Source organism: Bombina bombina, chromosome 2 (genome assembly GCF_027579735.1).
Source record: "Bombina bombina isolate aBomBom1 chromosome 2, aBomBom1.pri, whole genome shotgun sequence".
Lineage (NCBI taxonomy): Eukaryota > Metazoa > Chordata > Amphibia > Anura > Bombinatoridae > Bombina > Bombina bombina.
The window spans coordinates 921,357,341-921,429,429 of NC_069500.1; positions in this window are offsets into that span (position 1 = coordinate 921,357,341).

Here is a 72,089-nt window from a genome sequence, read left to right on the forward strand (position 1 = left end):
GGAACAAAATGTAATAATTACTTTTTCACCCACAACAACAGCTCCAGTAAAGATATAGCGCTATATTACAAGTGAGGTGCAAATGGTTTTACGCTAGCATAATAGTGTTTTTGCGAGCCATTTTCATTACACTGATATTACAAGTGGAGTGAAATCACGGTCGCGCTAGCGCAATCGCCATTTACGCTTCAATCCTTACTGCAACTAAAAAGTTGCACAAAACACTTCAAAAATACATTGCAAAGTAGTAACACTCATATTAATACTCGGCTAGATTACGAGTTTTGCGTTAAAAGATGTGCGGTGCTAATGAGCAGTTTATGCTCACCGCTCACTTACAGACAGCGATGGTATTACGGGTTTTACAAACCCGGCATTAACAGCAAAAAAGTGATCGTAGAGCAAAATTTTGCTCCACATCTCACCTCAATACCAGCGCTGCTTATGTTAGCGGTGATCTGGCTGAACGTGCTTGTGCACGATTTCCCCATAGGAATCAATGGGGGAGAGTCGGCTGAAAAAAAAAACCTAACACCTGCAAAAAAGCATCGTAAAGCTCCTAACGCAGCCCCATTGATTCCTATGGGGAAAATACATTTATGTCTACACCTAACACCCTAACACGAGCCTCGAGTCTAAACACCTCTAATCTTACACTTATTAACCCCTAATCTGCCGCCCCCGACATCGCTGACACCTACATTATATTATTAACAAGAAAAAGAGAAGAGGCGCCAAATGGTGTGTATCGTTTGAACTACAGAAGGCCAAGCCCCCAAATGAATCTTACTTACAAGATTTCCAGCACTTGAGAAGTGCCACATATGCCTTCTGAACTATTTGCAGCCGTCCAGCTAGCTGAATTGAGGCCAATGTTGCCTCAGTATTAAGCTGTGCAAGACAAAATCACAAAAGTGCCACAATAGTGTGTATCAGTGAGAACACTAACAAATGCGCAAATATTGAAATGTACTCACGAGATGTAGGGCACTTGAGAAGTGCCACAAAGACCTTCTGGGCACTTATCAGCTGTCCAGATCACTGTGTTCACAGGTAATCCTCTGGGCTAAAGCGTTAGATTCACAATGGCTCCAAAAAGCAATTTGGGATTCAACCTCCAATCACTGAAAATGTCAATGCATAATTGGCAGAAAATATAATACCAAAATTAAAATATAAAATGTTTATTAAAAACAATTTTCACAACGCGTTTCCCGGTTGCTAAGACCGTTTCCTCAGGTGTGTATTAAGATACTAAGTAGCACAATTTTATAGTCTATGTCGGCGTCTACCCCGACATAGAGCGCATGCGTGAGCAACTTCTGGCCCGTATAACCAATCGGCATCATTCGAAAAACCGGCTAAGTGTTGATAGGTCACTAGACTGGAGGCTTGGTTTGTCCAGCCTTAATTATTAGCCAATTGGCCGATGTTATATTTAAATCCAATGTCGGAACTATTTATAACCACTTATGGGGTTTATAAAATATATATAAATATATACTTTATAAATGTGAATAAATGTGAATGTCCCTAGTGATAATATTTATGTATTACCCATATTAAAATGACATTTCAATTATTTATGATGTTTTTTGATATTGTTGTGATAGGATATCGGATAGTTGCTCATGCATTTACAAAGGTTAACAAAATAGACGTACAGTGTCCTAAATGACCTAAGTATATACAATACTAAATACATAAACTAATATAAAAATAAAAATACATATTAAAAAAAAAAATATATATATATATATATATATATATTTCTAAAAAATCGTTGGAACCATAATAATTTCATGCTAGATTGTGTGTGTATATCTGATCTATTGCATTTGATACCAATAACTGCAGTTTTCGATGAGAGATACCTAACTGTCCAAACAAGTAGGTTATATTGATATCGACTAACAAGTACACTATATTATAATCAACTAAAAGCGGCCATGTCTATATTTTCATTCAAGCCGTGTGGTACAAGGGTCTTGAGCTTCCAGATCCAAAATGTTTCTCTCTGTCTAAGGTGGACTAGCCTATTTCTACCCCATTTGGGAGCAATGTATTCCAAAGGATAAATGTTGAAAGTATCCGTTTGTCCATCATGACAATTTATACTATGTCGTGGAACACTATGATTCATAATCCCTTTCTTTATGTTTCTGTTGTGCTCACCCCACCTTTTCTTTAGGGGTCTTGAGGACCTCCCTATATATTGAATCCCACATTGACATTCAAGAAGATATACCACATAACTAGAGTCACAAGTAAATCTGGAATTTATCTCAAATTCTTCTTTTGTAGAAAAAGATTGAAATTTTAACCTACTTCCTGATGTATAACTACAAAGGCCACAATTTGGTCGATTGCATCTAAAAAAGCCCCTTTTTCCAATGGGCCAATCTCGTGAGTACATTTCAATATTTGCGCATTTGTTAGTGTTCTCACTGATACACACTATTGTGGCACTTTTGTGATTTTGTCTTGCACAGCTTAATACTGAAGCAACATTGGCCTCAATTCAGCTAGCTGGACGGCTGCAAATAGTTCAGAAGGCATATGTGGCACTTCTCAAGTGCTGGAAATCTTGTAAGTAAGATTCATTTGGGGGCTTGGCCTTCTGTAGTTCAAACGATACACACCATTTGGCGCCTCTTCTCTTTTTCTTTTTAACAGAACCTACGACTGCCAACATCGATCTGGAATGAGTTTGCTGCCTGGAGATCTGTGAAATATCTCCTAGAGTGTGGACTATCTTTGTTAAAACAGTATATGAGATGGTCATATTATGAATATATTATTTATCCACATCTATTAATTTAAAGTAACATTTTATAGATTGTTACGATATTCAATAGAATTTAATATTTTGATACACATTATAGCAATTTTTTGAAGCATCACACAGACATTGCAAAATTGCAGTGTACATTACTTTAACACTGGCAATATTTTTATAGCTAATTTAGAGGGCGCATCTGATATTTATATTTTAATTATATTATTAACCCCTAATCAGCCGCTCCGGACACGGCCGCCACCTACATTATACTTATGAACCCCTAATCTGCTGCCCCCAACATCGTCGACACCTACATTAGATTTATTAACCCCTAATCTGCCGCCCCCAACGTCGCCGCAACTATATTAAATGTATTAACCCCTAATCTGCCGCCGCCAACGTCGTCGCCACTATAATAAAGTTATTAACCACTAAACCTAAGTCTAATTCTAACCCTAACACCCCTAATTTAAATATAATTTAAATAAATCTAAATAAAATTACTACAATTAAATAAATTATTCCTATTTAATACTAAATACTTACCTATAAAATAAACCATAAGATAGCTACAATATAACTAATAGTTACATTGTAGCTAGCTTAGGGTTTATTTTTATTTTACAGGCAACTTTGAATTTATTTTAACTAGGTACAATAGTTAGTAAATAGTTATTAATAGGGTTGCACCGATACCGATACTAGTATCGGTATCGGTGCCGATACCAAGTATTTGCATGAGTACTTGTGCTCGTGCAAATGCACTGATACTTAAACTGATACCTCCAATTCCTACCCATATGCCATCTTGTGGCGTTTTTCAAACTGTATGTTCCCATTTCGTTTTAAGCTGGAGTGGAGACAACTAAAAATTGTTCACTTCTGTTCTGCCAATACAAATTGCTGTTATTTGTATTATTGTACGTCAGAGCAGTGCTCCAAAAGCTGCTACTTTACAGCTGGAAGCCTCTCATCTTGCACAATTATGCTCAAAATATACTGTAGTCTGAGGAACACCCATAGCCAGGGCTGGACTGGGAATAAAAAGCAGCCCTGGAAAAATATGAAGACCAGTCCTATTTTCTGTTGACTCAGTAGAATACAAATGCCCTATTTTTCTCATAGGGGATTACTGGGATACTCCTTCCCCAATATTATTTTCAGAGTTAAATTATACGACTTTGTATTAAGTACAAGTGTCAGATTTATCAGTTATATAGGCACCCTACAACCCAATTGCATCCAGTAATTGACCCTTTAAATTGTAGCTTTCCAGTCCAAGCTGCTGCATTTATTGTTGATATTATTTATATATGTTATTGTAATAATTTTATTTATAAACATGTTCTATGAACTTTGTGACAGCAAGCACATAAAACTGTTTTATTATTTCAAAATGTATTTTGAGATACAGTTCATAATTATAAAGAAGCGATCTTAAATCATTAGTCTGTATTGTGCTTGGTAAACTGTCATGACATTAAAAAGTATCTGTAATTGGTATCGGTGAGTATTTGAAAAAAAAGTATCGTTACTTGTACTCGGTCTTAAAAAAATGGTATCGATGCAACCCTAGTTATTAACTATTTAATAACTACCTAGCTAAAATAAAAACAAATTTACCTGTAAAATAAATCCTAACCTAAGTTACAATTACACCTAACACTACACTATAATTAAATTAATTACCTAAACTACCTACAATTAATTACAATTAAATTAAATAAACTAAAGTACGAAAAACAACAAACACTAAATTACAGAAAATAAAAAATAATTACAATTTTTTAAACTAATTACACCTACTCTAATCCCCCTAATAAAATAATAGTAAAAAAAATAATAAAATTCCCTACCCTATACTAAATTACAAATAGCCCTTAAAAGGGCCTTTTGCGGGGCATTGCCCCAAAATTAATCAGCTCTTTTACCTGCAAAAAAATATAAAATACCCCCCCAACATTAAAACCCACCACCCACACACCCAACCCTACTCTAAAACCCACCCAATACCCCCTTAATAAAACCTAACACTACCCACTTGACGATCACCCTACCTTGAGCTGTCTTCACCCAGCCGGGCACAAGTGGACCTCCAGACCGGCAGAAGTCTTCATCCGATCCGGGCAGAAGAGAACCTCCAGACCGGCAGAAGTCTTCGTCCAGACGGCATCTTCTATCTTCATCCATCCGGAGCGGAGCGGGTCTATCTTCAATCCAGCCGATGCGGAGCATCCTCTTCAAACGAAGTCCAAGTGAAGAATGAAGGTTCCTTTAAATGACGTCATCCAAGATGGTGTCCCTTTAATTCCAATTGCCTGATAGGATTCTATCAGCCAATCGGAATTAAGGTAGGAAAATCCTATTGGCTGATGCAAATATTTTTTTTTTAATTAGCCAAAGAATAGGAGCCTTGTTTTTTTTGTTTTTTTTTTGGCTTTCTTGGATTTTTTTGTTTGCTTTCTCTTCATCAGGATTGATGTGGATTACATTTGATGAAGATGGGGTTTTTTTTTTTTAATTCTTGAGTTTTTTTCTTCACCAGGATCGATGTGGATTAAATTTTATGAAAAGAAAAACTTCTGATGGTATGAATTTGTTTTGTTTATTACTGTTGTTTATTGTGGTTGTTTATTGTTGTTATATTTTTATGTAATTTTTTAGTGGTTTGTTTATTTTGTGGTTGTTATGGTGGTTTCTTGCTTTGTTTATGTAGGTTGTGATATCTTGTAAAGGTTATTTTGTGTTAGGCTTTAAGTTGTTGTGGTTTCTTGTAATTGTTGAGCAATTTTGTTTAATGGGTTCTTTAGTTTGTAGTGGCCTTAGGTTGAGTTGGGGGTTATGGCGCTTAAGATGTTAATAAAGTAGAGGATTTAGGTTGCATTGGGGGTTATGACACTTAAAGGGTTAATAGTGTAGAGGGGTTAGGTTGAGTTGGGGGTTGGTGGATTATGGGCCAGATACAAGTGGAGCGGTATTTAACGCTCCCACTAGAGTGTTAACTGCACTAGAAGTAAACTCTGTTTGCTCGTTGGGTTAGGGTCATATTATGAGTTGTAAGTAAAATGACAAGCGTAAAAAGCCGAACTTTGAATATTGCGCACGTGATAACTTATTCCTTCTTGGAAGTCAATGGAGAAAAAAAGTGGAAAAAACACCCTACTCATTGAAATATGAATATTTCCCATTCCAATGTTTCTCCCATAGCATAATATGTTCTATTTATTCATAAATACATATTTCTACATATATCTGATGATTTTTTAACAAATATATATTTATACCTATATGTACTGTATATAGATGATTATATAAAAGTATAGATATATACAGATATATTTAGGAATATCTATTTCAAAATACATATAACATATTCTGCTATCAAAAATATAAAAACATCAAAAAAGATATAACAATATGTCTGAAACACATTAGATATAAGTCGTAGACAATCAAACATATATGTACAATTGTACTTTAATTCAAATCAAGGCACAAAATTATATATAATTTACATATTGTTTTCTTCCTCTCATTTAAAATATCTTAGGTTTAAATAATAGGAGTTTTGACACAATGTCTAAAATTTGTATACTGTCTCTTTAAGAAATTATGCTATACGATCAGGACCACACATATGCAGTGACCAAGTGCGCAACCGCACGAAACATGTCTGCATGAGGTCCTGATCGCCAGACATTTTGAATGTTTTTAACTACAGTGCTTTATACAGCCATGGTAGCTGTCATGTTTTTACTCCGTGAGAAATTTGAATAAAGTTGGAAATTTTTTACTTTACAAGGAGTTTTTTGCGCTTTTCTGCGCTCTGCAACTTTTGGAAATCTATTTCATATTGACCCCGCTTACAGACCGGGTATGAGCGTTCACAGCTGCAGGTCTCCACTAATCAACTCGCCTCCCACTCTCTCCAGTGTGCCGTAACTCAACGTACTAACAGGTACTGTTTATTTGTTACTATTGTGGGGTCCCGTTGTGCGCTTTTACTCTGACTGTTTGTACTTGTATTTTCACTGTTAACCATGTATTAGCTGCCTAGGGAGCCCCATATTGAACTGAGCAAGGATATAAAATAAGAAATATACACGCTAATCATTCCCTAATCGAGTATAAGGACTCATTTAAAGGGACAGTTAAAACTATTTTTTTAAAAGTTTAAAAACGTCTGAAAAAAGAGGTGGGAGTGAAACACATACATGAACAAGTGATTAAAAAAACTTTAACCCTATTATAAACACGGAGTTCAACATAAGCTCTGATAAAACATATAAGATATATTTTCCTTTATTGAAACCTAAACACATACACTTTCTGAATAAACATGGATAATGCAGAGTGTTATGTCCTGAGGAATTTTAATGATGATGATTCTGAGCCCTACGATGAAATTATACATACAATTGACAGTCTTTTTTTTTAAATTGATGCCCTAAGAAAAAGAGACATTAAATTAGACCTAGATATAAAATCTTTTACTCTTTATAAATGTGATAAGCGAATACCAAGAGGACTTCGCATCAGAAAATTTCCATCCTTTGCAGTCTATGATGGGGAATTTATCACTAGATGGAATGCCATTTTAGATGCATGTTCCTTTGCATTAATGGATCTGCTTATGGAGCAAAAAAGAAAACAGAGGGAAAACATCTTACAAGAGATGAAAGAGGTGCAAAATAAATTGAAAGATTTTCAAATGCACAAAGATTTCAAGGAATATGACAAACAATTTGAAATGACTATGCAAAACGTCAGACAAGAAATATGGCAATTTAAGTAAAAAAAAAAATGACAAGAGATAAAAGAGATTATGACATGAAACAGGTGTATAGATGGACACATGAAGAATATCCAAAAATAAGATCAAGATTTCAAAGGAAATTACAGAAGAAAACATCTAAGGCTGAAAAAACAGTGACATTTTCAGACACTGAATATGAAATTGACTTATCTGATAACGAGATCACATGAGAGGATGAAACACCAGCTGTCCTACAAATACCAGGAGAAGAGGAAGTTTCACCAAGAAATTATAAAGAGTCAAAAAACGAGGATCCCCAGACTTATCCAGAAAAAATAAAAAAACACACAGATGCAGAAGGGGCAAGGGGAAAAGGCAACAACAAAAACTACAATCAACAACAAAAAAGGAAGAATCAGCAGAAGAAATATATAACAAGATCACAAGGACAGAACAAACCGAAATAAATGATGATAAGAGTGTATGCAATTTGTCAGAAATAACAACACACAAATCAGTCAGAAATAACGCCACACAAATCAAGTTGCTGTCTAAAGGTCTCATCTTTGTACCAACTGCTCATTTCAATCTTTTTGAAACAGTACTGGACATTAATAAATTTGTCCGGAAACTAACATTACAAAAGCATTTTTTTGGTATGGAGGAGCACTTGGCACAGGGTGAGACTAACTATGTCAGTGACACTGCATTAACTACTGATAAAACACTAATGTTTACTGATCTTTGTGCAATAAGGGATTTGCAAGATATAGCAGAGGCAGGCAGTAATGAAACCATAGATAAAATAAAAGAGAAAGATATACAATTTTCACATTTAAAAAAGAAAAGTACATTTTATCCTGTGCAAATAGACCAAAGGTGTTATACATTTTTCAAAAGACAGTAGAGGAAAAATTACGAATCTTAAATTACAAAAATCTTAAGAAAAGAAAGAAACAATATAGCAATGTATCCAACAAAGAGAAAGAGGCACTTAAAACATTGAGAGATAATGAAAATATCATGATCCGTCCATCCGATAAGGGTGGTAACGTGGTCATTTTAAACATCCAAGATTATCTTAGTGAGGCAAAAAGGCAATTATCTGACAAAGAAGTCTATTCAAAACTGACAAATAATCCTATGAGGGAATATAGAAAGGAGTTGATGAGAATAGTCCAGAAGGCTAAATTGGATAATATTATTACTCCTTCTTCAGCAGAAGCACTTACACCTCCTAATTCTGTTATACCTGTATTCCATTATTTTCCAAAATTACATAAGGACCCAGTAAGACCACCTGGGCGCCCAATCATTGCAGGGATCAACTCTCTGAATGAGCCCCTATCAGACCTCATAGATGTATTTCTCCAACCCTTAGTAAAGGGTCTTTTGAGTTATATACAGGACAGCACAGCTTTATTAAACAAATTGAATAACATCAAATGGAAAGCTAATTATACATTTCTGGTAGTGGATGTATCCTCATTATATACATGCATACAGCATAACCTAGGTCTGACAGCGATATAATTTTTTCTGAATCACTACAGTGATTATGAATCAGCAACTAAAGCATTTTTATTAAATGCCATTGAATACCCCCTTACTTTTTTATGTTTGGGGGGGGGAGTTCTTTCTCCAAAGACGTGGAACAGCTATGGGGCAAAATTTGCCCCCTCTTACGCCAACCTTTTTATGGGTTGGTGGGAGCTGTTCCACGACTTTGGAGACAGAAACCCCTACAAGGAAAATGTGGTGCATTTTTTCAGGTACATAGACGATCTGCTCTTTATTTTTGAAGGGGATACGTCTGAAGCAGAAGGCTTCTGTAACTATCTGAATCAGAACCAATGTGGTTTAAAATTTGTGGGAGAACATAACTCAAAGTCCATCAACTTTTTGGATTTGGAATTAAAAGCAGATCAGGTCACTCTATAGAAAGCCTACACCACATTACAGTATGACTCATGTCATCCAAAGCATGTCCTCAAAGGCATCCCCAAAGGGGAGTTCATCAGAGCAAAAAGAAACTGCTCTAATGATGAAGATTTTACAAGACAATGTGATATCGTAACCAACAGATTAAAACAGAGAGGTTATAATGAGGATACACTAAATAAGGCAAAACAAGAAGTACAGAAAAACTAGGGAAGAATTACTTAATTACAGGACAAAAAGTCTGAATACAAAGATAAAGATAAACTTAGATTCATTACCACCTATAGTAAAGATTTCAATAATATTAAAAAAAATTGTAAAAGAAACAATTCCTATTCTGTACTCAGACCCTACGTTAAAAGTGATAATTAGCAAAGGAATAGATATAATCTCCAAAAGAGGTAAAACTCTATCTAATTATCTTTCTCCATCTGATCTTCCAACTAAAACCAACAAATGTTGGCTGAAAGGAAGAAAAGGTTTCTTCAAGTGCAGAAGAAACATCTGTAAAACCTGTCATCATGTAGTTGAAGGAGATAATTTTATCTCATACACTACAAAACAAAAACATAATATTAACTATTCCATAAATTGTTCAACAACACATATAGTGTACCTACTCACATGTCAAATGTGTAATATTCAATATGTAGGCAAAACGAAGCGTAGTATTAAAGATAGATTTCTCCAACATTTAAGATCTATTGAGGATGAGGAAACGGATACGCAGGTATCCAGACATTTTAAAATCCATCATAATGCTGATACCTCCCTATTAAAAATCCAGGGCATAGATCATGTCCCTATATGGAAAAGAGGGGGGATAGGGAAGACAAACTAAATAAGCGCGAAGTTTTTTGAATTTTTAAATTGCAAACTAGTAATCCTTTAGGCCTTAATATGAGGAGAGACCTTGATTTATTTGTGAATTAAAATATAAGAATATTATCTAAGAAACTGAATTTCCTTATATCTTAATGGATACAGAGTTGAATCTAATGTTTTCAAATACCAAAATATAAAAACATCAAAAAAGATATAACCATATGTCTGAAACACATTAGATATAAGTTGTAGACAATCAAACATATATGTACAATTGCACTTTAATTCAAATCAAGGCACAAAATTATATATAATTTACATATTGTTTTCTTCATCTCATTTAAAATATCTTAGGTTTAAATAATAGGAGTTTTGACACAATGCCTAAAATTTGTATACTGTCTCTTTAAGAAATTATGCTATAAAGCTGTATACGATCAGGACCACACACATGCAGTGACCAAGTGCACAACCGCACGAAACATGTCTGCGTGAGGTCCTGATCGCCAGACATTCGGCTAGATTTAGAGTTGGGCGGTAGCCGTCAAAATCAGCGTTAGAGGCTCCTAACGCTGGTTTTTACCGCCCTCTGGTATTTGTAGTCAGTCAGGAAAGGGTCTAACGCTCACTTTACAGCTGCGACTTTTCCATACCGCAGACCCCCCTACGCCATTTGCGTATCCTATCTTTTCAATGGGATCTTTCTAACGCCGGTATTTAGAGTCGTGGCTGAAGTGAGCGTTAGAAATCTAACGACAAAACTCCAGCCGCAGAAAAAAGTCAGTAGTTAAGAGCTTTCTTGGCTAACGCCGGTTTATAAAGCTCTTAACTACTGTGCTCTAAAGTACACTAACACCCATAAACTACCTATACACCCCTAAACCGAGGTCCCCTCACATCGCCGCCACTCTATTAAATTTTTTTAACCCCTAATCTGCCGACCGCACACTGCTGCCACCTACGTTATCCCTATGAACCCCTAATCTGCTGCCCCTAACACCGCCGACCCCTATATTATATTTATTAACCCCTAATATGCCGCCCCCAACGTTGCCGCTACCTACCTACACTTATTAACCCCTAATCTGTTATTTTATTAGGGGGCTTAGAGTAGGTGTAATTAGTTTAAAATTGTTGTAATATTTTTCTAATGTTTGTAAATATTTTTTTATTTTTTGTAACTTAGTTCTTTTTTATTTTTTGTACTTTAGTTAGTTTATTTAATTGTTTTTATTTGTAGGTATTGTATTTAATTAATTTATTGATAGTGTAGTGTTAGGTTTAATTGTAGATAATTGTAGGTAGTGTATTTAATTAATTTATTGATAGTGTAGTGTTAGGTTTAATTGTAACTTAGGTTAGGATTTATTTTACAGGTAATTTTGTAATTATTTTAACTAGGTAACTATTAAATAGTTATTAACTATTTAATAGCTATTGTACCTGGTTAAAATAAATACAAAGTTGCCTGTAAAATAAATATTAATCCTAAAATAGCTACAATATAATTATTATTTATATTGTAGCTATATTAGGGTTTATTTTACAGGTAAGTATTTAGATTTAAATAGGAATAATTTATTTAATAAGAGTTAATTTATTTCGTTAGAATAAAATTATATTTAACTTAGGGGGGTGTTAGGGTTAGGGTTAGAATTAGCTTTAGGGGTTAAAAAATTTATTAGAGTAGCGGTGAGCTCCGATCGGCAGATTAGTGGTTAATACTTGAAGTTAGGTGTCGGCGATGTTAGGGAGGGCAGATTAGGGGTTAATACTATTTATTATAGGGTTATTGAGGCGGGAGTGAGGCGGATTAGGGGTTAATAACTTTATTATAGTAGCGGTGCGGTCCACTCGGCAGATTAGGGGTTAATAAGTGTAGGCAGGTGGAGGCGACGTTTGGGGGGGCAGATTAGGGGTTAATAAATATAATATAGGGGTCGGAGGTGTTAGGGGCAGCAGATTAGGTGTACATAGGGATAACATAGCTGGCGGTGGTGTACGGAGCGGCAGATTAGGGGTTAATATTAATATGCAGGGGTCAGCGATAGCGGGGGTGGCAGATTAGGGGTTAATAAGAGTAAGGTTAGGGGTGTTTAGACTCGGGGTTCATGTTAGAGTGTTAGGTGCAGACGTAGGAAGTGTTTCCCCATAGCAAACAATGGGGCTGCGTTAGGAGCTGAACGCTGTTTTTTTGCAGGTGTTAGGTTTTTTTTCAGCTCAAACAGCCCCATTGTTTTCTATGGGGGAATCGTGCACGAGCACGTTTTTGAAGCTGGCCGCATCCGTAAGCACTGCTGGTATCAAGAGTTGCAGTGGCGTTAAATTATGCTCTACGCTCCTTTTTTGGAGCCTAACGCAGCCATTCTGTGAACTCTAAATACCAGCGGTATTTAAAAGGTGCGGAGGAAAAAAAGCACGCGTAGCTAACGCACCCCTTTGGCCGCAGAGCTCTAAATCTAGCCGATTGTGAATGTTTTTAACTACAGTGCTTTATACAGCCATGGTAGCTGTCATGTTTTTACTCCGTGAGAAATTTGAATAAAGTTGGAAATTTTTTACTTTACAAGGAGTCCTTTGCGCTTTTCTGCGCTCTGCAACCTTTGGAAATAAATATATATATATATATATATATATATATATAATGTATATATACTGTATATACATATATATATATATATATATATATATATTTACACATATATCTACATATACATACATATCCATCTTTAGAAATGTATATATGTATGTATGTATCTCTATGTTAAAGACCTTTGCCTGTCTTTTTGCTTTCTAACACCTGAGATTTCATATATTTGAACCCTTATAACTTTTTAGTGCAATATTTTTTTAAATAATTTTTATTATATAGTGTTATTATGAGTGTAACCAAAAAAAACTAACACTAAAGCCCCAAATAGTTACTCATGGTTTCAGAAGTCCGGTAGAAAAGGTCTTCTTCCAGACAGATCCATCATCTTCATCCACAGCGACGGTGGCGTGGAGCAGAAGTCTGGAGCGGTCTTCCCATATGTGGTGATCCTCAGTTGTGGCGGCGACGGCGGTCCTCGGCGGTCCTTGGGGGCGGACCTCGACGGACATCAGATGAAGAGGAGCCTCCATGCAGCCATGCGGTGGATTCTTTCACCATCTTCGCTGCATCCAGGTGAATTATTTTGGCTGCGTGCGCAGCCAACATTCCTTTAAGGATGCGTGCACAACTTCCGATGGCGACCAACGTGTTACAATTGCAATTATAGTATTGATTATGTATTTTATTGCATAATGCAATAATATGTAATATGTAATATTGTGGTTACTTTAATAAGGTTTTTTTTTTCTTTTTTTAGGTATTTTTTGGGATATTAATATGTAATAGAAGACTGTATCCACTGCTTTACAGTTTTGAATAACTGCATTTCTTTACCTTTACAATATTAAACATAATGCAGTTATGTAAAACTATAAAGTCATGGCTACTGTCTTTTATATATGACATATTAATATCATGAAAAATAAATATTATTCCTAAAAAAAACACTCAAAAAACAAACAAAAACAAAACCTTTTTAAAAACACTACTATACTTAAAATACATACGGCTAGATTTAGAGTTTTGTCGGTAAAGACCCGCGTAGCTAACGCCGGCTTTTTTCTGGCCGCACCATAAAAATAACTCTGGTATTGAGAGTCCACATAAAGGCTGCGTTAGGCTCCAAAAAAAGGAGCGTATAGCATATTTAACGCAGCTTCAACTCTCGATACCAGAGTTGCTTACGCAAGCGGCCAGCCTCAAAAACGTGCTCGTGCACGATTCCCCCATAGAAAACAATGGGGCTGTTTGAGCTGAAAAAAACCTAACACCTGCAAAAAAGCCGCGTTCAGCTCCTAACGCAGCCCCATTGTTTGCTATGCGGAAACACTTCCTATGTCTGCACCTAACACCCTAACATGTACCCCGAGTCTAAACACCCCTCACCTTACACTTATTAACCCCTAATCTGCCGCCCCCGCTATCGCTGACCCATGCATATTATTTTTAACCCCTAATCTGCCGCTCTGTAAACCGCCGCTACTTACATTATCCCTATGTACCCCTAATCTGCTGCCCTAACATCGCTGACCCCTATATTATATTTATTAACCCCTAATCTGCCCGCCACAACGTTGCCTCCACCTGCCTACACTTATTAACCCCTAATCTGCCGAGCGGACCGCACCGCTATTATTATAAAGTTATTAACCCCTAATCCGCCTCACTAACCCTATAATAAATAGTATTAACCCCTAATCTGCCCTCCCTAACATCGCCGACACCTAACTTCAATTATTAACCCCTAATCTGCCGACTGGAGCTCACCGCTATTCTAATAAATGTATTAACCCCTAAAGCTAAGTCTAACCCTAACACTAACACCCCCCTAAATTAAATATAATTTAAATCTAACGAAATTAATTAACTCTTATTAAATAAATATTTCCTATTTAAAGCTAAATACTTACCTGTAAAATAAACCCTAATATAGCTACAATATAAATTATAATTATATTATAGCTATTTTAGGATTTATATTTATTTTACAGGTAACTTTGTATTTATTTTAACCAGGTACAATAGCTATTAAATAGTTAAGAACTATTTAATAGCTAAAATAGTTAAAATAATTACAAAATTACCTGTAAAATAAATCCTAACCTAAGTTACAATTAAACCTAACACTACACTATCAATAAATAAATTAAATAAAATACCTACAATTACCTACAATTAAACCTAACACTACACTATCAATAAATTAATTAAATAAACTACCTACAATTACCTACAATTAACCTAACACTACACTACCAATAAATTAATTAAATACAATTCCTACAAATAAATAAAATTAAATAAACTAGCTAAAGTACAAAAAATAAAAAAGAACTAAGTTACAAAAAATAAAAAAATATTTACAAACATAAGAAAAATATTACAACAATTTTAAACTAATTACACCTACTCTAAGCCCCCTAATAAAATAACAAAGCCCCCCAAAATAAAAAATGCCCTACACTATTCTAAATTACTAAAGTTCAAAGCTCTTTTACCTTACCAGTCCTGAACAGGGCCCTTTGCGGGGCATGCCCCAAGAAATTCAGCTCTTTTGCCTGTAAAAAAAACATACAATACCCAAGCCCCCCAACATTACAACCCACCACCCACATACCCCTAATCTAACCCAAACCCCCTTAAATAAACCTAACACTAAGCCCCTGAAGATCTTCCTACCTTGTCTTCACCTCACCAGGTTCACCGATCTGTCCAGAAGAGCTCCTCCGATGTCCTGATCCAAGCCCAAGCGGGGGGCTGAAGAGGTCCATGATCCGGCTGAAGTCTTCATCCAAGCGGGGCAAGAAGAGGTCTTCCATCCTATTGAAGTCTTCATCCAAGCGGCATCCATCCGGAGCGGAGCGGCAGCATCCTGAAGACCTCTGACGCGGAACATCCATCCTGGACGACGACTGAACGACGAATGACGGTTCCTTTAAATTACGTTATCCAAGATGGCGTCCCTCGAATTCCGATTGGCTGATAGGATTCTATCAGCCAATCGGAATTAAGGTAGGAATATTCTGATTGGCTGATGGAATCAGCCAATCAGAATCAAATTCAATCCGATTGGCTGATCCGATCAGCCAATCAGATTGAGCTCGCATTCTATTGGCTGATCGGAACAGCCAATAGAATGCAAGCTCAATCTGATTGGCTGATTGGATCAGCCAATCGGATTGAACTTGATTCTGATTGGCTGATTCCATCAGCCAATCAGAATATTCCTACCTTAATTCCGATTGGCTGATAGAATCCTACCAGCCAATCGAAATTCGAGGGACGCCATCTTGGATGACGTCATTTAAAGGAACCGTCATTCGTCGTTCAGTCGTCGGCCAGGATGGATGTTCCGCGTCGGAGGTCTTCAGGATGCTGCCGCTCCGCTCCGGATGGATGCCGCTTGGATGAAGACTTCAATCGGATGGAAGACCTCTTCTTGCCCCGCTTGGATGAAGACTTCAGCCGGATCATGGACCTCTTCAGCCCCCCGCTTGGGCTTGGATCAGGACATCGGAGGAGCTCTTCTGGACAGATCAGTGAACCCGGTGAGGTGAAGACAAGGTAGGAAGATCTTCAGGGGCTTAGTGTTAGGTTTATTTAAGGGGGGTTTGGGTTAGATTAGGGGTATGTGGGTGGTGGGTTGTAATGTTGGGGGGCTTGGGTATTGTATGGTTTTTTTTACAGGCAAAAGAGCTGAATTTCTTGGGGCATGCCCCGCAAAGGGCCCTGTTCAGCGCTGGTAAGGTAAAAGAGCTTTGAACTTTAGTAATTTAGAATAGGGTAGGGCATTTTTTTATTTTGGGGGGCTTTGTTATTTTATTAGGGGGCTTAGAGTAGGTGTAATTAGTTTAAAATTGTTGTAATATTTTTCTTATGTTTGTAAATATTTTTTTATTTTTTGTAACTTAGTTCTTTTTTATTTTTTGTACTTTAGCTAGTTTAATTAATTGTATTTATTTGTAGGAATTGTATTTAATTAATTTATTGATAGTGTAGTGTTAGGTCAATTGTAGGTAATTGTAGGTAGTTTATTTAATTAATTTATTGATAGTGTAGTGTTAGGTTTAATCGTAACTTAGGTTAGGATTTATTTTACAGGTAAATTTGTAATTATTTTAACTATTTTAGCTATTAAATAGTTCTTAACTATTTAATACCTATTGTACCTGGTTAAAATAAATACAAAGTTACCTGTAAAATAAATATAAATCCTAAAATAGCTATAATATAATTATAATTTATATTGTAGCTATATTAGGGTTTATTTTACAGGTAAGTATTTAGCTTTAAATAGGAATAATTTATTTAATAAGAGTTAATTTATTTTGTTAGATTTAAATTATATTTAATTTAGGGGGGGTGTTAGTGTTAGGGTTAGACTTAGCTTTAGGGGTTAATATATTTATTAGAATAGCGGTGAGCTCCAGTCGGCAGATTAGGGGTTAATGTTTGAAGTTAGGTGTCGGCGATGTTAGGGAGGGCAGATTAGGGGTTAATACTATTTATTATAGGGTTAGTGAGGTGGATTAGGGGTTGATAACTTTATAATAATAGCGGTGCAGTCCGCTCGGCAGATTAGGGGTTAATAAGTGTAGGCAGGTGGCGGCGACGTTGTGGGGGGCAGATTAGGGGTTAATAAATATAATATAGGGGTCGGCGGTGTTAGGGGCAGCAGATTAGGGGTACATAGCTATAATGTAGGTGGCGGCGCTTTGCGTTCGGCAGATTAGGGGTTAATAGGTGTAGGTAGCTGGCGGCGACATTGTGGGGGGCAGGTTAGGGGTTAATAAATATAATACAGGGGTCGGCGGTGTTAGGGGCAGCAGATTAGGGGTACATAAGGATAACGTAGGTGGCGGTCGGCAGATTAGGGGTTAAAAAAATTTAATCGAGTGGCGGCGATGTGGGGGGACCTCGGTTTAGGGGTACATAGGTAGTTTATGGGTGTTAGTGTACTTTAGAGTACAGTAGTTAAGAGCTTTATAAACCGGCGTTAGCCCAGAAAGCTCTTAACTACTGACTTTTTTGCTGCGGCTGGAGTTTTGTCGTTAGATGTCTAACGCTCACTTCAGACACGACTCTAAATACCGGAGTTAGAAAGATCCCATTGAAAAGATAGGATACGCAATTGACGTAAGGGGATCTGCGGTATGGAAAAGTCGTGGCTGAAAAGTGAGCGTTAGACCCTTTTTTGAGTGACTCCAAATACCGGAGGTAGCCTAAAACCAGCGTTAGGAGCCTCTAACGCTGGTTTTCACGGCTAACGCCAAACTCTAAATCTAGGCCATAGTATCACATTATACAATAAGATGAATATAAATTAAACATATATTCCGACTAAAAGTTTAAAAGGAAGTTTTGTTTTCCTTATTAGCAAGGTAGATTGCAGACATATATATAGGCGTTTTGTAGGAGTTTGATGGGCGTTACATGTTGAGTAACCTGTATTTTAATGGGGCAACATCACCATCAGGTTGTAATATTCAAAGCACTGCCCTCCATGTTAGATGCACCCTTTCAGCCATATCAGTCTCGCTAGCTTTTCAGTGGCAAGAATTTCCAGTGTGTAAAATCTAGTGACTATACAGTGAAAACAAAATTTACTACATTATTTGAAGTTTTCCTACAAAGAAACCATTTTTGGTTCAGCGAATGCAGTCTATATTGTCTTTGAACACTTTAAATACAGCCATTCCCAATGATATTACAGATGAGTGGCAATGTCAGCGGACTTTTGCTGAAGGTGCAATCCCTATTGTTTCCAATGGAAGACACATCGCTACTCGTGGGCAGAGAAAGGGTCAGCCCACTCATTTAATATATTGCGAGCCCCACAGACTGTGAGACTGGCAAGGCCAAAAAGGCAATTTCTCGTCAGTCTGATGATGTTTTGAGTATTACGGCTAGAGAGAAAGAGAGAGAATTGCACTGTTGAAAAAGGCCACACATATTGTACACTTCTACAGTGATTTGGATGCATAGGTGTGCTACACAATACATTATTTGTTTTTATAACTAATTTATAATACATATAAAATATATTTAAATTTATGTATGTTTGTTTTAAATCAAATACATTAAATGTACATTAAAATATATATTTTTGTTATATGTAATAAAACAACTGAAAGCAATGAAAAAAGAAAAACAGGTTTGTTTTTTTTATATATTCATATTTATGCATAATACATTTCCTAGGAAATACATCCCTGCATATTAATTTAAAAAATGCATACTTAATTACGGGAAATCACAAAAAGGATTTGACCATAGCCAGTGGTGTCACATCTGTTAAAGAGTGAAATTGAGAAAGACTGAAAATGAGATCACATAGCAGTCAAAATATATTGCTGAACGTAAATCATACAGTCACTGTGTCATGCAAAGTGAAAAATCTAATTAGTTTGAAAACATTATTCATAGCTATTAAAAAAAATTGCATTGTGTAATGCCCGCCCCTTCATTCATGCGACCAAAATTATTGATGTAATAAATTGTTACCCTTATATAAGAATATCAAGACAGCATGATTTAATTACCCACATGATGATTAATTATATAAGAGCTAAATCTTGATATTCCTATATAAGGGTAATAATTTATTACAGCAATTGTTAAGTATATAGAAGGATACATACACATATACCATCTTTCATTCTTGTATTACACGACGCAATCAAATACATCTTATGTACTTAAAGAATGATAATCTATTTGAATATAAATGTAGTCTAATAATCTCTATTCAGAATGTGGTAATTTACCCATGTATTGATTCTGACAATTTGGAATCATAACTATATTATGAAAGCATATCATTATTAAACAATAGATAGTCGTCACCTAAATAGATACATAAATAATATCGAACATGCACCATAGTTTAAACCATTTGTATTTCTCGAAGTCTGTCAATAATAACATTATCGCTGTCTAAGTGACGCAACTCATACTTCGCACTATCCTATTGGTCCAGGGATCAACCTATAACAGCCTGAACATACCCGCCGGCAGTTGACTATATGTAGGGGTGTGTAAAAACATCCGCATGTAATTGGCTGATACATTATTCAATGGCCTTTAAATGAAAGCACATGCTATAGCTTTGGCTTGTTCATTTTATTCACACATTGTAAAGGTTAACATTGAAAAAGGCCTTTTAACGGCTGAAACGCGTCTGTTAACAACCTTTATTATTCACAATTTGCCGTGCAGTCACTACTGTCACCTGAAGCCGACGCTTCCTGTTATCGGCCAGGAAACAGGGGAGTGACTGGCAGTATTTTATGGGGAATGGGTGTTTGGAGTGGTAAACAGAGTATTCTCTGTATTTTAATATAATTACAATTAAAGTTTATCTTTTATGTTATACAATTAGGTAGGAATGAGTGCTATTTAAGTCCCTTATTCTCCATCTATTTTTGCAATTCTAGAGAATAATGCATGTAACCTCTCTTTTTCTTTTAAAGATAGTCCACAGAAAGCTTTTTTTTCAGCAAACTCAGTTTCTAATAGGTCCACCTTGTCATCAACGTCATTATAGAGGTACTTCCCAACTATTTGTAACTCCTTTAGTCCATATTTAAGGATCTGTACCTTGTCTGGCAAGGATAAGATGTCAAATACAATCAAAGACTGAATTGCATCTGAGGAAACTGAGGAAAGTCTTGGAAATAAATATTTGTTTCTGCTTTTACCAACACTGATTAGCGTATGGGCTGAAATTGTGAATTCACTTGGTTCTAGGATTGTAAGTTGCATCTCATGTAACTTTACTTCAGTTGTAAGTTTGCATAATAATTCAAGCTCATATTTTTCATTTTGCTCTGACAAGCTCTGAATAAGATAAATTGAATGTTCTCTTCGGTTTTATGTGGCAGATGATGAGTTGTTTCTTCTGAAGGCCCTCACAGAGGTTTTAGCTTCCCATAAACATATAGCAAGAATTGTAGAAGTTTCACAAACATCAGTTGCTTTAGGTCTTTTGATATACCCTTTACCCTTGCAGAATCATGTGATCTTTCAGCTGAAATACATTCAAAATGCGTAACCAGTTTTCCATTTCTTTTGTAAAGCATGTAAAGCATCAACTTTGCTTCATAACTGTGTGATAATCTTTAAGCTTTAGAAACTCTTTGCTCATAACATTTCCTTTGTCTAGTTCTAATTTACTTGAGGATTGTACCTCTTTTAGAGTCCCTAAAGAAATTAGAATCTTTTTTGTAGAAAGGCTTTTTCCAGGAAGCAGTATTTTTTAGGCTAGCAATTAGTATTACTTGCATTGCGGTGGCCTCTACCCTTTGGTGTGAGGGTTTATTTGAGCAGCCCTTTGAGGAGTCAGCTGGTGATGAATTTTTAATCAATTAAAACTCTTGAGATCAGCTAATGGTTTCATATGTTATGCTGATTTTATTAAGATCAATGCTAAAAATATTGCTCTGGCAGTTTTTTTCTTAGGGGCCTTATGGTTGAAATCATGGTCTGCTGACATGGTTTTTAATTCTAGACTTCTGTCTCTCCCTTTTTAAGGGAAGGTGTTGTTTGAGTCTGGTCTGGATTTCATTATTTCTACTGTGACTGGGGGAAAAGAAGCCTTTCTCCCTCAGGATAAGAAGTCTTAGGGTATGTCTAGAGCTTCTCGCCATTGTCATTCCTTTAGTCAATCTAAGACCCAGAAACCCCCCTCTTCATTTTTGAAGCAGGGTTCTTCCAATTTTTCCTGGAAGCCTATCTCTATTTTGGAACATGTCTAAACAGTTAAAGAAGCCTGTTTTCTCTACCAAGTCTGCATGACGGTGTGATCCCAAACCTAGATCTTTTAGTAGGGGCAAATTATGCCTTTTTTAAGGGGGCTTGATTTCTTTTTGTTCCAGAGACATGGGTTCTGAACTTATTTCACTAGGATAAAGAATAGGATAAAGAATAGGTTTTATATCAAGTCTTCCCATGGGAGGGTTTCTTCTGTCTCATGTGCCAAAGAATCCTATTAAGGCAAGAATTTTTTTTCAGTTGATTTCAGATCTGGATTCTATGGATGTAATAGTTCCAGTTTGAGAACTGGGAACAGGGTCTGGGTTTTTATTCCTACCTTTTTTTTTCCCAAGAAAGAAGGAACTTACAAGCTCATTCTGGTTTTGAAAACTTTAAATATGTTTCTTAAGGTTCCTTTATTTCCCAGATGAAAACTTTTTTAGACCATTCTTGATCTTCTTCAGTAAGAACAGTTCATGTCCTCTATAGATCTGAAGGATGCTTATTTTTATACCCTTATTCTCAGGGAACATATTTGTCAGTTTGGTCTGGATTCCACTGACAGACTTTTTTCGAAAGGTTATGGGATCTCTCTTATCTGTGATAAGAGCTCTGTTTTTTTTGGCGATTCCTTAGTTGGACGACATCTTTACATTTAGCAGTATCTCTTTCCAGCAGACGTTTGTTGTTTCTTCAAGAGTGTGGTTGGATATTAAACTTTCAAAGAAGTTTTCAGCCCCCTCAATCCAGCATTATTTTTATGGGTGTATTAATCATCTTAGTCTCCATGGGGCCCATTTATCAAGCTCCGAACGGAGCTTGTGGGCCCCTGTTTCTGGCGAGTCTTCAGACTCGGCAGAAACACAAATTATGAAGCAGCGGTCTAAAGACCGCTGCTCCATAACCCTGTCCGGCTGCTCTGAGCAGGCGGACAAGAATCGCCGGAAATCAACCCGATCGAGTACGATCGGGTTGATTGACACCCCCCCTGCTGGCGGCCGATTGGCCGTGAGTCAGCAGGGGGCGGCGTTGCACCAGAAGCTCTTGTGAGCTGCTGGTACAATGTTAAATGTGGAGAGCATATTGCTCTCCGCATTTAGCGAGGTGTTGCAGACCTGATCCACACTGTCGGTATGATAAATAGGGGCCCATGACTCTTTCTTTGACAGATCAGAGAAGGATGACATTTCTCTCATCTTGTGTAAATATTCAATTGGTTCCTTTTTCCTTCTGTAGCTATTTGTATGTAATTTTTAGGTCTGATAAATAACAGCCTCAAATGTGATTAATTTTGTTTGGATTCGCATGTGGCCTCTTCAGCTTTGTTTGATATAATATGTCTATTCTTTTTTTCTTAGTGGATCAATCATTGGTCCATTGTTCTGGGGTCATACTTTGTTCATCCAAATTGGACTGTGATCTTGACAGATGCAGGTCTTGCAGGTTGGGGTGCAGTCTGGGGATCACAGACAGCACAAGGAGTTTTTTTACTTCGAGCGATGAAGTTGTCAATATATATTCTGTAATTTTCAGGGCTTTTCAGTTCTGGCCTTTATGAAAAAAAAGATTTATCTGTTTTTCCAATCAGACAATGTTATATCAGTTGCTCTCCCACCACTTTAACAACAGCAAAGAATACAGTGATTGATTGGGTCTGAACAAAATCTGAACAAAATCATTTACTCAAATTTGCGACATGAAACTTATTGGATTTTCAAACTCAACACATTACATCCCAAAAGTTTAAATATTGATATTGACATTCAAGCACATATTTAAGCTGTCTTGTGGCAACCTCAGCATCAGATCTATTTCCTCTTGAGAAAGCCTATCCACTGTTTAGGTGAAACACGCTGAGATATTTGATCCCTCCTTGGCACACGTAGACATGTCATGCAGCAGACACCGACTCCGGAGAATCTGTCCCAGTCTTTATCACATTGACTGTAGGAGAATTCCAAAAGTATTGTGGTGAAGGAGTACCAGAAGGAACGCACTATGATATCATTAGATATGCTTTTTTTACTCGTCTTGATAGAAAGTGTATTTTATCTATGTCTACTTCTATGTCATTATATATCTACACGTAGAGTGGAACATGCTATTGTTTCCATTTGTATCCACAATCCTGATTGCTCCAGCTTGGTTTTGTAGGATTTAGTTTGCAGTTCTGGTACAGATGTCCAGTTGTCTTCCATGGCCTTTTCCTCTGTGTCACAACCTTTTTGCTTCAAGGTCAATTTTTTCATCAGGATCTAAGAACTCTGAATTTGATGGCTTGGAGATTGAACACTTGGTTTTAGACAGAGAGGTTTTTTTTCTGTTTCTGCCATTAACAATTTGGTTCTACAAGGTACTTTTTTCACAAGGTGCGAAAGGCTTTTATTTCCTGTTATGTGAAACATGGGTTCATTTGACACTCTTAGAATTCCTGGAATTCTTCTATTTTCTCAGGATGGTTTGGATAAGCATATGTCTGCTAGTTCTTTTAAGGGCCAGACCTCTGTCCTTTCTGTTTTGTTTCAGAAGATTACTACTTTTCTGGATATTCAGAATTTTATCCAGGCCTTAGTCAGGATTACACCTGTGTGTAAGCCAATTTCTACTATGTTTTGGATATTCAGCTTCTCTCCTGGAAGGTCTAGTTCAGTGATTTTTAACCTTTTTTTTGCCGTGGCACACTTTTTTACATTAAAAAATCCTGTGGCACACCAACATCCCAAAATTTAAAAAAAATCACACATTGTAGCCTAATACAGCATATATATATACACATAAACACAAACACACACATACTGTATGTATTGTGCTGTTATGCCATGCCTCCTACAAACTACCCCTGCACTGTTGTCAGTCTGCCATGGCACACCTGAGGATCTCTCACGGCACACTAGTGTGCCACGGCACACTGGTTGAAAAACACTGGTCTAGTTTATTATGGATATTTCTTCGGCTAGAGTAATTTGTGATTTGTCTGCTCTTTGTTATGAGTATACTTATCTTTTTTTCTTCAAGATAAGGCAGTTTTTCCCACTAGCTTTTATTTTTTGCCTATGGTACTTTCCTCTGTTAACTTCAATCCTGAGATTGTTGCTCTTTATTTTTTTTCTAATCCAAAGAATTCCAATAATTTTGATATGGTCAGAGCTTTGAAGTTTTATTTGCAGGTTACTAAGGATTCTAGACAATCTTCTAGCTATTTTTTTTTTTGGTTCCAAAATAAGTCAGAAGGCTTTTGCTGTTTTGTTAGACTCTTGGTTAAAGCTTTTGATTCATATGGCTTACTTGGAGGTGATTCAGTCTCATCCTAAATGGATTTCTGCTCCTTTTTTACCAGATCAGTTTATTCTTCATGTGCCTTTAAGAATGAGGTCTCTGTTGATCTAATTTGCAAGGCAATTTCTTCTGACATATTTTTCTAATTTCTACCATTTTTATGTTTTTGCTTTTTCGAAAGCACCTTTGGTAGGTAACTCCTTCAGGCAGTTGTTTCTGGGCATTACATATTATTGTAAAACAGGAAATGATAGAAAAAGCGCAACTCTAAGCGCAGTAAGTCAAATCACACAAGTAATTTATTGACATTCACAAATCAGCACTCACAAACTTCAACCTCAAACAAATATGAGGTATGGAATGGGCACTGGAAAACCGTATAGGTCTCTCAAAACGGAATCCCCCAAAGTGCATCAGTGGCAAAGTCCCAGGAGTGTTGGATAAACTCACAGCCGTACAACCGATGTCGACACAGCACCTCCTGTGCTCACTGGAAGGGATCAAGTCCTCAAAGGAGTCCACGGATCACTAAATGACCCAAATAATGTTAAAACTTTAAAATAAGCTGCCACACACAACCCCGCTGCACACACAAGTGTAACAGCTGATCGTGGTAGCGTAAAGAGGGTGGGCGTGGCCTTAGGCGTTTCGTAGGGGTTCTCCCTACTTCGTTGGAGGCTGACCACTTCATGCAGATACCATCATTTAAAGAGCCAATAGGACCTCGTCTTAAAAACATGCTTCTGAGGAAGCGTATGAGAAACACTGCATCAGGGGTTTTAGTTTTAATTGCTCTCCAAAGTTGAAATATGTAGTTATATATTTTAGTACAAGTTGATTAAGGCAAGAATCTATATGTCTATGGTAATAGCGGTAATAAGGTGACTCCCGGTCAGCTGCAGGCATAGTCTGTGCGGTTAATTTAACTAAATCAGTGTTGGCTTAAAAAAGCAGCATAGAAAAATACAATGATAGATCAGAGAAAAATCGAATAGTAAATATATTCCTTTGAAAAAATCACTAATAGTAAAGATTGTGGAAGTGTCTTAAAAGTTGCAGCAAACAGTCATTAGAAAACGGAAAGCTGAACCTAGCCCAGATGATATACGCTAAAAGTATGTCTTATAACTAATACATTTGTTTTGCTATAACAGTAACAGTATTTGAGTTAAAAGGACTAACTCCTTGTGACTATATAAATCCTGAGTAAATATATAGCAAAACATATTAAGAAGTTCCTAACGGTGACAAAATTATACTGGAAATATATTTACAAAGAAACACTTTGTTTCCGTTCCAAGGTGCAAATGTAACATAATATGTATTTAGTTAGATAACGTAGCAAGCTACTCAATATTTACTGAAATCACGCAAATATTTCAGCATACTAGATCTAAATACAAGGCTAGAATTTAAACAAGCCTATAAAGGATCGATTACAATTGAAATAAAAACGAAAGCATCACTGAAAGGGAATAATATCATTACCACAGTACTCAAAACAACAGTATAATTAAAGCTGTATACGTAATTTAACAAACAAAATACTATTGTTAGTTATTGGTAATTTAAGAATTTCCTCTTTATGAGCTCAAGACTGTTCAAACACCCAAGTGAAAACCATAAGTTATAGCAACACTTAAATAAATACAAGTATAACAGCTCTCAAAATAGTAGTACAATTAAAGCTGTACACTTAGGTTGAGAAACATTATAACAGTATTTGCTGCAGTAAATTTAAGAACCTCCTCCCAACCAATGTGTGATTTTGAAAATATTAAGTCACATTAAGCAACAAAACCACAGGTTACGTGAACATTGTAGTAACCAAGTGTGCACAAACATCATACTAAAAGCACAATTGAAATAAAGTCTATCAAAATACATTAGTAACAAAAAGTAGCCACACAAGAGATACTTCTTATCTTTAGTCACCCTCCAACTGATACTAAGATCATAGACATAATTACTCTATAGGAATTTCAATTTTCTTTTCCAAGCCTATAATCAAAATATTTTTTGAAAACAAGCCATCATTAAGGCTATAATAATTTAGAAAAATAACCAAAAGGTTATTAGGCTGTGGATATTACTGTTAACAATTCCTACTACCTTAATCAACCAGAGATTTAAACTTAAAACATATGGCAACTGAAGTAAGGAGTACCCCTACGAAATGCGTAAGGCCACGCCCACCGTCTTTACGCTATCGCAATCAGCTGTTACACTTAGCCGACTCATTTGTGTGTGTGCAGCGGGGTTTTTTGCGGCAGCTTATTTTAAAGTTTTAACATTATTTGGGTCATTTGGTGATCTGTGGACTCCTTTGAGGACTTGATCCCTTCCAGTGAGCACAGGAGGTTCTGTGTCGACATCGGTTGTACGGCTGTGAGTTTATCCAACACTCCTGGGACTTTCCCACTGATGCACTTTAAGGGATTTAGTTTTGAGAGACCTATACAGTTTTCCAGTGCCCATACAATACCTCATATTTGTTTGAGGTTGAAATTTATGAGTGTTGATTTGTGAATGTCAATAAATTACTTGTGTGATTTGACTTACTGCGCTTAGAGTTGCGCTTTGTTTTTCTATAATTTCCTGTTTTAGCTATTACCCGGTCTCCAGTGCCGTGAAACATATGAAGCAGCAACTCTAACCAACAGGTTCTGTTTATTCACAACAAGCAGCATATCCTTTTGTTTGTATCTCAGTTTTATCTATTGGGGCGCTTTTTAAAGTGTGTTTTTCATATATTAAATATTATTGTATATATGTTTTTTTCTGCATTAAAAAAAATATTCCAATCTATTTGGAATAATATGTCTGATCCCACCCAGATTACTATTGGACTACACAGCTTGGATATTAATAATAGATTGAGGACTCTCACCACCTTTAGAAAATAAAATAAAATTTATGCTTACCTGATAAATTCCTTTCTTGGCTATACGTCAGACTAGTTTCCAGTAAGGTTGGGTTTTTTTTCAAGGGCTCTGGATTTTTTGGGATCCTTGTCTTCTTCTTGTAGTCAGGAGTATAATTCCCAGGAGTAATGGATCGTGGACTCTCAGCACCATGATAGAAATTCATTTATCAGGTAAACATAAATGATATTTTTCTGTTACATCAGGAAATGTTGATCCTACTTACTTTAACTTAAGCTGCTTACAATGCCTCTTCTGCAATTGGTATTTCTTCTCAGCCTGCATGTCAACTGCCCACTGATGCTCCCATGCTCTGACTTAAGATCTTAAGGTAACGCTCCATCTTTACCGCTCCTGCACTGCCACCAGATGGTGATTTATATATATATATATATATATATATATATATATATATATATATATATATATATATATATATAGATATATATATATACTGTATATATATATATTCTTCAAAATTAAAGGATTCCCAGAGGCAAAGTTATGAAGAATAAAATAAAGTCTTTATTATTCCAAACGTTAAAACATTCCAGGGGGTCTCAGTTTTTTCAGTGAAACAACACAAGAGTACTGAAGGTTAACATGTTTTGGCTAAAGTGCCGTAATCATAACTAAAACAGAACACTTGTGCAACCTATTTAAAAGCAATACTAGAAGCTGATTGGCCATTAGAAAACCAATTTGTGTGTGTCTTAACTAAGTACTATAAGGGTAACCCTTAATATGCCTATACTACCTGAGACATAGCCTATATTTTCATATATCATAGATACAGTCCCATATATGCAATTGTGCAAAAGGAAATATATTCATAAAATTATGCATAACATAGTATAATAGTATGACAATAGGTAAAATAGATGTATATACATATAATATAATATGTCAAACCATATACCCATCTATTGCAATGTGATAAGTGCAATAAATATAAAAAATGAGGTAGACAAAGAGGACCAGAGGGTATCCCCGCAGGTCTGTTCTTGTTTGGTGCTCCAGAAAAAGCATGGGAATGAAAGGACTTTATTTCTATGTGTGTAGATCAACACCACATAATTGATGCAGTATACTTACTCCGAAAGAATTCAGAGTCCGGCTCCCTCTTGTGAGTATATGTAATATGTTGAGAAACAGATTTCTCAATTCTGGTGTGATCCAATAAAATCGGAAACCGGCTTTTTGTATAATGATCTCGTTGGTGCAGTTCAAGAATCCAAAGGACAGCAAACAGGTATTTGTTTATAAAACAAACATTTATTTAAAACATGTCACTATGGACAAAATAGATAAAAGCTCTAGTAAAAAAGCTCTACGCGTTTCAACGATAGTTCGTCTTTCTCAAGAGCAATAACATTTTGAAGGCACTTGACCTAACATGAACTGTTAGGCCAAGTATAAATCTGAAATAGTAGTATAGCTAACTGGATATTAGTAATGAGCATAATCTAGCATTTGGTTATAACATAGAGATATCATTAGAGTATTTCTAAAAATCCAGTAGCACAATTCGCATACCGGCTTAAAATTATATCTTAAACATCGCTACTAATGTATCAGACTAATACTGTTGCTGAAGTATGCTTTTAAGTATAAGGTCAAGTGTTTTTTTCCAAGGAGTAGCACTACTTGCTTACCCAGATTAAATATTTTTAAGGATAAATATTTTAAGTATGTCTTAAAGCCCAAGGGCTGGGAGACCAAAGTAATAATTATTAGAGAATAAAGCTGTTGTTAACGATTAAATAATCATAGTAGAGATGATTAAAAAAAGAGAAACAAACACCCCCTAAAGAGAAACGAACTCCCCCTAACGCGGTCGTGTTTCACAATTGCTTCCTCAGAGGGGTACCCGGTACTGACACAGGATCCTATTTATCACATGAGTGCACCCTCCCATTGCTGGTAATTGGTCAAAGGAGAATACGTGACCTGGGACTCGATTGGTTCCGGCGGAGTCATTGAAAAGCACATGTTTTATAATTAGCCAATCTGGCACATTGTTTACTCGTTGCTATAGCGATCTCAAAAATGACACTATGATTGTTATGTCAATTTGGTTACATGATAACAAAAAGGGATAGATTGTGATATACATATTTTGTTTTGTTTGTTATCTGTTAGTTAATGAAAAAACACAGAAATTCCACAGTAGCTGATCTGACAGTTAGGACTCAAATGATTCAAGCGGAGTTACTGATGAACACATGTTTGTTGCTTGGCCAATCCGACATAATGGTTTATTGTTACTATGGCGTTCTCACAGTGGATACTGTTATTGTTGTATCAACTGGTTACAAGATAACTGCAAGCCTGCATCGTGATAACCATCTGTTTTTTTTTGTTTTGTTTTTTTTTAAATAATTTTTATTGAGGTTCTTTTGCAAACAAACAAACAATAAGTAATTGTCAATACATATTAAAGAAGAAAATAAATTGTTACAGTGTAGGTTGCAAAAAAGAAATCGCACAAGTACACAATACAATTAGATGACAAATTACACATTAAATACAAACATTAAGCACTATTCAAACAGTACACCCATCATAAAACTTATGCGGCCACTCTTGGACCATAGAGATGTTATAAACATAATATAAGGCGGGTACACAGAGATGTGACAGGGCCACTCGTGGACCCCAAATAAAGAACCTCTTTTTTTTACTTTTTAGAACTGTAGTTAGTTGAATTGTGCGAATTACTAAACTAAATAGGGTAACTTGTGTCAGCTCATGCTATAATGAGAAAGTTTCTATAAAAAAGGGTAGTTAGGGTTGTAGTATAGTTCTCAGTGCTAACATCTGATGACTTAAAGGAATAGCTTAAGAATTAGTAATCTAGATAAGGTAGATAATGTCAACTTAATGCTATAATATAAAAGTTTCTATAAAAAGGGTATTTAGGGTTGCAGTATAATTCTCAACCCTGACAACTGATAACTTAAAGATGTAACTTAAAAAAAAATACAAAAGTAAGGTGCGGTATAAACAAGACAACCGCATTTTTAAATCTCCTAAACAAGGAGGTATATTATGTGTGTGTGGAGGGGGGGGAGGTGGGTACGCGTACAGGGAGTGCAGAATTATTAGGCAAGTTGTATTTTTGAGGATTAATTTTATTATTGAATAACAACCATGTTCTCAATGAACCCAAAAAACTCATTAATATCAAAGCTGAATAGTTTTGGAAGTAGTTTTTAGTTTGTTTTTAGTTATAGCTATTTTAGGGGGATATCTGTGTGTGCAGGTGACTATTACTGTGCATAATTATTAGGCAACTTAACAAAAAACAAATATATACCCATTTCAATTATTTATTTTTACCAGTGAAACCAATATAACATCTCAACATTCACAAATTGTAATATATTTCATGGATGTCATTACTATTTGTATCATCAAGTTAAGTATAAGAGTTATAACTCAATAAATCTGGATATTTATGAGTTTGACAGTTCACAGTAAACAACAAGGAGAAAATAGTAGTTTGTGTCACAACTGTAACTAAGATAAAAGGATATTCCTAAATTACAGATTGTGACTTGCTATTGCCTTCTACTTAATGCCTGAAGTCTGGGGTGCAAAAACAACAAGAAATAAGCTTAAGGCGATATGGGAATATAGTAACAGTTCATACCTCGGTTCCACTACAACTGATATTCCAGTGTGATGTTATGAGCGGAGGTGAAGAGATCCGCGTTCTGGTCAGGCAGCTTAAGGTTTTTCACCCGGCGTCTCAGTGTGGCAGGAGAGACGCTGCTGCAGTTCAGAGGGCCGTAGCTGATGACGTAGGGCTTAGCGCTCAGAATCTGTGTCCCTCAGGTAGGAAGAGCGGAACTCCGGTAAGACCAAAATATACTTTGACAAGCAGCGCTTCTCAAAAGAGGATTTCCTAACAAGTATAACAGAGTAAGCAAAAGGCTGAAGCATCAAGGTTGAACTTCAATAATCCAGCATTGAGTTAGGCAGGATGTGGCCATTTATAGGGAGGAGTTGATCTCCTTAAAGGCACAGCATAAGGGAATTAAAGGGATTCCTTACATAGCCCCCCCCCCAGGAACCCACAGCGAGGGTTCAAGGCCTGGGTCTGTCAGGGTACCGTCGGTGAAACAGGGAGATGAGCCTAGGAGCTGATAGGTTAGAAGCAGGTTCCCAAGTATCGTCCTCAGGACCATAACCCAACCAGCGGACCAAGTAGAATAAGCATCCCTGGTCGATCCTGGAATCAATAATACTGTGTACCTGGAACTCCACCTGATCCCCCGAGGTAGAAGTACCTGGTAGGTCCGTGAGCGTGGGAACATCCGAGGAACAAGGCTTCACCAAGGAAATGTGGAATGTGGGATGGATCCTCAGTGAAGGAGGAAGATCCAAGGTGACTGTAAGGGGATTGTTGATGGAAGAGATGACAAAAGGTCCGATATAGGTGCGACCCAACTTTTTACTGGGGTAATGCAACTTCAAGTTTCTAGTAGACAACCATACCTTTTGGCCTATTGCATAGGAGGTGCCAGTCCTATGTCGCAAGTTGTAGTACCTACTTTGTGAGGATTGGGCTTCCAGAATGTGAGCCTTAACAGACGAGAAGATGCGGGAGATATCGTTGATAGTATCATTCACTTGTGGACAGGGTGAATTGATCTTAGGCAGCAGATCGGAACGAGGATGTAGACCATAGTTGATAAAAAAAGGACTAAAGCCAGTGGATGAATTCACATGGTTGTTATGGGCGAATTCAGCCATCGGTAGGAAGGTAGCCCAAGTATGCTGTTCCTGCGAACAGTAACAATGAAGGAACTGTTCCAATGACTGATTTGCATGTTCCGTTTGGCCATTCGACTGAGGATGGAAGGACATTGTTCCATGTGTAAAGCTTTGCAAAGATTCCGCCAAAATCTAGATGTAAATTGCGTACCGCGGTCACTAACAACAGATTCAGGTATACCATGCAATCGTATAACCTCCCTAAGGAAAAGTTCAGCGGTATGTGCAGATGTAGGAAGAGCATTTGTGGGGATGAAATGGGCCATCTTTGAAAAGAGATCTGTGACAACAAATATAGTATTATAGCCATTAGATCTGGGTAGGTCGACTATGAAATCCATTGAAACTTTCTCCCATGGTCTTTGAGGAGCTGGAAGTGGTTGTAGAAACCCAAGCGGTTTTTGCTTGGATTGTTTGGAGGTAGCGCAAATGGTACATTTAGACAGGTAAGTTTGTACCGATCTTCTAATTTCAGGCCACCAATAGGAACGTAGGAGTAAGTCAGTAGTCTTTGTCATGCCCATATGTCCTGCAAGAGGTGACTCATGGACCTGTTGTAGAACCATTTGGCGGTGAATAGGTGGTATGTACAGTTTCCCATCCTTATAGTAAAGTCCGTCAGTATGCTGAGTGAGATCTTCCAATGGTAAGGTAACATCAGTTCTTTGACCGTCTTTAATCTGTTTTGTCACAGAAGTTAGAAAACCAATGAAACATTCTCGAGGAATGACGGTAGTGGGGGCATTGTCTGGAATATTCCTTTTGATTTGACGAGAGAGTGCATCCGCCTTCCCATTCTTGTCCCCCGGCCTATAAGTGATGTTATATCGGAACCTGGAGAAATAGAGGCTCCATCTAAGTTGCCTTGATGAGAGAGTCTTGTTTGTTTGGAGGTACTGCAAGTTCTTATGGTCTGTAAATATAATAATTGGATGTACAGCACCTTCCAATAGGTGACGCCAGTGGTCAAATGAACTCTTAATCGCTAGGAGCTCTTTTTCCCCTACAGGATAATTCAATTCAGCAGGTTGTAACACCCTGGAGAAAAAGGCCACTGGATGTAAAGGCTCTTTAAATGAAGGTCTTTGTGACAATATAGCCCCAATAGCATGTTCTGAGGCATCCACTTCCAACACAAATTGATGATTCATGTTGGGGTGACTGAGAATGGGTTCAGATGAAAATTTCTGTTTGAGGTAATCAAAAGCCTTTTGGGTTTTTTGTGTCCAAAAGAAGGTGATGTTGTCCTTAGTCAATTCTGTGAGAGGTTTACTTATAGCTGCGAAACCTGGAATGAACTTCCTATAAAAATTAGAGAAGCCTAAGAAGCGTTGTACTTCTTTTTTGCAGGTGGGAACTGGCCAATCGAGAATGGCCTGTACCTTTTTGTTATCCATAGATATGCCCTGCTCTGTTATGTGATAGCCTAAGAAAGTGATAGTCTTTGTTTCAAATATGCATTTTTCTGGTTTGGCATATAACCTATTCTGTCTTAACCTGGAAAGAACTTCCTTGACATGAATTCTGTGTTGTGCCAAATCTGATGAATAAATTAAGATGTCATCAAGATAGACAATTACATATACATCCAGGATGTCTCTGAAAATATCATTTATGAAACATTGGAATGTAGCTGGGGCATTGCATAACCCGAATGGCATTACAGTATACTCATAAAGACCGTATCTGGTCCTAAATGCTGTAAGCCATTCGTCTCCAGCTCTCATTCTGATAAGATTATAGGCACCTCTGAGATCCAATTTAGTGAATAACGAGGCACCTCGCAATCTTTCTATTAATTCGGGTATTAGAGGGAGGGGGTACCTGTTCTTCCTTGTACGCTTGTTTAACTCTCTATAATCTATGATAGGCCTAAGCGTACCATCCTTGTTGGTAACAAAAAACATACCAGCACCAGCTGGGGAGGTACTAGGTCTTATAAAGCCTTTTTTAAGGTTTTCATCTATGTAGGCTTTCAGGTTTTCCAGCTCAGGTTTAGAGAGGGGGTACAGATGCCCGAAAGGAATCGAGACACCAGGAAGTAGGTCTATTGGGCAATCGTATGCCCTATGAGGCGGAAGGGACTCAGCTTCAATTTTATCGAAGACGTCCTTAAATTCTTGGTAATAGACAGGAATACCAATCTTATCTACAGATTCGGTTTCAGAGAGAAGGATAGGAGTGGTAACAGTTTGGTTCTTTACTAATGGTTCTGGGAAGGTAATAGTAGAATGTTGCCAATCTATATTAGGTTTATGAGAACACAACCACTTTATCCCAAGAATTACGTTAAACATGGGGGAAGTAATTACATCAAAAGATGTTTGTTCCTGAGTAATGTTGCCTGTTATTAAGTGTAGGGGGATTGTTTGGTGTGTAAGTGGACCACTTGCCAATGTACTACCATCAATGACTTTCACAGACACTGGAGTTTGCTTAGGAATTAAAGGGATTTTATTGGATGTTACAAATTTCATGTCAACAAAGTTTCCACAGGAACCTGTATCAATCAAGGCTGTTGTCTTGATCTTGTAGTGCTCCCACTGTAAAAAGACAGGTAAGGTGAGATATGAGGTAGAGACTAATTTTGAGAAAAAGTTAGTTTGATGTAAAGAGTCCTTACCTAATTTTTGTTTTGCCAGTAGAGGGCAGTCCTTCACTCCATGTTTAGAATAAGCACAATACAAGCATAAATTCAGATTCTTTCTCCTAGTCTTTTCTTGTAAAGACAGAGGTCCTTTTATGAACCCGATCTCCATTGGTTGTGGTTGGTCCTTGCTAGAAGTTGTAGGAGGTATAGGTAATCTTTTTACAATACCCATTTTCTCTGAACGTCTTTCTCGAAGACGTCTGTCTATTGATATAGACAAAGTGTAGAAATCTTCTAAGTCTCCGGTAGACCTATACGAGATATCTCATCCTTCAGTTCCTCACTCAATCCTAGCCGGAACTGATTTTTAAGTGAAATTTCATTCCACATTGAATCTCTGGCGTGTATTTTAAATTGAGTTATATACGTCTCAACCGGATTTTTATGTTGTTTTAATGCCCTTAGGTTGTTTTCAGCTGAAATCTGCTTATACGGATCGTCATATAGTGATGACATTTCAGTGAAAAAAGCATCTACTGACCCTAAGATAGGGTCGTCCTTTTCAAAAAAGGTATCTGCCCATGCCCTAGGTTCTCCCCTTAAATAAGAGATTATTGTTAAAACCCTTGTTCTTTCAGAGGCATAAGTTTTGGGTTTTAATTGGAATAATAACAGACATGAGTTCCTGAATTCTCTAAACTGAAAACGGTTGCCTGAGAATTTTTCAGGATTTGATACAACGGGTTCTGGTAAATGTTCAGCTGTATTTGGTTTAGCTGCAAGGGATTCCCTGAGACAGGCTTTTAGGGCCTGATTTTCTACTTGCAGTTCATGAAAAGAATTAGCAAGGAGGTCCACCCTGTCTGACAGGTTTTTTAGATGGTCTGCCATAGCATTAGGATCCATGGTATGAGAAGAGAACAAAAAAAGAATTATTTTAACAGGACAAGAAAAAACTGATTTGCAGCAGGCTTTTCCTGTTAATTATTTTTAGGCTGGATTATTATGTAATATATTTCATGGATGTCATTACTATTTGTATCATCAAGTTAAGTATAAGAGTTATAACTCAATAAATCTGGATATTTATGAGTTTGACAGTTCACAGTAAACAACAAGGAGAAAATAGTAGTTTGTGTCACAACTGTAACTAAGATAAAAGGATATTCCTAAGTTACAGATTGTGACTTGCTATTGCCTTCTACTTAATGCCTGAAGTCTGGGGTGCAAAAACAACAAGAAATAAGCTTAAGGCGATATGGGAATATAGTAACAGTTCATACCTCGGTTCCACTACAACTGATATTCCAGTGTGATGTTATGAGCGGAGGTGAAGAGATCCGCGTTCTGGTCAGGCAGCTTAAGGTTTTTCACCCGGCATCTCAGTGTGGCAGGAGAGACGCTGCTGCAGTTCAGAGGGCCGTAGCTGATGACGTAGGGCTTAGCGCTCAGAATCTGTGTCCCTCAGGTAGGAAGAGCGGAACTCCGGTAAGACCAAAATATACTTTGACAAGCAGCGCTTCTCAAAAGAGGATTTCCTAACAAGTATAACAGAGTAAGCAAAAGGCTGAAGCATCAAGGTTGAACTTCAATAATCCAGCATTGAGTTAGGCAGGATGTGGCCATTTATAGGGAGGAGTTGATCTCCTTAAAGGCACAGCATAAGGGAATTAAAGGGATTCCTTACACAAATATACATTTCTGACATTCAAAAACAAATCAGTGACCAATATAGCCACCTTTCTTTGCAAGGACACTCAAAAGCCTGCCATCCATGGATTCTGAAAGTGTTTTGATCTATTCACCATCAACATTGCGTGCAGCAGCAACCACAGCCTCCCAGACACTGTTCAGAGAGGTGTACTGTTTTCCCTCCTTGTAAATCTCACATTTGATGATGGACCACAGGTTCTCAATGGGGTTCAGATCAGGTGAACAAGGAGGCCATGTCATTAGATTTTCTTCTTTTATACCCTTTCTTGCCAGCCAAGCTGTGGAGTACTTGGACGCGTGTGATGGAGCATTGTCCTGCATGAAAATCATGTTTTTCTTGAAGGATGCAGACTTCTTCCTGTACCACTGCTTGAAGAAGGTGTCTTCCAGAAACTGGCAGTAGGACTGGGAGTTGAGCTTGACTCCATCCTCAACCCGAAAAGGCCCCACAAGCTCATCTTTGATGATACCAGCCCAAACCAGTACTCCACCTCCACCTTGCTGGCGTCTGAGTCGGACTGGAGCTCTCTGCCCTTTACCAATCCAGCCACGCCCCATCCATCTGGCCCATCAAGACTCACTCTCATTTCATCAGTCCATAAAACCTTAGAAAAATCAGTCTTGAGATATTTCTTGGCCCAGTCTTGACGTTTCAGCTTGTGTGTCTTGTTCAGTGGTGGTCGTCTTTCAGCCTTTCTTACCTTGGCTATGTCTCTGAGTATTGCACACCTTGTGCTTTTGGGCACTCCAGTGATGTTGCAGCTCTGAAATATGGCCAAACTGGTGGCAAGTGGCATCTTGGCAGCTGCACGCTTGACTTTTCCCAGTTCATGGGCAGTTATTTGCGCCTTGGTTTTTCCACACGCTTCTTGCGACCCTGTTGACTATTTTGAATGAAACGCTTGATTGTTCGATGATCACGCTTCAGAAGCTTTGCAATTTTAAGAGTGCTGCATCCCTCTGCAAGATATCTCACTATTTTTGACTTTTCTGAGCCTGTCAAGTCCTTCTTTTGACCCATTTTGCCAAAGGAAAGGAAGTTGCCTAATAATTATGCACACCTGATATAGGGTGTTGATGTCATTAGACCACACCCCTTCTCATTACAGAGATGCACATCACATAATATGCTTAATTGGTAGTAGGCTTTCGAGCCTATACAGCTTGGAGTAAGACAACATGCATAAAGAGGATGATGTGGTCAAAATACTCATTTGCCTAATAATTCTGCACTCCCTGTATATGATACAAAACAGCCCCTACTCAGAAAGAAGGGAAAATAGTGTGCCTACATTGAGGAGCAAGGGAAACTGTTGCCTGGGAGCTCAGGATAAATATGTTTTTTTTTATTTAAATACTCTTTATTGAGGTTTCAAATAAGGCAAACATACAAAAAATGTCAGTGGAAAAATTACAAATACAGGCCTAGATTTGGAGTTCGGCGGTAAAAGGGCTGTTAACGCTCCGCGGGCTTTTTTCTGGCTGCACCATAAAATTAACTCTGGTATCGAGAGTTCAAACAAATGCTGCGTTAGGCTCCAAAAAAGGAGCGTAGAGCATTTTTACCGCAAATGCAACTCTCGATACCAGAGTTGCTTACGGACGCGGCCGGCCTCCAAAACGTGCTCGTGCACGATTCTCCCATAGGAAACAATGGGACTGTTTGAGCTGAAAAAAAACCTAACACCTGCAAAAAAGCAGCGTTCAGCTCCTAACGCAGCCCCATTGTTTCCTATGGGGGAACACTTCCTACGTCTGCACCTAACACTCTAACATGTACCCCGAGTCTAAACACCCCTACCCTTACACTTATTAACCCCTAATCTGCCGCCCCCGCTATCGCTGACCCCTGCATATTTTTTTTAACCCCTAATCTGCCGCTCCGTAAACCGCCGCCACCTACGTTATCCCTATGTACCCCTAATCTGCTGCCCTAACATCGCCGACCCCTATATTATATTTATTAACCCCTAATCTGCCCCCCTCAACGTCGCCGACACCTGCCTACATTTATTAACCCCTAATCTGCCGAGCGGACCTGAGCGCTACTATAATAAAGTTATGAACCCCTAACCCGCCTCACTAACCCTATCATAAATAGTATTAACCCCTAATCTGCCCTCCCTAACATCGCCGACACCTAACTTCAATTATTAACCCCTAATCTGCCGACCGGAGCTCACCGCTATTCAAATAAATGTATTAACCCCTAAAGCTAAGTCTAACCCTAACACTAACACCCCCCTAAGTTAAATATAATTTTTATCTAACGAAATAAATTAACTCTTATTAAATAAATGATTCCTATTTAAAGCTAAATACTTACCTGTAAAATAAATCCTAATATAGCTACAATATAAATTATAATTATATTATAGCTATTTTAGGATTTATATTTATTTTACAGGCAACTTGGTAATTATTTTAACCAGGTACAATAGCTATTAAATAGTTAAGAACTATTTAATAGTTACCTAGTTAAAATAATAACAAATTTACCTGTAAAATAAATCCTAACCTAAGTTATAATTAAACCTAACACTACCCTATCAATAAAATAATTAAATAAACTACCTACAATTACCTACAATTAACCTAACACTACACTATCAATAAATTAATTAAACACAATTCCTACAAATAAATACAATTAAATAAACTAGCTAAAGTACAAAAAATAAAAAAGAACTAAGTTACAGAAAATAAAAAAATATTTACAAACATAAGAAAAATATTACAACAATTTTAAACTAATTACACCTACTCTAAGCCCCCTAATAAAATAACAAAGACCCCCAAAATAAAAAATTCCCTACCCTATTCTAAATTTAAAAAGTTACAAGCTCTTTTACCTTACCAGCCCTGAACAGGGCCCTTTGCGGGGCATGCCCCAAGAATTTCAGCTCTTTTGCCTGTAAAAAAAAAACATACAATACCCCCCCCCCAACATTACAACCCACCACCCACATACCCCTAATCTAACCCAAACCCCCCTTAAATAAACCTAACACTAAGCCCCTGAAGATCTTCCTACCTTGTCTTCACCATCCAGGTATCACCGATCCGTCCTGGCTCCAAGATCTTCATCCAACCCAAGCGGGGGTTGGCGATCCATAATCCGGTCCAGAAGAGGCTCCAAAGTCTTCCTCCTATCCGGCAAGAAGAGGACATCCGGACCAGCAAACATCTTCTCCAAGCGGCATCTTCGATCTTCTTCCATCCGGAGCGAAGCGGCAGGATCCTCAAGACCTCCAGCGCGGAACATCCATCCGGACCGACGACTGAACGACGAATGACTGTTCCTTTAAGGGACGTCATCCAAGATGGCGTCCCTCGAATTCCGATTGGCTGATAGGATTCTATCAGCCAATCGGAATTAAGGTAGGAATTTTCTGATTGGCTGATGGAATCAGCCAATCAGAATCAAGTTCAATCCGATTGGCTGATCCAATCAGCCAATCAGATTGAGCTCGCATTCTATTGGCTGTTCCGATCAGCCAATAGAATGCGAGCTCAATCTGATTGGCTGATTGGATCGGCCAATCGGATTGAACTAGATTCTGATTGGCTGATTCCATCAGCCAATCAGAAAATTCCTACCTTAATTCCGATTGGCTGATAGAATCCTATCAGCCAATCGGAATTCGAGGGACGCCATCTTGGATGACGTCCCTTAAAGGAACAGTCATTCGTCGTTCAGTCGTCGGTCCGGATGCATGTTCCGCGCTGGAGGTCTTCAGGATCCTGCCGCTTCGCTCCGGATGGAAGAAGATCGAAGATGCCGATTGGAGAAGATGTTTGCCGGTCCGGATGTCCTCTTCTTGCCGGATAGGAGGAAGACTTTGGAGCCTCTTCTGGACCGGATTATGGATCGCCAACCCCCGCTTGGGTTGGATGAAGATCTTGGAGCCAGGATGGATCGGTGATACCTGGATGGTGAAGACAAGGTAGGAAGATCTTCAAGGGCTTAGTGTTAGGTTTATTTAAGGGGGGTTTGGGTTAGATTAGGGGTATGTGGGTGGTGGGTTGTAATGTTGGGGGGGGTATTGTATGTTTTTTTTTACAGGCAAAAGAGCTGAAATTCTTGGGGCATGCCCCGCAAAGGGCCCTGTTCAGGGCTGGTAAGGTAAAAGAGCTTGTAACTTTTTTTAATTTAGAATAGGGTAGGGAATTTTTTTATTTTGGGGGGCTTTGTTATTTTATTAGGGGGCTTAGAGTAGGTGTAATTAGTTTAAAATTGTTGTAATATTTTTCTTATGTTTGTAAATATTTTTTTATTTTTTGTAACTTAGTTCTTTTTTATTTTTTGTACTTTAGATAGTTTATTTAATTGTATTTATTTGATAGTGTAGTGTTAGGTTAATTGTAGGTAATTGTAGGTAGTTTATTTAATTATTTTATTGATAGGGTAGTGTTAGGTTTAATTATATCTTAGGTTAGGATTTATTTTACAGGTAAATTTGTTATTATTTTAACTAGGTAACTATTAAATAGTTCTTAACTATTTAATAGTTATTGTACCTGGTTAAAATAATTACAAAGTTGCCTGTAAAATAAATATTAATCCTAAAATAGCTATAATATAATTATAATTTATATTGTAGCTATATTAGGATTTATTTTACAGGTAAGTATTTAGCTTTAAATAGGAATAATTTATTTAATAAGAGTTAATTTATTTCGTTAGATGTAAATTATATTTAACTTAGGGGGGTGTTAGTGTTAGGGTTAGACTTAGCTTTAGGGGTTAATACATTTATTAGAATAGCGGTGAGGTCCGCTCGGCAGATTAGGGGTTAATAATTGAAGGTAGCTGTCGGCGATGTTAGGGAGGGCAGATTAGGGGTTAATACTATTTATGATAGGGTTAGTGATGCGGATTAGGGGTTAATAACTTTATTATAGTAGCGCTCAGGTCCGCTCGGCAGATTAGGGGTTAATAAGTGTAGGCAGGTGTCGGCGACGTTGAGGGGGGCAGATTAGGGTTTAATAAATATAATATAGGGGTCGGCGGTGTTAGGGGTAGCAGATTAGGGGTACATAGGGATAACGTAGGTGGCGGCGCTTTGCGGTCGGAAGATTAGGGGTTAATTATTTTAAGTAGCTGGCGGCGACGTTGTGGGGGCAGGTTAGGGGTTAATAAATGTAATACAGGGGTCGGCGGGGTTAGGGGCAGCAGATTAGGGGTACATAAGTATAACGTAGGTGGCGGTCGGCAGATTAGGGGTTAAAAATTTTAATCGAGTGGCGGCGATGTGGGGGAAGCTCGGTTTAGGGGTACATAGGTAGTTTATGGGTGTTAGTGTACTTTAGGGTACAGTAGTTAAGAGCTTTATGAACCGGCGTTAGCCAGAAAGCTCTTAACTCCTGCTATTTTCAGGCGGCTGGAATCTTGTCGTTAGAGCTCTAACGCTCACTTCAGAAACGACTCTAAATACCAGCGTTAGAAAGATCCCATTGAAAAGATAGGCTACGCAAATGGCGTAGGGGGATCTGCGGTATGGAAAAGTCGCGGCTGAAAAGTGAGCGTTAGACCCTTTAATCACTGACTCCAAATACCAGCGGGCGGCCAAAACCAGCGTTAGGAGCCTCTAACGCTGGTTTTGACGGCTACCGCCGAACTCCAAATCTAGGCCACAGTGTATAGTTACATTGCATGACATAACATAATCTTAAAATGCACAACAATTGCCTTTAAAACTTTACACTGAACAATTTGGCGGACCACTCTAGGACCTTAAAATGATGTATTGTGGGTATAGTTATAGTAGGTAAATTTAAATAGATTGGGATCACTCTTGGATCTCAGATGAGAAACCTTGTTTTACTCTTTTAATTTTTTAGGATTAACAAGAAAAAATGCTAGACAAACCTGCAAAGCTGGGGAGGAAAAATATGGTCATTGTCGGATTGCACTGCAGGATATGTGGATATGAAAGTAATCAGGGTGTGGTACAAGCAAGATACACCGCTCAGATAACCCTCCTAAGTTAGGAAGTATATTATTTGAGAATGTGAGGGGGGGGGGGGAGGTGGTCATTATAAAGTAATAGGTTATTAATATGTTGGGTGCAAGCTAGGTTAGGGGAGCACTTAAATCAACGGAGCCATAGGTTCTATGTTTGCATAGTTGGCAAAATATGTAGGGCTTATCTGAGATTCAGTGCATGAAAAGGGCATAAGTGATAAAAGTAATAATGCAGGACCTGCCTGCCCGAGAAACACTGTATTAAGCTACAAAGTCTCGCAACCCCTCATGCCATAACCTCTTAGCAATTAATAATATATTTATGAGTTAAGTAGGCAAGACTATTAGCCAGAGGGTTGTACCTCCTTAGAGTAATAAAAATGCCAACTGAAATAAGTTAGCTAATATAATGAGCACTGCAATTCGTCTCTAGATACACTGTGTAGGTAACATATAAAGTTTGGTAAGTCTGGGCACCAAACGTCACCACAAATAGGAGAGCTATAAGCAGAAGCAAAAAATGGGCTATGTGGGTTGAGCTAGAACCATTATAACATAAAACATACCTATCTATAAAAGGCTGCTGATAAAGTGGTAAGAGGTCTTATAACTTGGAGTAGCGTGGGAGCAGATGACACACTTTGTATAATATAAATGTCAATATTAGGGGAACATCCTGACAATAAAGGGATGAATCTATTAAACGTAATTGAACACCCATATTCCAGATATATTAATTGGGAAGGCGCAGTCCCGGCCGCTGACCATGCCTGTACCACTAAGGTAATTAGAATAAGACAATGTAAATAGTTGTATAGATGTATAGGTGTCCATCACTTGAAATAATAGCAAGCATTTAATTTAAAAAGAAAAGGAATCCCAGTAAAGGCAGAAAAATCTCTGTAAATAAACACATAGTTGTGACATGTTAAACTGTAGAACCTCAAATTGTTAAGTATTAATTACAAGCACCCTTAGAAACAAGTTCAAGCCATGTAAAATATTGATCTTGGCAGACCTAGAGATATAAGAGAGATCTTTAACTGTGTTAGCAGAAACATTTTAAAGTATTGCACATGTACATAATGACAAGACCTAAGAGCATGAATGTTTCCTAAACTACTAGCCAAGGGATCAATCTAGAAGAGCTTGAATGCAAACTAGTATAAGTGAGATATAAGTATAATTAAATCTTACACGACATACAAACTAGGAATTAAATACTGTGTGAGGTGGTGGCATATTGATACAACTATGTTGCATGCTAGTCTAAAAAGGTCCATAGTTACACTGGTGTATTTATGAGCCCCATATTTTTTGTGTCTATTCGTTCTCAAAGTACGTTAAAATCACTAAGGGGCTTACTGTCCTTTTTGTACTATGCTTGTTTTGCTGCAGTAGTCCCTTGATCTTATCCAACATGCCTATCTCAAAGCACCATGGAATAGGCGCTACATTCCTCTTGAGCAGGATCCACTGTGAGGGGGGTTCTTCCCCACCCAAAACAAACAAGTCCCTAGTCAGGGCAAAAGTAATTGGAGAGTCCGCAAGTTCATGAGCCCCTACTGCAGGTAGATTGTTCATGTAAGAGGGCTCGTGGTTTTATTGCAAGCTGAGCTGCCGCTGTAAGAGAGCTGTGGGCTTCAGACCTGTAGGTTTTGTCTTTCATGTCCTCCACGAGCGCACAGGATTCTACTGCCATATGATTCACTCTCAGCGGGTCCTGCATCCGATGTTTTGCGGGCGTGGTACTTTGTGGACCCGCGGCTCTCCTGTTCTCCTGAACGGGCATAGGGAAGTAAACAGTGTGCATTTTTAACGCTGCTGCTGACAGCTGAGGCTCCAGTGCATATTGACATTTGAGCGCAGCTTTACATATATCGAGGAACATATACATCTGTACCATGATGTGCTCCGAGTCCTCCATGATAGAATAGGGTACCAAACTCCACTCTTAAGGGTGAAATATAATTGCCCTTGGTTGATGTAACTCACAGTTGAAGGTGCCGGATAGGCCGCAAGATGGCTGCTTTAAACCACGCAGTTGGTTGTAAACACATCAGGGTAGTGGAGTTTTATGCATGAAGTGCTGCTCTCCTCAAAATTAAGAATGGCAGAGATTTCAGGCCAACCTCAGTGATGAAATAAAAAAGTAGATGGAGCCAGACGGTCACTAATAATGATTGTTTTATATGATATAGTTGGAGCTGCTGAAAAGTGCGTCCGTCTGGTACCAGAGTTGGCTCCGCCCCCAACCATCTGTGTTTTTTGAGGATGCGTTTATTATATAACATAAAATGTAGGACTATACATTATGATATTTGTCCATCCATGATTGTCTGTTGGTTACAGGGAAAGAAACACAGGGGTTCTAAAATCACTAGCCTGTCAGGGGCGGTTTGCTAAAAAATGAGATAACAGTAAATATCAGCTTATGATACCAGATAGAAGTAGATTCATAGTAACAATAATCTCTAAGTACTCAGTGATCTTATTTAGCAAGAGGAAAAACTATCCATTGTACTAATTTATGAAACTTATTAGTTAGTAAGTAAATTAAAAGAACGTACAATATTTGCTTTGACATAACGTTGTAAAAAGCCATGATTAAAAAACATGGTAAACAAGGCTAAATCTTGATATATCGCTATGGATTTGAGTGATGATTTCAACAAGCATCTTTCCTCACTGGTAGATCACAGAGAGTACTATCAGGATCAAGCTCATCAGCACTGACAGAACTGGCCTGCGGAGTTCCATGAGGATCCATCCTGTCTCCCATGCTATTTTCAATTTATTTACTACCACTGAGGGACATCATTAACCGACATGGACTAAGGTATCATTGTTATGCTGATGACACACAACTTTACTTCTCCTTTGCTCCAGATACTACAGAACCCAGCATGCCACATAAACAGTTGCTTAACATACCTCATATAGTGGTTCTTAAGGTGAACCCAGACAAAACAAAGTTACTCTTGGTGAGGGGACACCGGGCATCAAAAATATCCCACGATCACCCAACAGGCCTTCAGGCTCTGAACTCGTTAGTTCAGCAAAGGTACGAAATCTCGGAGTGCTGATTAACGCTGGGCTATGTTTTAAACAGCAGATTTCCTCCGTAATAAAATCTGCCTTCTTTCATCTGAAAAACATAGCCAGGATAAAACACTTAATTCCATTGGATGGTATGCCAACATTAATACATGTATTTGTATCCTCTAGGCTAGATTACTGCAATGCACTTTACTTGGGCCTCCCAAAAAACGAACTCCATCGCCTTCATATGGTACAAAATGCAGCAGCCAGACTACTGACCAATCAAACTCGCTCCTGCCACATAACACCTGTTCTCCACTCCCTGCAATGGTGAACATATTTTAAAATTGGCCTGCTGACCTTCAAAGCCTTAAACAACCAAGGCCCACAGTACCTGAAAGAACTCCTGACATCCTACATCCCATCCTGCCCACTTAGGTCAGTCAACAAATCCCTTCTCTCAGTGCTAAGAATAAGGACAAACTCAGGCTCCAGAGCATTCAGCCACGCTGCCCCTACTTTCTGGAACTCTTTACCGTGCGCAATCAGAGAGGCACCGTCCTTACAGACTTTTAAAAAAAAGCTAAAGACCCACCTCTTCCATCAGGCATTCAGTCTGCTTATCTGACCTTCAGAAACTCCAGACTTTTATGTTTTTATGTTGGTATGTTTGTAAAGTGCTTTGAGTCTCACAGGGATAAATATTATATTATTTATATTATTTTATATTATTTATATTTTATTATTTATATTATTTATTTTATATTATATTCATATTATTTATATTATTTCATATTATTTCATATTATTTATTTTACATTATATTCATATTATTTATATTATATTATTTATATTATATTTTATGATTTGTATTATATTATATTTATATTATATTATTTATATTATATTTATATTATTTATATTCTATTATTTATATTATATATATTATATATTATATTATATATTATATTATATTATATATTATAGAAACAAAAAGTGCTAGTCAAGCTTAAAAATTACCACAACCAGAAAAAAGGATCCATAAAATACCATATACTATATGTCTTAAAGACGTAATACAAATGCACTTTATTAACTATATTAAAGTGACGGGTCACTGTAAAATATATTTGCATATATTTCAAATCTAAACAAGCGAAAAGGCATCAATTGCATAAAATTGATAAAAACAATATGTCATATAAAAACAATGTGTCATATGAATACCACCATATGATTAAGCCTGGAATGAAATGCCCAGTTCTTGTGTAAAAAGCAGTCTGATTGAAATAAATAGTTTCCTTTACAACAGTCATTGGACAGAGACCAACACGTGAAGCAGGATCATCTGAAGAGCAGTTTAGTTTCCATACACAGAGGAGCTGGGACGCTGACAGATCAAAAAATCTAGGATAGGTAACGAATTTACCTCCTGACAGTAAGCAAGACAGCCTCCTTTCACCTTACACTCGCATAGAGTGGGAGTCCTGACAGGCAATAGAAAATATTAGGTCTGTTGAAATGGAAACTATTTCAATCAGACTGCTTTTTACACAAGAACTGAGCATTTCATTCCAGGCTTAATCATATGGTGGTATTCATATGACACATTGTTTTCATATGACATTGTTTTTATCAATTTTATGCAATTGATACCTTATCTCATGTTTAGAGTTGAAATTGCAATATATGCAAATATATTTTAATATATAGTATCAAATAGAGTTTTACAGTGACCGGTCACTTTGATATAGTGAATATAGTTCATTTGTACTACATCTTGTGAATATAGTGCATTTGTACTACATCTTGTGAATATAGTGCATTTGTATTGCGTCTTTAAGACATATAGTATATGGTATTTTATGAAGAAAATAAACTAACAGTTTTTTATTGTATATCCTTTTTTCTGGTTGTGATACTTTTTAAGCTCGACTAGCGCTGTTCCATCCCCCCTTTTTGTTTCTCAAATATTTCCTAACAGCTTATTGGGAGAGCTGTATATTGGAATTGCATAAATTACCACTAGAGTTGCACTGTGTTTATTTGTATACTTTCATATTATATAGTATATACACACACACACAAATATTTAGGCTTGTTAATGTAGGTATGTGTATATACACATTATAGCCCATACAGTATATCATATATACCATATATTTTTGAGCCCTTATAACTAATATTTTTTTTTTAAATATTTTTTATCAGATAGTGCTTATGAGTGTAACTGAGACAAAAAGAGAAAGGGCGCCTCCTAGTGTAGCCAATATAGAACTGGACAGATATAATCAGATATAAATTTTATACTCACAAATTGTGAAGGCAAAGATAATGCCAAGGTAAACGCTCTGGGAACTCAGCAGTGTCCCAGTTGACTGTGCACCAGATGGCAGGGCAGCTCCTCCTGTTAAATTGTTATGGCAATCTGTAGAAATTGAAGATATATAGAGGGCGACTCCTATTTCAGATCAATTAGCTTTAAATTCTCCCACTAACAACTCCCCTTGGAAGAATACTCACACAGTGGGAAGCACACTATAGTGCTAATGCAGCCTGCTGGGTATATTGCAGTGGCCCAGCGCACATATACACTCTGGTAATGAATAGTTCCAAGGTTTTTTTGCAGGATGCTCCAATAAAACAATAGGAGACTTCAGTGGATAAAAGGAGCTTTATAAAAATCAATGAATCATATAAAAACAGTCAGTAAAACACGCTACGCGTTTCTCAGAGTTAACCACTGTTTTTTTGTTTTTGTTTTTTTTTTAAATATATTTTTATTAGGGTTCATTGAATAACAATACAAATAATGCATTCCAGTACATAATATGTCAACATTAAAGATTATGTCTCCATATACATCACATGTTAAATGAACAAATATATACATAGCGTATACATATAGCTGAAATATTGACAGAAAAACCCAAAACAAATAAAGTTCTAGAAATCTGACTTGGACAATGGGGGACGACTCAGGCATCCCAATGATGAACCTTGTTTTCTCTTTTATAGGATGTTCATAATTAAACATACACTTACGGTACGTCACACTATCAATATAATTTACTAGCATATCCATTAGAGCATGTAATTCTTGAATTCTAGTAATCTGGAGCCTAAATATATTCTACATTCTAAGCTAATGAAGTATCATATCAATACAGCAAGAGTAGCTAGGCTACTCATATTGTTATCTTAACTAGCCCAAGAATGTAGGTCTAACCGTGAATTACAATACGAATGGACAATGGGAGATATGGACATACATGAACAGTATAAGCAAAGTTCTATTGGATATATTTTCCTCTGCCTACGAAGTAGGCCCAAAGGTGTGTAAAAGGTATGGGGGGAGGAGATTAGGTTTATATAAAGATAGACGCTAAGGATTAAAATATAATATATAGAGAATATTAGATGGTCTATGAGTCTGTCTTAATAAACCCTATTGGTCACATATAGTTAGCATCAACCATATTCTGAATGGTGCTCATGAAACTGGAGTAGGATCTTATGTTAACTAAGGGTAATTAGCTAAATTATGAACTAAGGTTTCATAGTGTGCTATGTTTCTTCTAGGGCTAACTAAATATGGCGTAAAGGTATATCTATAATTATAAAAGCTAAAACCTAAACACACTGGCTGGACTAGTTAGATATATTATATTAAGTAGTAAAGTACTCTTATATGATTAATAAACCCCATTGGTCATACGTCATTAGCAGCAACAGTATTCTGAATGGTGCTCATGAAACTAGAGTAGGATCTTATGTTAGCTAAGGGTAAGTAGCTAAATTATGAACTAAGGTTTCATAGTGTTCTATGTTTCTTCTAGGGCTGACTAAATATGACGTACAGGCATACCTATAGTTGTAGAAGCTAAACACACTGGATGGACTTATTAGATATATTATATTAAGTAGTAAAGTACTCTTATATGAAAAACTCCAAATAAACAGTATGGCCATTCAAACTGGATATAAAATATGCTTAAAATGCTACTGAGATGGACATTCAATCACTATAGTGCTGTCATTTATCTAAATATAGGTGGGCTAGAAGATACAACTTTGCATATAAAATATCTCAGAATGTAGCTAGATCAGTATACATATATGGTGTATTTGCTAGATCACCTCGGCCGCAGGCAACCCAACCAAATAAATATATTAGTAGTGTCTCAAATCTAGCTCCACCTGACTTATATATTGGCTTAAGCGTTAGTGTACATCCCCTCAAAGCTGCAGCATTTTTCATATAATATTAGCCGAGAAGTGCCTGGGGTGTATGTATAGGAACATGTCTCTCATATATTAAGGGTCTGATAAAAAGGGTGAGAGCTGTGTAGCCCTCCTTAACCTATTCTTCACTCAGTAAAGAAAATCCAACAGTGAAAGCAGGTCCCTGGGCTAAAATAAAACGTATCTTAATTCTGTTAGATAGGGAACAAACATAATATAATTATAACTAACGGTTTCTCACTGTAGTTTGCATAACCTTGTAATACAGGGGGGTGAAACTGTATAGTTCTGCATATCCTAGACTTTTCTCAGTAAAATAAATCCAAAGGTAAATTTTACTTAAACTTGTAACCTAGCTGCATGATAAAAAAAAAAAAAAAAACATAAAAACGGCAGTTTAAACGTGAGAGAGTAAACATAACACTGAAAGGGCAAATATCCAAACAATTAACCAAAATGTCTCTTCCATGAGCTACAGTCTTAAAAAGTATTACCCTGATCCCTGGGTTAGCAGCCATTAAGTACAGTCAGCATCCATGAACAGTGGCAGTCCCGATCAAACTTTAAGGCCAGCCGCGAAGCACTAGCCTCCCAGAAAAATGTCGCGCCAGCAACATCCTCAAACCGGTGACGGTATCTTACACTGATGGTCTCAAAATACCGGATTCTATCCTCCTTATGTCCCCCAGAGGGGATGAGAAGTGTCCCTTTCATGAAAGTTGCCAGGTCAGTCAGGTCCTCATGACGCTGCTCTCCACTGAACCATCCATGTAAATCATCATTGGTGTTCAGCTCCTTACCAGTATCAGGTAGAGCGGCATCTCTGTGCTCTTTCATAATGCCATGCGGTCTAGTCGGCTCCGATCTGGAAAATAAAAATGGCGGTTGCCTATGGTTTGTCTCCCCCTCTTCGGTATCGTGATGTCTTTCACAAGTTGGTAGGGCATCCAAAGGGGTATTATGTGCAGCGCAGGAGTCAAAGGCTGTAGTTACTGCGTCCAAAAGTGTTTCACTGCAATGATCTAGCCAATGTAAAAGATACGTAGCCATGTCTGCATAGACGTTATATTTGATCAAGGCAGATAAACTCTGAGGAGTGCAGGTTATGTCAGATAGAGCATCCGACTCTTTACAGTTCCAGAATAGACATATAGTGATATTGCATTATATCATTCTCCAATACAGGCATGAAAAATATAGAAATAGCTAGTAAAACCTAAAAAATTAGTATATGAAGCTGGAGTTCCTGGAATATGTCTTGTCTCCATGATGGTCAGCTCCTCCCCCCGTTAACCACTGTTTAATGCAATATTTTTTCTTCCCCTACCTAAGCTTTCAAGTTGCGCTAACCCTACAATGTAAATCGTAATACGAGTACTGTTTCCGATGAGCACAAAAAAGCCTATATGCTTGCTTGCAAACGTTAGCACTTTAGCCCTCAGTCTAAAATATCATGTGTATATATTTAAAAAGGACAGTAAACACCTTAAAATTTTAATATACAATATTTAGTTATGCTTAATAAAACTATTTCACAATATGCATTTATTATTTATTTTGACCCGTTTTCATGTAATTCTGCACTGAAAATTGTGGATTTACTAATTCTGGAAGAGCAACCTGCTGACTTCAAAAGGCTAATCCTGCTACCCTTCCTAATTGGCTTTAACAGAAAACAGATTGCAAAACAATACACTTGATAATAACATTTTGACTATCGTTAGCATTGTGGCTTGCAGACTCAAGCCTAGATTGGCTCCAATAAAAAAAAAAAAAAACTATTGGGTGGAGCTTGTCTACTGAAAAACAATTGCAGCACCCAAGACTTGGCTGATATGCTAATCTATAGCGAGACAACAGAAATGTCCTGACATGGCAAGGTTTTACTGTCCCTTTAACATTACAAAAATGTATACATCTTCAACAAATACTAAAAAGACATTACATTTTGAGGCTTGTGTATATAAGCAAACTGTTAAAATGCAGCTGTGTTCTTTGGTCTCTATAAAATTAAAGTTTAGTATTTAAATATAACACATAACACAAAAGGTATACCATGTAGATAAAAAAGAAAGAAAAGCCCTGAATATAGACTAAAACCTATCTGAGTGAATGCCTAGAACTGAAAATTATATTTAGCTATTTTTCATGTCTTTTTTAAATATATCTTGAATAGAGTTTGAAGAAAATACAAAATTACCTGTTCTCTGTCTCACATTTGCAAAGAATTTGTAGTGATTGGGACTATGATAATTGTCCATTAAAACTAAGTACTTTGAATTACTTTGCACACATAATTATATTCATAGTCATTTGGCATGAAATACAACTTTATTGCAGGTGTGTTGTTTTCGAAAAAGTTCTAAAACGTAGAAAACAGGAAAATGACTGCATGCACGTACTATTTTTTATATATTTATAATGATATTGGAAATTTTAAGAAAATACTGTTTTTTCTCAGACTACTTAGTGGAAATTTCGTGACAAAATAACTAACTTTAATAATGTAAATACTGTTTACTTCTGTGATTTTATAGAGCACTTAGTCTTGTGAGCTGTATACATTTTGCACAGAAATGTTCATTTAGGGCTCGATAATTGAAAGCTCTCTGGGCTGGCGAGATTATTAAAGAATGCTCGCCAGTCCTTCTATTTCCCTGGTGGAATGATCTAAAGCCATTTTTTACCCTGAAAACAGGGTGTCTCGCTAAGGGGCGTATACTGCATTTTCATATGAAATGTGCACAACAAAATTCATATTTTAAACATTATACAAAACAAATATTTGAATCATTCACACAAAAATAAGCAGGGAAAAGTTGTATTGTTAAAGGGTCATGAAACCCACATTTTTTCTTTTGTGATTTAGAAAGAGCATGTCATTTTAAACAACTTTCTAATTTACTTCTATTATCTAATTTGCTTCATTCTCTTGATATCACTTGCTGAAAAGCATATCTAGATATGCTCAGTAGCTGCTAATTGGTTGCTGCACATAGAGGCCTTGTGTGATTGGCTCACACATGTGCATTGCTATTTCTTCAACAAAGGATATCTAAAGAATTTAGCAAATTAGATAATAGAAGTAAATTGGAAAGTTGTTTAAAATTACATGCCCTATCTGAATCATGAAAGTTTAATTTTGACTAGACTGTCCCTTTAAGGTGCATCAAAAATCGTAACAAAATTCTTCACCAAAAATCGTATGTTAACAAAAACGTAAAATTAGTATCTAAAACATGAATAAATCTAATTAAATATGCACAGCGTAAATCGTAATTGTAGTACACTGAATGTGCAAAAATCACATAGATATTTGAACTTATAAATACAAAATGCAAAGCGTAATTGTTGTTTTTTCGTAAAATGGGCTAAACATGGGCATTCCATGGACGTATATGAAAATGTCTCTAATCCCAGCGTAATTCTATTAAGATTTTCGCACTGCAAATCTCACAGTTTTTTTTTCGCCAACTAATAGGTGGCAAGCTTTTGTCAAAACAATATGAACACTTATAACCCCAATAGAAAAACAAATGCATACTAAAATATAGGTGAATGTAAGATGCTATAAGCAGAAAGCAGCATAATGTGAGTTATATTGGCTGCAGGATTTGAATTTTAAAGTGCTCCCCCTGCTCTCTGCTAACTTCGCACTAAGGAGCGAAGATTTCCTAACCAGTGAGCTCCATTACTTTTAATAGGAGCCATCTCGCAACTCGCAGGGACTGCCCCTTTTTTACGATCATTGCACCGGGGCAGCCCTGCGAGTGTCAGCGAGAAAAAGTAGGTTTGAGCTTGCGAACAATATATCATCGAGCCCTTAGTGTATTGGTAACATGTCCTTTTAATTCTATTAGAATATATGGACATTTTTATCTCTTCTGAAATTAGTCAATTAACTAGTGAGAATCCTCCCATGAGCCTTTTCTGTTTATTTAAATATATTAGCCTTTGTACATTTGATAGATTTCTGGCCATTAAACAATTAAAAGTGACAAGGGACCACTAAAAAATATCTTGTTACGTAAAATTGAAATTGCTGATATTGATTGTTTTTTGTTTTCTGCATAAAAAAGTAGTTGTTTACATTTAAATTTAAACTAATATAGTAGTATCAATTATGTTTTTAGCTAATGCGATAAGAACTTCCTGCTAATAATAAATGGCTTATAGGTACTTCTCATTAATGTCCATGTTTAAACATCCCCCTTTCATATCAAAGAGCTATGAGAACAAGCACACAAAACATATATATAATCCATTTTTTGGGGCACTCTGTAGGTGGGCGGGGCTAAGATAACCGGCGGTCCACCGGGCAAATGCCCGGTATGCCCTATGGTCAGTCCAGGCCTGGAACAGTGCCCCTTTAGGGCCTACTACAAGTCATATAGTAATGCTACTAGATCGAAATGTGGTATCTGGAAAAGTGTTGGCTTCGAGTTTTACAGCTTGCAGAGGTGTTGAGGATACTAGCAGTAACAGCACTAGTCAAAAACGATGATCTTCCTGGAGTCATCAGAAGCCATCCTGAAGTATGCCCACAGGCCGAAATATTTAAATGAGATGACTCTAGAGTCATTCACTGGCTGTTCATTCTTGTGAAGTAATCAGTAAGGTAATCTGCTAATCATTCTGAAGTCATCTCCAAGAATGCTTATTGGTTGCTGCACATAGAGGCCTTGTGTGATTGGCTCACACATGTGCATTGCTATTTCTTCAACAAAGGATATCTAAAGAATTTAGCAAATTAGATAATAGAAGTAAATTGGAAAGTTGTTTAAAATTACATGCCCTATCTGAATCATGAGATGACTCTAGAGTCATTCACTGTCTGTTCATTCTTGTGAAGTAATCAGTAAGGTAATCTGCTAATCATTCTGAAGTCATCCCCAAGAATGCTTAACCTTAGCTGATGACTTTACAAGCCTGATGATGTCTGATGATGTGCAAATGACTTCTAAAGTAGTTTGAAGATTATCAAATGACTCCAGGAGGGATTTTAAAGTAATTCTGTTTGTCTTGGGAGTACTCACTAGCATATAGCTTTAAAATCATAATACCAAATAGCACACTTGTATAGGTTTACAGGATTGCAGCCCCATATCATATATATGCAAGTTAATAAAGAAAATAAACAATTTCTTCCCAGAGCCAGTATCTTGCAGACTTATGTGTGCCAAGTAAACTGAAAGAAGCATACTGTAGCTAGTGTCATATTTTGCAGCTTGCTGTTGTTAATATGTCCCATAGTATGACAGGGGACGTATAGATGTAAATGCAAGGTCTGCTTGTATATAAGGTTGTAGATCAGACACCAGTGACAGAATACTCTGGCAAATGGCCCAAAAAGGACATTATCAAATAGTATACTATACTAGATGCACAAAGAAGAGACATTTTTTATTTTTACATGATCACAGCCTGGACACACATGATCTTTGTAATAAAACTAAAAGAAAACAGCAACAAAAACATTACTTTTGGTGTTATGTTCTGCAGCATGTAGGTGTGCCGTATGACAAGGAACATAAAGGTTCAGTGTATGCTTCCCCACTGATGAAATTTACAAGACAGCACACCCCATAATAGACTTTATTTTTCTCTTTAAAAAAAATTGTAATTTTTATTTTTAGTTTTAATTTGGGGAATTTTTATCTGATCTAGAGTTCACACACAGCTCTCTAGAGTTAATTCTACTCAACCAAAAGAGTGCTTAATATTTTATTTTGCAGTTTGTTACTCTTGTATAAAAGGTAAGTTACTGATGAAGACAAAAAAGTTAAAAGTAAAAATGTATCCCTTGTGTGCTAACCCGAAGCGCACAAAGAGAAGTTAGAATATCACAATCGCATTAACGTACTTTCCCATTGAGTTCAATGGAGAAGGAAAAGTGTGTGGGGTGAACACACTAACCCGAATCGCCTTAAGCCCTATACTCTAATAACTCCTAAACAACTGCATAGCTGATCGCAAAGTAAACCACTTCACTATTAACCACTAAAATGCTCCATCTTCATCCTGGTGGTGTTCCATCTAATTATCTTCATCCAGGCGGTGGTCTTCATTCATCTTTTTATATTCATCCCCAATGTCCTATTTATGTAATCACCAACTGCACACTGAATTTTATATGTGAGATACCCTTTTTATATAGGGGCACCCTTCCATTCCTATTGGCTGATTTCCATTTTCAAATTCAAATCAGCCGATAGAATGAAAGCTTTTTCTATTGGCTGTTGTGAATTTGAAATTGAAAATATATAATTTAGAATGCAATTAATGTTGCTTGTTGTGTTTAATATTTCTAATTAAAGACAGGATAATTCATATTATAGGTCTATATAACTGCATGCCTGTTATGTAAACATATAATTTTATGATACTAACTACTATAACATTAACATAAATATCTATGTAATCACTAATAAACACAACAAGATTACATAAATGCATTTTAATGTATATGCAATACTTAAACCAGTATGCAATATAGATGCATAACTGTTGAAATATTGCATATCAATGCAAGGCCTGACTACATTATATCTACAGTCTTTGAAATAAAGTGCATGGTCTTGTATCATTCATATTAGTTTAAGTATTGGATATACAAATTAAAATATAGATATTCTTGCTTAATGCATTTATTATTGTAAAAATAAATATATTTTTAAAATATATTTATGTTATAAAAGACAGTTGCATTATAATTATAGTATTACATAACTGCATGCCTTTTGTAACATGGATATACATTTTAAAATATATATTTATCTTTAAAAAAAAAGCACAACAATAAAAAAAATGAATACATATTAATTTATATACAATAGTTAAAAGAATATGCATCATACATAATGTTTATTTTTTTTAATTGTAGATGAACGCACTATTAACCCCTACACTGCCCTAACCTAATCACTTTATCAACCCCCATACAGGTATGGGGGTGGTTAGTTGATTAAGGCCTAATAAATGGTAACCATCAATCACCTAATCAATCCCCATACAGGTATGGTGGGTGGTTATGGGATTAAAGCCTACAAAATACTAACTAACAATAATTACCTAATCAACCCCAATACAGTTATGGGGGGTGGTTAGGAGATTAAGCCCTACAAAATACTAACTAACAATAATCACATTATCAACCCCTATACAGCTAAACCCCACTCTAAACTAACTCCTCTAAGTTACAAAAAAATGTAACTACAGTATCCAAAATAAAAAACAACATATATATAACTACCACTAAACTACATACCCCATAAAATAAAAAACCCACCCAAAACAAAAGCTAAACCCTAAATTAAATTAAATTACAATTTTGTATGGCATTGTCCTATAAAGTGATCTTAGCTCTTTAAAATAAAAAATCTACATTAAAGTAAACCCCACCCCCCAAAATATAAAAAAACCTAACAAAAAAAAAAAACCTAGGCTAGAAAATAAAAAAATAAATAAAAAAAAGTATTCTTAAAAATAAAAAAAAACACCCTAAAAAGCCGTATCTAACCCCAAGCCTATCCGCGAGGGTTAGATCCTTGTAGTAAGTGCACAAACTATTTTCAAAAAGCCAATTTCCACCGTTTCTGTATACAGTCACTTGTCAGGTCTCCTACCACTTCAACAAATAGTGAACCTTGCCCATAGTTTCCTCAGACAAGTAGTTACGGTGACAGTAAAAAAAGCTGCTGGAAAAGACGTCAACAGTCAAAAGTTTTGAAAGAGTGATTTAGACAGAAGGGTTATGAGATGAAAAAAGGTAATGAAAACAGTGGATGAAATTTAAAGTATAGAGAGAGAGAGTTTATTAGTTAAAGGGACACAAAATCCAATTTGTTTTCTTTCATGATTCAGATAGAGAATACAGTTTTAAAGGGACAATATACACTAGATTTTTCTTTGCATAAATGTTTTGTAGATGATCCATTAATATAGCCTATACAGGTCTTTTTAATATTTTTTTTTATAGTTTTGCTTATTTTTAAATAACATTGCGCTAATTTTCAGACTCCTAACCAAGCCCCATAGTTTTAGAAGTATTCTGATGTATACCAACTCCAGCTTGCTTCTGTTTTTGTAAAGAGTCTTTTCATATTTAGAGGAAGGGGGGGGGGGAGAGTGTCTGCTCTTTTAGTTTTTAAGTTTTTAAACGGTTTTATACTTGATTTTTAGATTAGTATCTGTGCATATTATTCTTTATAGTAGTGCATGTTACATGCAGTTATATGAAATTTGGTGTATACTGTTCCTTTAAGCAACTATTACAATGTTTTCTTTGTACTCTTGCTATCTTCATTTGAAAACACTTGCTGATTGGTGGCTACATTTAGTCACCAATCAGCAGGCGCTACCCAGGTGCTGAACCAAAGATGGAATGGCTCATATGCTTATATTCCTGCTTTTTTCAAATAAATATAGCAAGAGAACAAATAAAAAAAATGTAGAATAGGAGTATATTAGAAAGTGGCTTAAAATTGCATGCTTTATCTGACTCAAGAAATAAATAAATTGGGGTTTGTGTCCCTTTAAGAAGAATAAAGCTAATTTTAGAAATAATAAAAACTCTGGGCAGTTGTATATCCCCCTTGTAATGACATACTCAGCACTCAACATGCCAAACATAGAATCTTAAAAATATTGTGAATAAACACTTGCACCTCTTATTAAAAGATCCTGTGATCGGAGACAGGCTAGAACAATAACCTTAGTTCATTTATAGGAAAGCAAGACATTTTAAAAGCTTTCTAGCACCTAGTGAATATAGGGGAAATACAAATAAGAGAACCAAGTAATAAGAGATCTTAAGGGATTAAATGCCCTACATCTCCTGAGTGTCTGCTTGTAACTTAACTTAACTTAACACTTAATATAACTTAACAACTAATAAATAAAACACAACACAGTTCTGTGGGTGAAAGACCCGTGGGTCGCATTTATTGGTACCAGCCGTGGAACTGGCAGTTAACTTATCCACGGGTGGCGGCAATCGGGGCCTACATCTAACTATGAATAACCCCTTCTAGAAAATGGCCAAGGGACACGGCTGCAGACCACAAGGCGGAGATACTCACGCAGCTTACATAATTAGGGGTTTTCCGGCCTAACAATACTCAGCCCGAGCACGCCCAAGCATACCAAGCCTGTGACGTCACCCTGACCGCAATGGCCATTACCAAACCTCCTTCCAGTCTGCAGCCGTGATCCTGACCACCCGCCAGAGTAGGGTGCAAGCATTATTAACTCCAAACCTGTAGGTCCAGCCTTGACTTGACGAACAGCATGTCAATAACTGGGGAGTTCAAAATTACCGTCCTTGGTCTTAGGGAAGTAGTTCGAGTAACCCTCTTCCTGCCTCAGACACCTAGTCTCGATAGAGACCTAATGACAGACCGATTGCCGCCTGTTATTTCTTTGACTGAATCAATAGAGCATTACCAGTGCCAATCAGTAATGCCTATCATCAAATCCATAATGCATTACAAGTGCCAATCCGTAATGCATAACAAATCCATCCGGTTGGATGACAAGACAAAACAACAGTGCATAACAAATTCAACAACAGTGCATAACAGGGCTGGGAGGGTGGGGAAAATTCTTCTGGGAGTCCACAGGAACAAAGAGGAAGTAAAATTCCTGTACATCCTTCTTATAAGGTTAGTAGACCCCTCCCAACATAATGCAACATTGTAACTAATACACACACACACAGCAGCACTCACTCCTACAGGCCTTAACCCTTAGCTACGCTCCGGGCTATTTGCCCTGCACTTTCTTAAGGGATTAAATGCCCTACATCTCCTGAGTGTCTGCTTGTAACTTAACTTAACTTAACACTTAATATAACTTAACAACTAATAAATAAAACACAACACAGTTCTGTGGGTGAAAGACCCGTGGGTCGCATTTATTGGTACCAGCCGTGGAACTGGCAGTTAACTTATCCACGGGTGGCGGCAATCGGGGCCTACATCTAACTATGAATAACCCCTTCTAGAAAATGGCCAAGGGACACCGCTGCAGACCACAAGGCGGAGATACTCACGCAGCTTACATAATTAGGGGTTTTCCGGCCTAACAATACTCAGCCCGAGCACGCCCAAGCATACCAAGCCTGTGACGTCACCCTGACCGCAATGGCCATTACCAAACCTCCTTCCAGTCTGCAGCCGTGATCCTGACCACCCGCCACAAGAGACTGACCTGCATATACAATGGTCCTGACTCTTGCCGCCACCCTATACTCTTAGGAGTAACTCCTGCCTGATGTTCTGCAAGAACAAATCTACTCCTGCCGGTTCTAAATGAACCCCATCCTGCCTATACAAACCCTTATGGGCTGCCGAGATGTTCCCGTGCTCCACCACAAAACCCTCGAGTTCGACTACCTGCTTCCTCAGGTCCCTATTGATCTTTTTCCTGACCTGGAAAGCTGCCTTATGACACACCATGTGCCTCCATCTTAATCTAGGGATCACATTCGACCACCCGATTCTCACACCTGGAAACCAGAGTTTGAACTGCCTCAGGTCTGACTGCATTGCCCGGATTAGATCCAATGTGGGAATGGCCCCCACATCATTGCCGCCAGCATGAATTATCAAAATGTGAGGTTTCTCTCAGCTTTTTGCTGCGGTCTGGAGCAATGCAGGCAGATCTGACCAAGACAAGCCTCTGCGCCCTAGCCAACGTAACACAGCCCTGGACGATTCAATTCCTAGCTGCTGTCCTCCTGGCATGGCTGCAGCTCTAATTGCGGCCCAGTGCACATATGAATGGCCGACGATCCACACCCGTACAGGACCTGGATGTGTTTCTGAAACAAAGGAAACAAGAGTTAGCCCGCTTGCAGTAGACCAGGTCCACAACCTTGGCCCATAACCTTCTGGTATCACCCCCGCAAGCCCCCCAACTCTTGCATGCATGACCCTTGATCCCCGATCTCAAACATACAGCGGCCTAACGTAAGATTTATACCGCTGCGACCTCCACCGCCCCAATGAGCGGATCCGATCCGAGGACCAACCCAGCTCTGCTGCTGTCGTCGCTGCCCCCACCCTGAAGGAGTGTGGGGCGATCCGAGACCTGTCTAGGCCAGCCTTTTGCGCTGCCTTCTCCAATACCTTGCCAAACTGGTATCTGGTCAGCGGGTCTCCATTAGCATGTATCAAAAACCTGGAGGAGCCTCCTGGCCGTACTCCCAGGTAAGATGACACTAGCCGCACAGGGCAACAGGCAACACCCTGCTGCCCCGGCAGTGAAAGCCAGGCTCCCCGGCCCTCCTGGTCCGTTTTGGACCTGGGAATAAACAATAGCACGGAGTCCTCCACCAGCCGAACATGGCTGTGCATGACCCCCCCTGTGGCCGCCGTTCTGGCTCGCGGTACCAACTCACTCACCCTTAATGCGCCGTGAAACGCTAAGCCAAAGGCCGCCCCAAAGAGGCGGGCCTCAAAAGGTGAGGAACATATCTCTGGCAGCACGTCCAATAATTTTACTAGCCGTTCTGCCGTAATGGGCTCCCTTGTGTCTCGTCGTGGAACTTCCAGACGGCCCCAGCCCCTCAACAGCTGTTTAACGAGAAAGGATCGCGACTCGTCTTTAAAGGCGTATAGCCTGCAGAAAAAAGCCACAGCGGATAGTCTTGCTACCACCGCCCCCTTCGTTGCTCGCTTACCTCTCAGCTCCGCCAGCCAGCGCAACAAAAACCCTTGTTCACCCTCGCAAGAGGGGAACTCACGGAGGTCGCAAAAACCTACCCATCCACTCCAGTACCTCACGTATGCCGACCATGTGCTGGGTGCCAACGAAGCCCGCAACACCGGGATCAGTTGCTGTAGTCCTTCGCCATCTGCCACAAAAAGAGAGGGCAAGAAAGACCATTAGGAGCCGCGGCAGGCGCCGCAGCCCTAAATGCCCCCCACTGGAAGCGCATCCGCAACTATATTCTGCACCCCTGGCACATGCCGTGCCCTAAAGTCAATGTTCAGTTGCAAACATCTCAACACCAGGTGTCGCAAATAATGTACGACCACAGGCGATGAAGCAGAAAGCCTGTTAACCGCAAACACCACGCTGAGATTATCCGTCCAGAAAATCACAGCCCTGTTACTAAACAGGTGACCCCACAATTCCACTGCAACCAGGATAGGAAACAATTCCAGAAGACAAAGATTGCGTGTAAGCCCTCTGGTCGCCCATTCGGTCGGCCAGGGCTCCGCACTCCAAGCGCCTTCAAAGTCCCATACCCGGATGCTCCTGCAGCGTCCGTGAACAGATGTAGCGCTTGGTTAGATATCGGCTCCCTTCGCCACATGCAGACGCCGTTAAAGTCCTGGAGAAACCTCTCCCAGACCTGCAAATCCGCCACGAGGTCCCTCGTGATGCGAATACGCGATGCCGGAGCCCTACCTCCGCCCAAACACTTCTCTAGTCGCTTGCTAAACACCTTCCCCCACGGGATCACTCTCCCCGCAAAGTTAAGGAGGCCAAGGAGCGATTGCAGTTCCCGCAGCGAACATGTCTGCGTTGCAACCATGGCCCGCACAGCCGCCAACATCTTGGCGACCTTTTCCTTAGGCAGCCTGCATTCACCTGCCACTGAATCGATCTCGATGCCAAGGAACGTCAAGCACGTGCACGGCCCCTCCGTCTTATCCTCTGCCAGAGGAACCCCAAACCTGCCCATCATGAACCTCATGACTTTCATTAAGGAGGCACATTCTTGCGAGTTGGCCGCCCCTACCAGGAGAAAGTCATCCAAGTAGTGCGCCACTCTATCACTCCCCGCCACCGAGACCACCGCCCAGTGCCGGAAAGTGCTGAATGCCTCAAAGTACGCGCAGGATATCGAACAGCCCATGGGCAGACAACGGTCGACATAGTAACCCCCTTCAAACCAACACCCCCTCAGCCCAAAGGATGATGGGTGAATCGGGAGTAGCCTAAACGCGGATTCCACGTCTAGTTTCGCCATTAATGCTCCCGGGCCCCGTTCCTTAACCAGAGCCAGCGCGTCGTCAAACGACTGGTAACGGACCGAGCTCAATTCCTCCGGTATAGCGTCGTTTACCGACCGCCCTTTCGGATAAGAGAGGTGTTGTATGAGCCTGAACTTACCTGTCTCCTTCTTGGGGACCACCCTTAGTGGGGAGACAACTAAATCCGGTAGCGGCCGGTCCCTAAAAAGGCCTACGACCCTACCCAAGGCCACTTCTTTGCCCAGTTTTTCCCTGACTGCCTCAGGGTATTGGGAAGCCGATTTCAGGTTTTTCCTGTCACGTGCTCCCCCTACCCGGCCTACTACCGGGATCACAAAGCCCTCACGCAACCCGCTATCCAGAAGCTGAGCAGCCGCCTTATCTGGGTACCTACGCAGCCATTTACAAATGACCTGGACTCTAAGTGGTGAATCCGCCCTTAGCGCCAGCGCCTCCTTTGCTCCCAAACCGATCAGTTTGGGTGTCTCGCTTTTTGGAGCAATCAGCACCGGGGTGCTGCCCGCTGCAAAACTTGCAGACGTGCTTGAACGTGCACGAAGTGCCCCGCTCACACGCCTTGTCCTGGTATCGCCAGCATACACCCCCTTGTCGCCGTCGAAAGCGCAAAGTCTGCCTAGCCCCGGGCGATGTCGCTATGGCGCCTCCTTGCACCCTCCTTTCCACATCAAGATGCGCCCAGAGGTGCAAATCCATCGTACCAAAATCAAGCAGTGGGTTGCCCACTTTCTTTTTCCGGTATAACATATCATACTCCCTCCAAGCACCATCGGCAAACTTTCTGTGTATTGCGTCGATAGTGTCAACGTACTTAAAGAGGGCAGTCCCCTGATCGGGAAACCTCTCTAAGTAGCAAGTGGCGTAGACCCGGAAACACCGATGCCACTCCTCAAGGGTATCAGGCCGCCTAAATTTCTTAGGGCCCGTACCATCCTCCGCCATCTCCTTAAACTTAAAGGCCTCTGCAGACAGCTCAAACATGTTAACATACTTACCGTCCTGGATACGTTTCACAGTTTTAGTTTTAAGGTGTGCATGCAAACTGTGTACCTGGCACAAATAAGTATCCCTGTGTACCGCTGCCTTTCTGTTCACCGCCTGTGGTGACCCCCCAGCAACCCCTAAGAGTTGAGATGACTGCGCCCCACTACTGGCCATGTCATCCCTGTGATTGCCCTTACTCATCTTCCTCAACATTCTATACATCCTCCTATGCCCTTTCGTGTGCAAACCCAGGGACCCATCTATCTCAGATCCTGACCCTGACCCACTAGAGCTGGAAGAATTACACCGCCCCCTAGGTAAACCAAGTTGCATCTCACCAGAGGAAGCGCCCGATGTGGCTTGGCCTTGTCCAGAAGCACTGCTGACTCCTCTAGGCACGAGAGCTCCGGAACTCTGAGTCGCCATATCCCTGCTGGATGAGGAAGTCCTGGGTACCTGCAAAATAGAAGCCAAGAGGGGAGTACCTCGGGAAGGGCCAGCCATCTCTTCCCTATCCCCCCTTTCCTCAAATTCTAGATAGCCCTCCCGGTCACTGTCACTCACACCGCATGCCACACTCACATCATCATCCGTACTGGTGGCTAACCCGCTAGTCGAATCCTCTTGAAATCTCACGGTCCTACCCTGAGACTTCGATCCCCTAGCCTGTCTCGCCTGTCCCCTCCCGGGGCTCTCTAAGCCTTCCCCAGTGCCAACGCTAATGCTAGCATGCCCCCTTTTGACAGCCCCCCTTGTGGCTATTTGCTCAGATCGTGCTGGTGAAGTCCTGCTGGGCGTCATGATACCCTGCAGGCCTTGCCCCTGGGGCTCCGCTATTGCGGCCTTGCCCCTTGAGCTGTGTGCCAGGATGGCCCCCTTATTCGCGGTCTTAGCCGCGGGGGCCTTTCCTTTACTTTGGGCCGCGGCGCGTGCGGGGGCCGCCTTAGCTTTTCCCCCTCCTAACGTAGGCCGTGAGCGCGAGGCGGGTGCCCTGTCGGCATCCCCCCCTTATTACTGTGTCCAGCTGCGGCTCTAGTGCGCACACCCTGTTGTGACGCCCCCGGAGTGCCCTCCGGAGGCCCCTGCTGCCCCGGTGCCACGCTCACAGTTGCCCCATGATTCAGCACCTCTGCCCCTCTATCCGGCCTATCCTGCGCCCCCCCGGCCTCCTGGGCCCCATCGTTCTTGCCCCCAAGAGCGGGTGTCCCCCCCCCCCGAGGTGCTCCCTTCTTACCTTCGGAGCCCGGGGGGAACGATCCGCTCTGCTCGCTGTCCAGATTGCGACTGCCGTGAGCAGAAATGATGTCACCGGAAGTGACGCGGGAGCGCGCAACGCCGCCGGAAGTCGACGCAGCGGCCATCCGGAAGTCGACGCAGCGGCCATTTTAGAAGCCACGAGGGACGACGGACCGGAGGCCTGTGACTCGCCGTAGGCCAAAGCCGGGGCCTGAAGTACCGCCGGACCCGACGACGTACCCGCGAGGACCGACGCCAAGGACTGGAGGAGAGCCACCGCCTCCGCCACCGATTCCCCGGAGAGGACCACTGCCGCAGGTGAGGCCGCACTGCTCCCACTACCCGCGCCAACGATGCTCACCCCCGAGGTGCCCGCACTTGCCAAGGCCTCGCTGGGCCCTGCCACTACAGGCCCCTGACTAAGGCCGACACCGGAACCCCCGGTTACAGAACCGGGACCTCCGGAGCCGAACCCAGAGCTCCCCTGGGACCCCCTAGGCTCGAAAACCGACCCGCCGGGCGCTCCTACTCGCCCCCCAGGCCCAATCTCCCCTGAGGGCCTACAGTCTGTCTCACACGACGGATAGGCTATACCAGGGCCACCATTCCCCCTCTAAATTCTCCCGTGCAGGAGAATGGAACAACAATGGGCTACCCCCCCCCCCCTAAGGGAGAAACAGGCAGACACAGCCCAGACCCATGGCCCAGACCCACCGTGACAGTTCCAGATGGGGATGGTGCGACCCACTCCACGTCCTCTAACTCCATTTCTTCCCATTCTCCAGATTCGCCTTCCATTTGCAAACTGCTAAGCTGAAAATTCTTCTGGGAGTCCACAGGAACAAAGAGGAAGTAGAATTCCTGTACATCCTTCTTATAAGGTTAGTAGACCCCTCCCAACATAATGCAACATTGTAACTAATACACACACACACAGCAGCACTCACTCCTACAGGCCTTAACCCTTAGCTACGCTCCGGGCTATTTGCCCTGCACTTTCTGAATGGAGAAAAAAATTAAGTTTGTTTTTCTGTGTCATAGCTGTAAATCATTTTTTTTTTTTTTGGAAAAGCACAAAAAAAATTTAATTATTTTAACTGTTCAATATTTATAAACTTTTATTTGCTGTAATACTATGAATATTATGAATATCTTTTTAAAGGAACACCTGTGTCTTGGGATGTATTGATTAGTCCTGTGTAAAAAAATTGACATTTAATTATATTTTGAATTTTAATTTTAATCTTGACATACGTTGCATATAATCATTATTTTATTGAGTAATATTGAACCAGATTGCCGCAAGATGCTACCTCACTTTTTTCTTTTTGTTTATTTTGGTAAATCTGTTACTTAGTGGGAAGTACAGATATTGGGGCATATTTATCAATGTGCGAGCGGACATGATACGAAGTAGCGTATCATGTCCGCCGCACATCAATAAATGCTGACAGCATACGCTGTCGGCATTTATCATTGCACCAGCAGTTCTTGTGAATTGCTGGCGCAATGCCGCCCCTGCAGATTTGGCTGCTAGCAGGGGGTGTCAATCAATCCGATCGTATTCGATCGGGTTGATTTCTATCCGCGACCTCAGAGCAGCGGAACAAGTTATGGAGCCTAAAAGGCTCGCTGGAAACAAGGGGCATCAAGCTCCACACAGGGTTCAGCTATTTTGATGAATTTCCAGGATAGATCTAAAAAAGAAAGAGAAAAACACATACAAAGAAAATTGTTTCAAAATAATACCAACACAGTAAAAAATATTATTTAAAAAAAGCATTTTCCAAACAAATTACATTACAATAAATTATAAATGACAATAACTAAAAAAACAACAGTGCTAATAAGAAAATAATGAAACAATAAATGTTAATTTCATAGCAATTTTAAACAAACAGCCTAACAGTACATTTTGGGAAATACAAAATCTTCACTATAATTTCCTCTTGAGAAATGATTCACTTGAATGCAACTTAATTGTGATATCAAATAATAATATATAAGAGGTCTTTTCAGAAGAAGCCAACTGTCTAACTGACTACAGCTGGGAAAAGTTAGAAGTTACCGGTACTTTGCTGCTACTATTGGGTTTAAAGTAAACATATTGGCCAGATTACAAGTCTAGGGCGCAATCACATAAACGGCACAGGTTTCGGCGCAAGCGTGGGAACCTGCGCCGTCCATAATTTTACCTTGCACATCGGGGTATTACTTATACCCTGCCGGCAGTTCATAAAGTGCCGTAAGTCTGATAAACTAGCGATGTCCAGAAATAAGAGTAAATACAAATTTCTGGAGTCGCTAGTGACTTACGGCACTTTAGAAACTGCCCGCGCCTAAGAAAAGTACAGAAAATAACAAATCTCCCGTAAAAGTTTAACATGCCTCCCAAAAATAAGCCCGACACGTAAAACCCCTATATCCGCAATCCCCCCCTCTCACTACTAATAATAAATGTATTAACCCCTAGACCGACAACCCACCACAACGCAATATGCCTATTTAAACTATTAACCCTATATCTGCCATCAAACCCACACTGCAAGTAATAACTCAATTATTAACCCCTAAACCGCCATAGCCCACAACCCAATTAACCTATTCAAGTATTAACCCCTAAACCGCTATAGCCCACATAGTATATTAAATGTATTAACCCCTAATCTGCCGCAGCCAACGTCGCCGCCACTATAATAAAGTTATTAACCCCTAAACCTAAGTCTAACCCTAACCCTAACACCCTTCTAACTTAACTATTATTTAAATAAATCTAAATAATATTACTATTATTAACTAAATTATTCCTATTTAAAACTAAATACTTACCTATAAAATAAACCCTAAGATAGCTACAATATAATTAATAATTACATTGTAGCTATTTTAGGATTTATTTTTATTTTACAGGCAACTTTGTATTTATCTTAACTATGTAGCTATTAACTAGTTATTAACTATTTAATAGCTATTGTACCTAGTTAAAATAAATACAAAGTTGCCTGTAAAATAAAAATAAATCCTAAAATAGCTACAATGTAATTATTAATTATATTGTAGCTATCTTAGGGTTTATTTTATAGGTAAGTATTTAGTTTTAAATAGGAATAATTTAGTTAATAATAGTAATATTATTTAGATTTATTTAAATAATAGTTAAGTTAGGGGGGGTTAGGGTTAGGGTTAGACTTAGGTTTCAGGGTTAATAACTTTAATATAGTGGCGGCAACGTTGGCGGGCGGCAGATTAGGGGTTAATACATTTAATAGGCTATGTGGGCTATGGCGGTTTAGGGGTTAATACTTGATTAGGTTTATTGCGTTGTGGGCTATGGCGGTTTAGGGGTTAATAAACTTTATTAGTTATTGCGGTGGGGGATTGCGGTTGACAGGTAGATAGACATTGCGCATGCGTTAGGTGTTAGTTTATTTTTCCAGGCATTTTCAGGAGTTACGGTGCTCCCATACTCAGCGCAAGGCCTGATATGGCTGCCTTTTATGGCGAGGTAAAAATGGAGTAAGATTTCTCCATTTTCACCACGTAAGGCCTTGCGCTGGATATTGGATACCGATTTATGACGTGGTCCCATGTTAGCCTACAGGAGTAAAAATTGCGAGCGACGGGTGAAATATACGGGCGTAACTTGTATGCTACGCCGTATATGCGGGTGACGCTGCATATGTGACGGCTTTTGCGGGTGACGCTGCATATGTAATGGCACCCCTAGTGTTATTTAAGTAAGCTTTTTGCACAGGACGGGGAGCGCGCATAATACAAGTTGAAAGTAAACTGTTTTCGCTTGTGCACTAAACAGACACATGTAAAAAGCCAAACTTAGAATATCCCGTACGTGATAATGTATTTCCCCTTAGAAGTCAATTGAGAAAAAAACCTAACACCCTACTTAAGTGCAAACCCGATCGCATATTCTCAAGTGCATTAACCCAACATGAAAATATGAATATTTCACATTCTATTTGTTCTATTTATTTACAAATACATATATATATATATATATATATATATATATATATATATATATATATATATATATATTTATATATATATAAATATCAGAGGAGAGAGAACAGCACTCCTGAGATAGAACAAAAGCTAGAATAACTTCCATGCCTGTTCATTTTTATTGCAACTCAGGGTGCACACTCTTTTAGCACACTATGCCCTTTCACAGAGGAAAAATCTCCTGTAGCATATCACTCTGACCCTGCCCAATGACAGTCCAGCACCAAAATACCAGGCAATTCCTCTCTGAACAAGAGAAACAACAACCCCAGTTGATTGTTTTGGCCTTCTGTGGGCCTCATCAGTGAGGTGCAGTTGTATCTCTCTAAGGGCATGTGTGCACAGAGTCCACGTCTGGTTTCCCCATTACTCTTAGGGAGAATTGTTCAGAGAAGAATTGCCTGGTATTTCGGTGCTGGACTGTCATTGGGCAGGGTCAGTCTGATATGCTATAGGATATTTTTTCTCTGTGAAAAGGCTAACGGCTAGATTTAGAGTTTGGCGTTAGCTATCAAAAGCAGCGTTAAGGGGTCCTAACGCTGCTTTTTACAGCCCGCTGGTATTTAGAGTCAGCCAGGAAAGGGTCTACAGCTCACTTCCTTTCCGCGACTCCAGGCTACCACAGATCCCCTTATGTCAATTGCATATCCTATCTTTTCTATGGGATTTGCCTAACGCTGGTATTTGGAGTCTTGGAAGAAGTGAGCGGTAGAGCCTCTACCGACAAGACTCCTACCGCCAAAAAAAGTCTGTAGTTAAGAGCTTTATGGGCTAACGCCGGAACATAAAGCTCCTAACTACTGTGCTACAAAGTACACTAACACCCATAAACTACCTATGTACCCCTAAACCGAGCCACCCCCACATCGCCATTCGCCAACCCTCTAATAAAAAATTGTAAACCCTAATCTGCCGACCGGACACCGTCGCCAACTACATTATAGCTATGAACCCCTAATCTGCTGCCCCTAACATCGCCGACACCTATATTATATTTATTACCCCCTAATCTTCCCCACCCAACGTCGCCGCTACCTTACCTACACTTATTAACCCCTAATCTGCCGACCGGACTTCGCCGCTACTATAATAAAGTTATTAACCCCTAAACCGAAGTCTAACCCTAACCCTAACACCCCCCTAAATTAAATATAATTTAAATTAAACGAAATAATATTCCTATAATTCAATAAATTAATCCTATTTAAAACTAAATACCTATAAAATAAACCCTAATATAGCTACAATATAACTAATAATTACATTGTAGCTCTTTTAGGATTTATATGTATTTTACAGGCAACTTTGTATTTATTTTAACTAGGTGCAATAGCTATTAAATAGTTAATAACTATTTAATAGCTACCTAGTTAAAATAAGTATAAAATTACCTGTAAAATAAATCCTAACCTGTTACAAATACACCTAACACTACACTATCATTAAATTAATTAAATAAATTAACTACAATTAGCTAAACTAAAATATAATTAAATAAACTATTCTATAATACAAAAAACCCCCACTAAATTACAAAAAATAAAAAAAATTACAAGAAGTTTAAACTAATTACACCTAATCTAAGCCCCCTAATAAAATAAAAAATCCCCCCAAAATAAAAAAATGCCCTACCCTATTCTAAATTACAAAAGTAATCAGCTCTTTTACCAGCCCTTAAAAGGGATTTTTGCGGGGCATTGCCCCAAAGTAATCAGCTCTTTTACCTGTAAAAAAAAATACAACCCCCCCTCCAACATTAAAACCCACCACCCACATACCCCTACTCTAACCCACAAAAAACCCCCTTAAAAAATCCTAATGCTAACCCCCTGAAGATCTCCCTACCTTGAGTCGTCTTCACCCAGCCAGGCCGAAATCTTCATCCAAGGTGCGCAGAGGAGGTCCTTCATCCGGTAGAAGTCTTCATCCAGGCGGTGTCTTCAATCTTCATCCATCTGGAGCGGAACCATCTTCAAAGGAGCTGACGCGGAGCCATCCTCTTCAACCGACGACTGAACGACAAATGAAGGTTGCTTTAAGGGACATCATCCAAGATGACCCAAGACTATATTTAAACAAATATTATTAAAAACATTTCATACAAAATTACAAAATTACAAAGTTATTATAAAAACAAGTGAAGATCATAGTCTTTGTTTAGACCATTTGGACTAAGTGTTTTTAGATGCTGTATCCACCATACCTCCCTTTTTTTCAACAGTAACTCTCTGTTACCCCCTCTTCTTTGTTTTGGTATGTGGTCAATTTTTTGGAATCTTAACTGGCTAACTGTGTGTCCAGCATTTATAAAATGGGATGATACAGGGAGTGTCATATCTTTACATCTGATAGAGTCTTGGGTTAAATATAGTCTTGGGTTAAAATCACTAGATAGAAATATTGATTATATATAAAAAAAAGCTGTGATTTAAGTACAAAGATTACTGCTGAACATTCTGACCCGTTAGGGGTCAAAAATCCAAAATGGAAACTAGAATGTTCTCAGACAAATCAAGCTAATCAATACACAGGTGCTATATAAGAAGGTGATTTCCCATAATCCATAGCATGACTAAGGGTCTGTGTTGACTCGAAACGTCGCTGTTTTTAACTTTGTTTGTTACCTCAATAAAGAATGGATATTTTTTAGC